The sequence below is a fragment of the Spea bombifrons genome, chromosome 1 (assembly GCF_027358695.1).
Source record: "Spea bombifrons isolate aSpeBom1 chromosome 1, aSpeBom1.2.pri, whole genome shotgun sequence".
Classification (NCBI taxonomy): Eukaryota; Metazoa; Chordata; class Amphibia; order Anura; family Pelobatidae; genus Spea; species Spea bombifrons.
The window spans coordinates 138,081,739-138,150,541 of NC_071087.1; the positions used below are offsets into that span (position 1 = coordinate 138,081,739).

The following is a 68,803-nucleotide window of genomic DNA, read 5'->3' on the forward strand; positions in this document are numbered from 1 at the left end:
GCTCTAAGGACATCTTTGTTTAATGTGGTCTCTAGGTCAGAGGAATTGTGGTGTAGGGTGCATATATATAAGATTTGCTCCTTTACCAAAGAACTAACAAAACAGATATCTTAAAAGAACTCTTTGTGAAAAAGTACATCTGAGGACATTAAACAAGGGAAAATGTGAGAAAAACATACACATGGTCTCGAGGCTTATGTTTATGGGTATGGCATACTTATTGCTTCAAGTTCCTTCCCCGTCCTTTTGTGATGGGTGTAGTCAAAAAGGGAATTTGAGGTCTCTTGATTCTTCCTTGAGCTTCCTTCTCACCCTTGGCATTTGCAGTATATAGTTTTGCAGGATGCAAAAGAAATGGCTAATGCTGAACCCATCTCCTGCATGAAAAATAGCAGGGGGTGATGAAAGGCGCAAGTGTCTCATGACAGCTTGGTCTCCCCCTCTGTCAGATGGAGCCAGCATCTATGGCTCTGAGATGACAGACTGGAGTTCATGCATTCTTCTCCTGCGGTGCCGCAGGTGATGTTGCTTGAAACATCAGCCAGCGAAATAGAGGCCCTGCTGAGGTCTCTGATGACCCCCCACTGCTGATCAAACATGTTGTGATTGGGAAAGAAGGCCTGCCGGCCTGGCTTCCTGATGATTGTGTGAACGGCACACAGTAAAATCAAAGTGAAAGGAAACAAAGTTTCTCAAAGCAAAACTTGAAAAATGTATTAAAAGTAAAAATAACTTGATAGATGTTTAAAGGTGTACTATACCTTTAAAGAGACACTCCAGCCATCATATGCACTTATACAACATAATGCATACATTTTTGTTTTGTCCAATGTGCAAAAGCGTGGCAGGATTCTGCCAAATAAATGCATTTGCCACTTTTCTCACCCCCAGCTAAATGCCCAGTTCCAGCGCTGGCTCTGGGAGTGCTGTGTGGAGGGGTTTGTTCAGACCCCAGTGGCGCATGTGTGGAAAGTTCTCCCATTGATTTCAATTGGAAAGCTTTCCTAACCCTGATTAAAAGCTTCTAGTAGCCAATCAGAGGCAAGAATGATCGAACCATGGAGAAGGAGGACAACTGCTGCAGGGAAGCCAATTCTGTGTCAGGTAAGTGCTTTATTTTTATTTGTTTTAGAAAAATGCATAGTAACCCCTTGACGACAATTAACCTGCCAGACATGTCACGGAAAAACCTCCCAATGACGACAATTGACGTGACTGGCACGTCATGACCTTAAACAGGTGTGGAAAGTGATCTGAGATCGCTTTCTTCTCCCAAACAGTGTTGCTGTAATACTTTGATGCTTAAAATAAGTTAAACCCTCCTCCAGACCCTCCTGAGTACTGCATTCAACCATGCAAGTCAATGGAGCCCAGCTTACTAATCATAATGTGATAAGTAAAATAAAAAAAATGTGGCAATATGTAAAAATTTCCTAAAGTCATTTTTTTTCTGTAAACATATTTGTTTACAGTAAATTTTATGATATGATCAAAATAATGGTATCCAAAGAAAGTATTTTGTGTCCTGAAAAAAACAATATATAAACTAGTATGGGCACTGTAAATGAGAAAAGAAAGTTACAGCTAAACATGAGCACCACAGAAATGTTAAAAAGAAGGGTACAAAAAAATAAAAAAAAACAGCTCTGTCCTTAAGAGATTAAAATACTCACAGAATACGCACAGAATACTGTAATATTTCTATGAACTGAGGTTAGGGAGCAATAAATTGGGTGATTATTCACACTCTCAATGGCATGTAAAACACAAACATAACACAGGTCTTTTTGCCAAAGCCTTGTATTGTGAGTAGCTAACACTAGTGTAAGATCGCACCTCATTCATATTACATGTGTAATTTGCAAATAATGGATTCTCATTGGTTAGACACTACGTCTAAAAATGAGTTTAGTAAATAAACGCTGTGATATCGCAGTCATATCTGTGACCTTCAGACACCATTTTTATCTTTAGATTTAGCAATAGCCAGATAATATAGGACATGATTTATGAAGTGTTTACCCAAAATGTATGAATATGTAGTTTTGTTACAGTTCTCAGTGCTAAGTATGTACAACAACGATCAGGATTTAATCTAAGGTAATAAGTGAAATGATGTGGCATGAGTTCCTGTTTTTTAATTAGGTTCTTGGATAATTGTGTGTAATTATTATGCAAAGTTACTTATCTCACTGTTGATTACCAGCTGCAAACTTCCTGAAGGCTTCTAAAGCCAGGTCTATAGTCTGACCATACAGTCTCTGGAAACTTAAATCACCCAAAACCTCAACAAAAACTTCTAACAAGAGATGCCTGAAACATTTAATGTTTATTTGGAGGCAGATTACCGACTCAATTCATTTGTCTACAGATAACATGTATACAAATACCAAATACAGAATCATCAGCCTACATTAATATTCCCAATATGTTCTACATGTATCCTGGACATTCCACCTCCTTTCTGATGGAGAATCATAAAATTACAAGCCCCATAATTCATTATTTAGCCTGTGAATAAGAAATATTCATTATTGACGGATGGATGAGCTAGCTCATCCAAGAGTGCAGGAGATGCTTAAAAAAGATCCGAGCCACACATTTAGTACACTACTACATATTTTACAGTTTTTGGCAACTTTTTTCATATCCTGTGAATATTTTACATTACTATGGGTACCTATTAGTACAATTTTGCAAAAGAAAAAAAAACACATTTACAGTAATAAGAAAGCTCAAAGTATTTATTGTCTACATAAAATTAAAAGGTTCAAAGTAGACATTGCACTCGCAAATTAGCATCATTAGATGTGTTTTCCAAAATGCCCACAGGCATTGAACTTTGCCAGGACCCAACTGTATGACAAAATAGCTTGTTGAATAGACTAAAGCCCCATGAACGGGGCAGATCCACGTGGCTTTGTGGATAAAGAAGCTCACATATAAAGAGACACATTACATTACTCTTCCTATAAGCATATGCATGACAAAAATAATTTCATGGTATACAAAAGGCAATGGCAGTACTATCACATGAGTGGATTAAGCAGCTCCGTAGGGCCACCGCGTGACCAGTCAATGCCATTAATATATGTGGAGCACTCCCTGCTTATTTGCTACCCAATAAAACTGTGGTTTGTCCCACCCCATGTGCATGGCTATCATACCCCAATGCATGGCTAGAGATCGGGGAGTGTCAGGTAGCCTACCCTGAGAAGTTCCTAGTTATACCTGCGCTGCCAAGAGCTGCCCGTATACTATTTTTTCTCTTATAATAAAAAGTCAGAAAATACAATGCTTTCTTTTGTTATAGAACTCTTTGAAAGGTTTACATCACCATGAAATGATGAAATAAAAAAATATATACACGCATGCGTCTTTTAAATATTGTGAGATTCTCTTTTGTTATCTATAATTATTAAGATATATTATTTAGAACAACAATTCAGTTTTTACTGGCTTCCTACATCTGCAACACATGCAATCTTCAATATATTAAATGTGCCATATATAAAAAAATATTAATGATGTTATATGCCTTTTTATAGCCTTTTTTCTTGCATTTTGCATATTGGCTATTCACCCACCACCAGACAATTCTACACAATGCTATATTCATCTTGATTCCCAATGACCCCAGGATTTGGGTCACTGGATTTTAAACACATGCGTCACAAATGGTGGGTAAATCTAGACACGTAGTCTGAGATGTTCAAAATGGGCACCTCACACAATACATAATTTTCTAAGCCGAAACAGGGAATCATTATTTTAATGCATTAGGCTAACAGCTGTGCCTAATGAAATAAAGAGAAGTATATTGAATAACATCAGAAAATTATAGGTAAAGTAGTACACCTCCAAAGTCAATGAATAGGGATTAACTTCTAGATGGGGGAGGGAAAACAACAAGTGGCCGGAGGCAACTTCTAATTAAATTATCTTGTAGATCGTTATCAGTGGGGGAGCGAAGTCTGTAGACTTGCCAGAATGACTGGTTTTTGTATCATTCCTGATACTGCTGAAAGTTCAAACCCTTCTTGGAAATAATTCTGTAACCATACAAATTTTTGTCTCATTCAGATTTTTTTTTGCAGGGAACGCTTATTTGTCATGTGAGACAAAAGAATGCATCGATAGGTTGTTTCCATAGAAACTAAAATGTTTCTTAAAAGATTTTATGGCATACATACATGATTAAACGTTCGGAGAAGGAATATATGTTTCTTTTTATTTCACAGCTTTCTATAAAAAATATCAATATTTGAATAATGTGTATAAACAAAAAAAGCATGTTAAATGTGTTTTAAATAGTTCTCTTACCCTCTGGACTTCGGTATCACACATCTCTTGTTTATGCTGAATCATAGAGACAATTCCAAATTAACTATTTAAACTGGACTTGTATGGGGGTCACATATATGATTTAAAAACAGCCTTTAGTCTGTATTTACTGACATACTTCAATTACATCAATTGCGCACTTTTTCACTTGAAACTGTTACTTATCTACCACACGGTAAAGCAATATTTTGTCAATGCAAGGACAGTCACACACCATTGATGGATCTTTCAACAATGACACTTGCGGCCCCACGGCCTGGGGTCATGTTACCATCAGGAGCTGATGAATGGGAAGTGAACCTTGTTGCCCTCATGCATGGAGACTGTATTGTGGCAGCACTTGGAGGTGAGGTTATTAGGAGAATTGGGGGCTAAAGTGCACACCGTAAAAATATATAGATACAAAGTGGCATGTTATGTGCTATAGTGTCATTATTGTCCCGAAAAAATCCCAAAAGTGATACAAATATTTCGACCTAGAAACAGGTCTTCATCAGGGTTAGGCATGAAAAAGTAGCATAAAATATATTCGGCTAATAGTTGTGGGTTTGTATTGTCAGCAGTAATGCTAGGCAGCTGAAAATGAATCGGCCCGTGATACCAACCTTCAAAAAATGTTTTAACTTTCTGGATATAAAATGGATATACACTTCAAAAGTGCTTACGTTTGGAAGGGAAGTGAATTATTAATTGCACAGTTTGTAACTGGTTGGATGCTATGCCTCTGTGCCTGTGGCTTTGTGAGCCATTTTAATTTGTATTAAAATAAGTTTACGTTTTTTTTTTAAAAGGCGGTGTAAAAACAAATTTTGTAGTATCACAATAAAATGTCTTTTTTAAACAATGTGTCATAAAAATATTGTTTGAAAACAATTCTGATTTTTACATAATGTTGACCTAATCTAAAAACACCCTGAAATCATACTGCCTGTGTTAAACAATAGAATGGCTCAGTCCTAATCACCCAGTCGGACACTCTGACTAATGAAACTTCACGGAGAAAAGTGTTTTTTTTTTTTTTTAATTTCTCCTTGCCAGAAATAATCAACTCAGTGTGGTGTTTTGGCGGGGAAATTCATGCAGAATATCACATGACTGCCTACAATGGCCACCTCCATGTTTGCAAATAAAGGAAATTATGTGGTGACAAAAAATCCCTGCAGAAAGTTGGTAAATTATGTTTTTTTTTTACATTTTGGCACCATTCTCTCATACTATACTATAAACTGCATATGTAAACCGTACATAGTCTATATTGCATCTATCGGAGGTAAAATCAATATGGTCCAAAAGGAACATCATTCCTTGAACTTCACACATTTTAGTTTGAATTAAATTATGTGTTGGTATCTTTTAGCATGGTATGAAGCGTCATGAAATGTTTTGGTACATATTGCGTTATTTGTTTACTAGATAAACATATCAACACTTTATCTCACCCCATTGTGTTAAACAATACAATGTGTAGGCCCCAGCCCTCAGTTTGACTAATGAATATTTAGGATACCTGAAGAAGGATGCCCTCAAAGCAATCAGCACAGCTCCAGAGATATAGCATTATATCCTGCAGTGTGGATGACACTTTTATTAATTATCTTTTATATAAAAATTTTATATAAAAATTAAAAAACACACTTTTTTGTTACTGTCATCCTGTCACACCACTAAAATGTTTATGTTTATGTCATGAAATATAGGCAGCGTGATGGTGAAAATCTTTGAATTAAAGGCAAAGTATAACGAACCTTCAAGTAAACAGTGTCGGTCCACAGAAAGCACTATGTATGTTACTTACTTGTGCTCTACAAGACAAATACTTTGGTGGGTATTAAATTACAGGGTGCTGTGATGTTAATTACTTTGAAAGGATACATCATGAACACTTTTTGTTTAAAGGAATCTTTAATCGCCATCAACTTTGTCTCTAGGGAAACTTCAAAGGTCGCTTAACAGATCATGGAGCAGGAGCAGAAACCTGTCATACTCTAAAGCATACCCCCAACATTTCAGCTGTCCATATCAAGACTCTTGTATTGGAGGGATGTGACAAGCGGTGGGGAGGGAAAAGCCCAGCCTCAGAAGTGGGAGAAGCAAGAGACATGGCCCTTACCTTTCTGACCCAAATAGCCACATCACAACGTTAATGTCATGAAGAGATAAAGTGGGAGCTGCAATAACACAGACCTCCATTGATTTTTCACCTCCCTGGGCTAATCGGGGTAGATCAGAGGATTTACCTAGCAAACCCTTGGGTGTGCCAAACTTACCAGCCTCTTACGTGGTTACCACCGTAGGTGCCCACAGGGGATCCTAAGCCTCTGTGTAAATTCAAGACAATGGTGTTCTTTATTGACAATGCCTCCACTTGGCTAGTAACCTAGGATATAAATTATAATCACCAGCCAGGACCCTTTATATTATTAAATGAGTCAGATGAAAAGGAAAATGGACTAAATACCTGCATATATTAATTTCAATGGTAACAGCAAGAGTATGACGGCAATAATACAAACAATAACAGAACTATACTGTATCTAATTATCCAGTCTCTCAATAAGCCTTGCATTTGTGTAGCGGTGGGGTGATTTTTTGTTGGATTAGAGCAATGATTGCGAGTTCCTGATCTTGTAAGCCACAAACATAACATATTTGTGGATGATACACAAACATGAGAATGCTCTAGATTTCATCAGGAATCTTCAGCAATCACAGCTGATTATCAGGCCCCTCGTCAGTATTTAATATCTGATTGGTGGAGTGACTTTGGCCCTTCCAATTCACAGTCCCTTTAGAGTCTATTGGGGCTATCCCCACTATATACCCTCTCCCACCTCCCTACCACCTATAAGGAACAGGAAAGAAGGCCTCAGAGAGTGGTCCCTGGGATAATAATACATAATGGTCATAAAAGGTCTGATTAAATGGTAATTAGAGAAAAACCTATAACAGAGGACAGAGTTAATCTTCAATGGGTTAAAAAACACAGATACACTGAATATGGTACATCTGCTATTACCAAGGATTTTGTTTATGTCTGGAGTTTGTGGCATCCATTTATGATTTTTCACTTCTACGATAATTGCGGAGGACAGTGTGTATATCAGTTTGTGGTTGATATCTCCTTGGTGAACCTCATGAGGACATTTCACATGCCCATTACTGCCAAATTGTTTCTTCTACAGGACACTGTGTACTTTTATGAAGGGCACGTCACTGGCAACTTCTCATTATGGGGAATTTACAGTCTTCAGCTTTACATTGTTGTAAAGAGCACAAATTTTAAATCACATACAAATGATCTACATAATGTTTTTGGTGACCCACTAATAGAACTACAAGCCTCAACATTTCATGTGTCCAAGTCAAGAACCTGTGTTGGGAGGTGTGACAACAGGTGAAGAGGGGTGGGTCTGGTGGATGAAGTGGACATGCTGCAAAAAAAACAAAACTGTGATGTTCTCACACTAATCCTTTTAGTTCCAAAGCTGACGTCATCAGTCCAAGCCTATCATTCACTATGAATTTTCCTTCAATAAGAATCATGTTAGAGATACTTCATAGTCAATGTATTATTTCTAATGAAATGAGGACATGGAAAGAATTAGGAGAGTGGAAAAGTTACAAGCGTTCTATAAAACCAACACGTTCTGTATCTGTAATACCTGGCAGTTGGATAATGTAAAGGAACAAATAAAGAGGATAATACAGTGCCATCTCTGCACAATTTTAAATGGCAGATATAATCATTTGTAAATCTGTATTAGCTTTAAAAGCAACATTAAGCATTGCTTTTCTGAACGACTTCTTCTGTTTACAATAAGTCTTAAAAAAGTTGATTATGTGTGTTCCATAAGTAAGCGATAAGTAAACCCATTCTGGCTTTACATAAGTTCTGATTTCTCACAGTTATGGTTGTATGGTTAATGTCCTTGGTTTATGGTATTTAGTATTCTAGTTTTCTTGAAAAGGAAATAAATTAGTAAAGTAGGTCTGCCAAAATTATTGGATATTACTGTATAGACTCCTTACTATTGAAATGACAAATGCTTAGATATACTTAGTATGGAGTATGACTGGTATTCTTAATAGAGCATACAGGGCTATATTTATCAAAGCAAAACTGGAGCAATTCCATGAAAAATAGTTGTGTGTGGGGTAAGATTCAGCAGAAACATTCTTTGGCAGTAAGGAATGTTCATATTGACTACTCCTGATTTAGCTCATTCCCAAAGAATAGAAGCAGATAAAAATGACACTGTTTTTAAACAACTCACTTATAAGTCACATTCCCTACAAAAACCTATATTTCCCTCTCAGTCTTAATTTGAGAAGTGCAACCAAACATGTTTTAACAATAAGTAATTAAAATGACAATCTAAACTCCAGTTTATAAACTGAACCAAAGTTATAGGATTCTGATCATTGCCCTCATACCTGTTTTGCCCACTTACAGTCCATCATGAATACTGCTGCCAGACTTATCCTCCTTATGCATAACTCTACTAACATCTCTACCCTCTGTCGATAAAAAAATGTATACCTACAAAACTATATATACCTGTATCGCCTCACGCGCACACCTGCCTGGTCCCCCCAACTCATCTGATGGCCTTTGCCTCTCTAACCTCTTATTCCAGACTTGTCAAGGGCTGGCACTGTCCTACAGAATGCTTTATGTACTGTGCAATATTAAAGAGCTACATAAAACAATTGACAATAATAACGTTACTTTATGGACATTATGTTGCAATATGTACTTTGGTGCTGTTTGTTGGGGAACAAGCAGTCTGTTGAGCACCACTCTGAGATTATTTTTGTGTTAATCTATTCAAGATAAGAGGTCTGGGTTCTACGTTTTTTTTCTGCAATATTACTGCGCCCCTTGGTCTTATACCGGGCTAAATATATATATTTTTTTTTACTTCATATAACATCCAGCATCACCTTATTTTTATTTTTTTTTAATATTCATCTGTCGCCCAAACAAAATAATTTCTGTGGTCAGATATATATATATACATATTTTTGGGGGGTTTAGAGTATAATTTTCTACATAGTTTTCAACTGGAAACTCATTTATTCATATTAAATGTCATCAAGTGTACCGTTTCTATGAATTCACATCATGCTTAAATTGTTTTAATCCAGATAGAATGAGTTAAAACAATAAACTTCAGAAATATATCATTTTCTCTAATGAAAGGTTTATGTTATTTTAACTTCTTGTGAGTATTATTTTTTCCCCTGTCTGTTTATAGGCTTTTAACTTTAGTCTTTGTAGGTTTGGGTCTAGATGGGAATGATAACTGAAACAAGTAACACCTTTGATAGCACTGTAAACCGAATGTTTAATTTACGCTGGTGCACTCCTGGATGTTTTCGTCCACAAGGCATAGCACATAGCGCAGGAATGCTGTTTTTGGCACACTGTCAGTTTGGATACCAGTTTCCTGTACAGCAATCCTAAGACAGCCTAAACAATCAACCCTGTTCACATAGGACCAGTCTGCTGTGTTATTTCAGCTGGGGTTACGGCTATATGAAATAATAGATGGTTCCTACTTTTAAATATGTCTTAGGACCTTATTTACACTGCCAGCTGGAAGCCAACATTTACAGTGACAATGCACGGCAAAACATATACTTTTCAAACTATGGGTGGGTGTAACACTCTTTGTGGTTAAAAGCATTTTTTTAAGAGGATGGAAAACTGTCTTTAACAGAAAACTAGCTTTTTTCCCCCTTAAAGGATATGGTCTGTTTATTAATTGAAAATGTACACATTGCACTCTATAAACGTGGAAACCTGTGTCTCATATTTCTGTTTTCGGATTATCCTTTATTGTTCTCCAGCTTGTTATTGGAAATGTTCAAATGGCAAAAGCATGGCGGTGAGCTTTAGTAGGGTTATGTAAAGGGTCTAAAAGATAATAAATGTATTGTAAGGATAACATATTTCTTACATTCCCTTGTGTGTTATTGTAAAGCATTTGATAGAATTTGTCATCTTGTGCAAACTTGTTTCTGGAGCAGAAAATGGTCTGGAAGTTTTGAGTATTACCAGGGACGGACTGGCTACGTTCAGTGTGGAGATCTGCCTTTACACAGGTTGTTTCCTGACCTAGCTCATGTTATGCTTAGCCTCAGGTAGTTAAGAACTAGTATATGACATCATACTCCAGTACTCAGTCTGAAAAAAGGAGCAGGTAGTGTAAGGAGCATGGAGGTCCATGCAGACTAAGGCACAGATTGCAGATCTCCTCAACTGGCCCTGCTGCCTGTATAGTAGAAACTTCTGGTAATAGTACCCCCTATGCACCGTAATGCACAGATTTAGATGTCCAGTTGGCTATATTTAGCATTCCAAGCAAACATAAAAAAGATTGCACATATTGTCAAAACTTTCAAATTAGCCAAGGGATCTGTCCCTACCCCCATCCTCAACCATCCCCAAATTGATTGAGCTAAAAAAGGAGATTGATACGCTACAGTCTTAATAATGTTCACATGTGGCGTTATCACTATAGCAACCAGTAGAATAACCTAATTACCACCGCCACCCAATTTGTTTCTATAGAGATTACATCACATTTCACACTTTGTACCACAATGAAGACAACCCGAAGAAGAATAAAAGCTGCTAAGTAACACATAACACAGTACTTTCTTACATACATTTATAGTGCCATTACTGCAACATTGTTTAAAAAATGTTGCTATTAAAATTCAGTGTTTTTTTCCCCTGACAAAATCAGCAAATTATCTATTAGCACGGTGAATTCAAACAAAATGTACGGTAAGTTCTTGTTTAGGGCTACTAGGATAGCTTGAATGAAAGGGACATCTCACTGTCAAAGTAAAGGGCTAACCTTGAGTTCCAGTATTATACATCTGTGGTTTTGTGGGTAGTCCATAACATTTCAGTGCAAAAAGGCTACCCCAGGTCATGTAGTTAAATCAGTGATTTCATATTAAATATTGTAACTTGTATCTTTAATTCATGCAGCAGCAACAGACGAGACAATCCATGTACAATGAGATCTAAATGTGAAATCTTCAGACAGAGACAAGAGGTGTGAGGGCTGAGCAGGACTTTATTATCTGAAAACAGTTGCATTGGATGACGATTGTTAAAGATAACGATTGTTACCAATAAACGACAATCTCCTTTTACTAGAGGGCCACTAAAGTCACTTTTCAGGTTTTAAAGCACAGTTCTTCTAGGGCAGTAAGTCTTCGGAACAATACCTCTGACAAAATGTGATTTTATAAACACAGCAAATACCGGTCCGAGTTGTTGTTGGCCTACACTTTGTTGGCCTAGACTGATCAGCCTAAATATTCTGACTTTATCCTCCCTGCCCGACCTAGCTAAGCTCTGGAAAACCTCCCCTGGACAACCCACACAGGCCCAGGCAGGTAATGCTTTACTTGACTCAGGAATCTTCTTTTCGGAGCCTCTCCTTGCCCTGGAAGCACAGGAAAGTTCCCCTTCCTTCAGCAGTCTAATTTTAAGGTTGGAGGAATTTTATGTCCATCTTCCGCACCTGTTGCGGGCTTCATCAAATCTTGGCTGGACCTTCAAAATCAACATGGACTTCTAATCTGTCCGAAGTGAAGAGGGACAGGGCACCCAAGGGTCTGTACAGGGTGTGTACGGTGTCACACTAGAAATATCGGAATTTAGTCCCAGTAGGAATTTATGATGATGTTTGTACATGCAAAAAAAAGTAGAAAACAATAGTGCTAGAGTATGCATACACTCTTACAATTAAGCAAAAACAAGTACATTTATGGCACAAGAGAGGAGACCCCCAACGTTTCGACTTAAAGTCTTTATCAGATCACCCTTGTGTTCCGCCGAACACATTTTTTGCACATCATGTAGCTGGGGGTGGGGAAGGAGACAAATACATATGACAAAATACAATACAAAAAATAAAATAGCAAAAATGAACATTTAAAAGGGGCCACACAGCTAACACATTAAAGTGCTTATGGTGGTGGGAGTGTCCCTTTAAGAAGAGCTGCTAAAACTGGTGATTGTCTCTGTATGCTGATCATTTTGCATTTTTCTTTCCTGGCTTATAAATCAAATTGAGCTTTCTGGACTCAATTTACCCAACACAAATTGCTTTTAATACACCCAGGTTCACCATCTAACAATATTGTAAAACAATCATTTCTTAGCTGCAGCAGATCGGAGATTTCTTATGCAAACACATTACTGAATGAAGAGGATGATGTATTTGTGACTAAATACAGCAGAACCCGGCAAGTAAAGGCAGACATCCCTGCTCATAACTGGAGTGTGCCAGTCGGTCATATTTGTTTTGCTATCAGAAGCTTGTATTGTGTGCCTTTCCAAAGTAAATACAGAGATATGCTCATATCAGCCACACCAGACTATTCACCATCTGCCCCTTCCAACATAAAGCTGCACTAACAAAGACAAACTAATTTCCTTTCACTTCGAGACTCCCGTACTACCTTTCGGTAACATTCCACTAAATGCATGGCAGACTAATGATGTCAGCTGTTACAACGACAATGTGTTTAATCTACGCATGACTCAATAGTACACAAAACTACTGCAAGGGCTGCTGATTAGCAATGCAGTCATCTAAAGCAGCTATTTAGATGGAGACGCAGATGTAGGCTGTTAATGGCTGAGCTGAACTAGTAAGGTCTCAGTAAGGTCATGGCCTTTCCTTAATATTATATCTGGCAAACAGTGACTGTTATAGCTATTTTAGAGGAACTTTATCGAATAGATAGGGACTTCTACTAACTGTCAGTTTAGTTATTACAGGGATGTACCAGTCATCATATGACCCTTTACATTTTCATGGTGCCTCTGCCAAACACATCTCCCTGCACATACTACTTACCTCCAGTCTGCTTTAGTCTTGGCTTAGTCAACAATGTGTGCGGGGGGGGGGGCAGTTGTTTGGTTGTAATTTAATATGCATTCTTCTTTAGCTTGGGGTCAGGCACATTAGACCATTTAGATATCCGAGAACGTAGGTCACACTTTCCCTTGTGGAAAGAAAGCCATGTCAATTTTAATTATTTTCTCATAGCTAGATTTAGCAAAGGTTGTCTTTACTCCAGGGCAAAGGGGGCATCTATTCAGAGCCCAAACATAATCATACACTGTCCCTTTCCCCACCAGTTGTCTTTCAATGATCTGGTAGAGTTCTGTGTGTCAGGGTGCAATCAGAGGCAGATAATGCCAGGCAAAACTGAGAATACTGAGAATACATTGGCACTTGCCTGGAGTGTTTGGAATGGGTGCTTTCTGGGACAGCCTCATAGACCCTAGTCTAGAATGGCTGCCTGTTTTGTGGAATGCATTAAACTTGTTAGTGAAAATAAAAGAAAAAGGAAACCATGGTGGTTCTCTGCAGATGTGGCACAAGTACTGAAGGACAAGAAGATAGTGTTTAGGAACTATAAGCTTACACAGAGGACAAAACTGCCAAGGTAATAAAAAGGATGATAAAACTTTTCATATAAGTGAAAGGAGGAAAAGTAAAAAAAGGAATAATCACAGTAAAGACAAATGAAGAGAGTTATATAAATGGTGATTAATATACCACTTCACAAAAAAGGAAGTAGGGAAGACTCTGGTTAAGTCTAAGTAATTTATTTTGACTGGTTAACCAAAAGGGAGGAGAAGATATAGCATACATATAGATATAGATCTAGATTTCAATAAGGTATCTGACACCGTCCCTCATAGGACACTTATAAATAAATCGTAGTCTTTGGGTTTGGGTGCCAGAATAGTTGAATGGATAACACAATGGTTGAGTGACAGTGGACAGAAGGTTGTCGTTATTGGTGTATATTAAGTGGGGTACCTCAAATGATCCCGTACATTTTAATATTTTTATTAGTGATATTTCAAAAGGTCTTAATGGTAAAGTATGTCTTTTTGCAGATGACAGAAAGATCTGCAACAGGGTAGACATTCCTGATGGAAGAAGCCAAATGGCAAGAGATTTGAGTAAATTAGGAGATTGATCAAGAATGTGGCAGCTGCAGTTTAATGTTGATAAATGTAAAATATGCAATATATATAAAAATATAAAAATCTCAAGGCAGAATATAGCATTAGGGACACTGTTCTGCCAGTGACAACCACAGAGAGGGCCTTGGGAATAATTATTTCTGAAGACTCAAAGGTAACAAGCCAATGCAATAAAGCATCAGAAAAGGCCAGCAGGGTGCTGGGTTGTATAGCTGGAGGCATTAGTAGCAGAAAGAGAGAGGTGGTTCTGCCACTTTACACATTTCTGGTCAGGCCTGACCTAGAGTATTATGTACAGTCCTAAAGACCACATCTCCAGGAGGATAAAACCAATATAAGCAAAAGAGATCTTAATATGTTTAGCCTGGAGGAAAGAAGAGAGGGGATATATAATAGAAACATTTACATGCTTAAATATGACAAAAGTACAGGAGGGAACTTTATTCCAGACGATAAATGTTAAAACAAGAGGCCATAGTCTCAAACTAGAGAGCCAGAGGTTTAGATGTAATATGAGGAAGGTTTACATTAGTTGACTAAGAGGGTAGTAGATACATGAAAGAGTCTCCTATCAGAAGCAGCGAAGGCTAATACAGTAAGGGAATTTCAACATGCATGGGAGAGGCATTAAGCTATTCTGAATCTAAGACAAGAAAAATCAATGACTACAGTCTGAGTTTCTATTTAATCAAACATGGACAGACTAGATGGGCCAAATGGTTCTTATCTGCTGTCAAATTCTGTTTCTATGTAGCTTTATGTATGATAATATCTATTTTGTTTGGGATATTCACATTGTTAAATAAAAATATCCTTAACAGTGGTGTATTTAGGCTGGGGCTACCCTAGGCCTAATGCTAAGTATGGCTCCATCCACTCTTTTGTCAGAATTTAGTGGTATTAAGTGGGCAGTCATAAAGTTATCACTTTAACAAGCAGACAACAATGCAGAGACTATTTTAGTTACATTTGATCATTCAGCTTTAGGAAAAAAGTAAAATAGCTCTATAAAATAAATCTGGTGATATACTTTTTCTTTAAACATCTTTTCCAATTAATGGAACATCAGTCATTGACAACTCATTAAACAGACAATTAGTCATTCTATATATTAAACCATTGTACAGTAAGGAAATAAACATCACTTTAAGTGAACATAAAGTTTATTTTCGATATTAGGAAACAAAGTTGCAAACCAGTTTATACTGAAAACCATGGTTCTGTAAGGATAATAACATATAGAGGCACTATTGGTTAGTAGACCTCATGGAAGCTGTGATTGGCAGCAACTTCTGGCAGTGCCAACATTATCTGATCAGTTTTTTGTCATTAAGTTCTCTCCCACCTCTTCAACCACCCTTCCAAACGCTGCCTGAACTAATGAATACAATATCTCCTTTCTTCTCATCTATTTTTCTATTCTATCCATTCACTATTGCCTAAATTTCTCTATGTCCTCAACTCCTGATATACAGCACTGTGTAATATTTTGCCGCTTAATCAATAAACGATAATAATAATAACAATAGAGAGGTATCTGAAGCAACTTATAGATGGATGAGATAGTAGCTGGCTCCTTTTGGTTCCTCTTACACAACAAGGAGGTATTTGTATTTATTAACAGTATCAGGACTGGTTTATTAGGAACAGAAAGTAGGTAAAGCCATGTGGTTCCAGCCAGCATAAAATAGGTGGAAAACAGAACTTCAGTAACACAAATAATTAATTTTTTTTATGATAAGTAAAAATACATTTATTTATATCGCTCCCCAATAGTGAACAGTGAAATAAAACTTTAACAGACATTGAGACCACAGCAAGATTAAAGCATCTGGGGCCCTTTAGCAGTTACAGAAAAAGGTCCCCTCTTGGCCCCTTAGATACTTACCAACAATTGGGTCCTGAATGTTCCTCATGGCTGGTAGCTCCTTCACTGTGCTGAGTGTCCAGGAAGGACATCATTTCCAGGCACATATGAGTAAACGAGGATCATTGCCTTAAAGGAGACCAAGTCATGGGACAGATAAGAGTTATGGGCCTGCACAATGCTGGAGCCCTGGAGCAATTTTTACCCTGCTCTTACAACCTATTCATATTGTAATTGGGCAGGTTACAACAAAGATCTCTGATCTCCTCTCACCTGGCCCATTAAGCAAGTGATGCACCAAGGAACTCGATCGCCCCACTAATTTGCGGCAGAATGGCTGCCACCTCCCCAGACCTGCTGTCCCAGGCTTTAAAGATTTTTCATGCAATCAGATGTGTGCCTTTTATCGTTTGTAAATAAACACACTAGCAAAATGTAATATATATATACAGTATATATACATAAACATACTGTATTTCAATTCTGATAAAAGACGGCAATTCAAATTTATAAATGTTTTGACAAAGAATACTTCATATACATAGCAAAACAATATATCAAATAAATGTGTTATATACCGTCCATGCATTTTTAATATTTTTGAAATATCTAGTGTACAAAAAAAAAAAGACTAAAAAATGAAAACACAAAATGTCCAATACTAAGGGCAATATTTTTATAAAAAACAAAAATGAATGTTTTGTTTATATATCTTGGAAAAATATTTATTTTATCAGTTTAGTGTGTGAAGTCGCTATTTGTTTATATTGTTTACACATTTTTATTAACTTGATAACTTCTCACGTGCCTGCTCCTGCTAGCAATGTTTCGATCCGACCTTACTATGTTTCTGCACAGGTGATGGACACAGGCAGTGAATTGAGAAGTAACTCATTGTCAGTTGTTGCTCATAGTGCCCTTCCTATTATGTTCTGATTTTTGTTTCACAGTGCATATAAGAATATCAAATCTAAACACAAGTCATTTAATATTGTAATGGCAGCATATGTCATTATAGATATTAGGAACCGATGCCTGTATTCTGCCCATCAAGGCAACTGATTGGAGGTGGTGGGGCTTCAAGAGGCCACAGCAAGCGTTATATGAGGTGCTGTCCAGGGCCCATCTGGGGATAACGAGGCGACCCTGACACTTTAAGGCTAGCGGACTCCTAACGACATACGTGCAGCCGGCTACTATATTTGCCTGGTGTGCCAGGTGGCCAGTCCGGTCCTGGATCTGTCCATTATGACTGTAGGCTGTGTATTGTAAAATAATTGTGGGATTTTGGTACCATGCTAAGGTCCCTGTGGCAACTTGATGTGGCCCTATTTATAAGTTACAATTTATTAAGATTGGGATTTCAGCTACAATGTTTATCCATACATTTAGGTAATAAACATATGAACACGAACCAGTTTATACACAACTGTTACTGAAATCGTTCAAAAGTTGCAAACAACCAAGGAAAAATGTAAAGGTATGGTCCTTCTGAGCCCCCGAGAACACTCACTAAGCTTGTCACATAGGATGTGTTTCCTCAGCTGCATTAAAGATCACCCTTGTATATTTTTATTCACTTGTATAGCTGATTTATAAGTGCATTCAACCATTTTTCTTCTCATTGAATTTAACCCAGAGGATTGAAATAAGCATTCACTCATAGTTTGCATTCTAGTGTTATGTTTAAAATCAATCATTGAATCACAATATTATCAAAAATGTACACCGACTGTCAAACGATGACGTACCAGGGATGTCACAAAAATGCCCCTATGATCTCCAGGGCATGGATGCTTAATGATAGCCTTGTGTCCCATCTGGCATGGTTAACACTAAAAGCATTTCAATTCCAGAATGAAACTCAACCATTCTCTTCCTAGAGCATCAGAGATTTTCTCTAGTTACGAGAAAGATCCCTTAAGTTTACAAATACTGCAGGATATCTAATCATGTTGTACTGCTCTCCAATAAAGAAAAGTACTAAAAAGAATACTGGCACCAAGAAGAAACAAGAAACTGTCAAAACAATTCTACAAACATTTCCATTAAACCCATTGATTAAAAAACAAACATTGTAGTCCCATTAAAAACTGCTATACTGTGGGGATTTTCCTGAAGAAAAATGTCTCCTATCATGTGGAAGAAATAATATGCAAGATTGTTAATAGTTGCAGTGTTTCCATAATGACCTTGATCCTGAAGGAGTCAGCTAATGCGTTTATTAATGCTTAAAGCTGTGACAGTACCCCTTTACAATGTTCAGAGCTGCCTTTTACCTTCCTTACATCTTATTTAAGATCAGTAAAGGATCAGTAGAAGTACAGCGTCTTCTCAGGTTGGGGAAGGAATAGATCTTCAAGCCGCTCTCAGTGTTTGCTTATGTGAAGGTAACCAGGTCAACACGCCGTTGGCCCTGCAGACTGTGGTACCTATGCTGAAATAACCTACATGTCATCATAGCTAATAATCAGCCATTCGATCTACTCCCTCAAACAGCAACACTGTGGGTGCCAACACGTCCTTTTGTCATTTTTGGTTATCTTTCCTTCCTTGTTGTCTAATGTCTGCCTCCAAATTTTCCTGCCAGACTACCTTTCAACCAAATACTTCTGTTCTCCACCAATATCTATAAAACTAATATTTTTATTTACCTTGAAAGCAAATTATTTAAAATCAATAGAGCCACCAACCTATATTTGCCAAATTCCATATGTGCTATTCCATTTAACCCTATAAATTGGTAAAATCAAGACATACCCATAAAAACTGTAGTCTCTATAGTAGGGCCACTGCATCCGCCATTTTTTCAGGAAAAATATACTTGTCACGTGTTGCTGGAGTCGTCTCTGTCCTGTTGTTCTAAACAGAAAATGTTTGTCAAGTATGATCCCAGCCCTCCAGGGAACAACAAGTCTTGCAGCTCTTTACAAAGCAGGACATAGCAGCAAAGAAGAGTTTTTCTTTTCAAAACTGTTGCCACTAGATCTATCAAAAACTTAAATGCACAAAATAAAACATGGTGATTTAGGATAGAAAGTATCCATAACGCCCGGTTTAACACTTACTACTACTATTACTACTACCTACTATTAAGCACATAACACTCTTTTCTTTCAATGACATTTACTCTTTTTTTGAGATTTTCAATGAACTTTACATTGAACGAACAATAATATTTACAAAACAAAAAAAAACAAACAAACACGATCACTAAGATGCCTGCTTCTTATAGCCTGAGAACATTTAGTCCAGTTCAGTTACCATCAGATTGCTTGCTAACTGGGACCAGTATCGTGGAATAATCCAGCTGTAATCAGAACCCTGCCATCTCTTATTGCAGTTACAGCAGTGCATGACCTTCAAAGAGTCAAACGTGAGCCTTTATTTTGCTCGAATAGCAGCAAAAGAATGGTTAACATCAACTAACATGTAAGATCAAAAGTACAAGTATCATTGAAGTACAGTATGCTCGGTAGGTAGACTGGATTATCTGTTTATCATGTCTTCTGACTATTTACTAAAGCTTCGCCTTTGTCTACCCAACAGAGAAGGTGTTTCTTTGGTGGATATTTACATTTCTATGGGTTTTTCGGAATAAGGTTTTAAACAAAGTTCAGTACTGTGACGCTTGAATGAGATGAATGGCATGGGATATTCACTTTCTTGAAGGTAATGATAAATAAGGGCTCGCTGACAGCTTGCTGGAGGGCACAGCTTAACAGCTTTATTATAGGACTGTCTATAAAATGTAGTTCCGTAAATACCCTGCATAAACAAACAATGTTATTTACCCATGTGAATTAGAGCAATGCTAAATAAGTCTAGCTGTGGACAAGGTCAATTCTAACATAGCGAACACAGAAAAAAATATCCAACTTCAGAACCAAACAGCAAAAACCTTCTGCTGCTGTACGATGAGAGAATGAAGAGCTATCCTGGGTACCATTTGCGAAAATGTTTTGCATCATTCTGTGTTATAGTACTTCCTATTACAGGAAATTGCATTACAATCTGAGATAACTATAACAATGCCCCCCCCTCCCCTCCCCTCCCCCAGTCCAGGTGAGGAGTGTGAGCTACAGAGACTGCAACCGTCTTCAGCTTACTAGAAGGCAAGTCATGGCGAAGTCTTCAGAGTTTTCAAATAAGTTTGTTTGCCATGAGGATGTCTGATTTTTAAGACAACATGCATCAGTGCCAAAATAACACAAAAAAACCAATATTTTTGCGTTTATGTGTAATGAAAACACCACCTGCCAAGTTATCTAAACCTACCACCATTAGTGAATCACTACCGCGTTGTGATGGCCTGTTAAAGGGTTAATATTTGAAGAGCTATTATTATTATTATTAATATTATTATCGGTAAACTCTCCTTAATGAAGTGAATAGGAAAATCATGATTTCTGGATCACTAACATATGATCTATGCAACCTGCAGTTTTTCAAGGGATCTGGGGACGTGAAAACTGGATTTGTAAGTTGAACAAATATTGTTGAATTCTTTATTGAAATTCATTAAATACTATGAAAATATTTCAGCTTAATATGTAGTGTAGTCAGTGATTTATTTATGGGGGTGGCTGCCTTAGGACTTGTCCAGGGTGGCAACCCACTCAACCACATAGGCCAGTCCTCCTCCTCCTCCTCCTCCATGGAGTCTTCTTATGATGTTATATCCTGAGTTCTGAGCTAGATCATTAGTGACCTATTAGTGATAGATGCTATGAAAATCTGTACACCCTATTTATGTCCTTGACATGCATTAAACTTACTAAAATAAATTAAAATATCAGTAACTGTTCAAAGAAGGGAAAAAAACAAAGTAAGTGTCTGGGATTCGCACCCTTCTATGGGCTTCATGGTGTCTTTTTGGACTTGTAGAGGTCTACATCTACAGAGGTTCCATTGGACATACTGTACTCTCATAGAAACATGATTATTTGATATTGTTTAGTTAAAATAAAACTACTACTATTAACACTATAAAAAAAATATTCTCCAAAAAAAAAATAAAAAAAAAAATTCTAGATAATTCTAGATCCAGTGAAAGGTGACCAGGTGCAGTTCTTCTTCTCTAGTAAAAATAACAGGAAAGCGTCAAGTGAACGTAAAAGTAGTTAATCTAAGCACGGTGCCGGGCCCTGAAAAGACTCCTTACACAGTAAACACCAGAGTGTCCAAAGGGCCTCTGTCACCACAGCTTTATGGTGCCATTTACTTCGCTCATAGGGAACAAGTCACATCACACCTCATTTTTATAGGTGTAAATGGCACTAATTTGAAAAACATCTTTGCTAAAAAAAAAAAAAAAAAAACTATAACTATGTAACTATGTAGGGGGCACTTTTTAATGTGAGAAATGTTGTATTTGTTAATATATCTGTCTGAAAAATATAAAATTCAGAATCTGTAAAAATCTTATAGGATCTGCCTTATACTTTGAGTTGTGTTAAAGGAAAAAAAGACTCTATAGTATATGTAAATGTACCCACAGGGTATTGCGGACATAGTTCGATGGGGGAGGAGGGACATACAAAATGTTGACAAGGAGGGCGAAACCGTGTTAGATTTGTAAGGCAAGGAAGTTACAGAGTGGGGGTGTAAATAAATGTAATATATATTTGTTTCAAGCTCTTCTGTGTTTGAATACACATTAACGTGTGTGTATGTTAAAGAGAATGCTGTGTTTGAGCATAATAAAACATCATTTGTTCATGTCCCAAAAGTGACACCATACTTCCAAAACTCTCCGACCTACCATGAGAAAATGTCTAAGCTAATGAGGCGGAGGGAGCCGATTCTACCGACGGCACAGGTGACGATATACTCAACATTCAGTTGCTTTCACAAGAGTCTGACTTGCAGTATTTGTTTGTGGAAGTAAAATTGGAACTTGACGAATGTTGTGCTTTTTACTAATAAAATCCATTACAGTGCTCTCTGGCAATGTCGCAGTGAAAAAGGTTGACCTAATTTACATCTCTTTGATGATACAATGGACAATGTATATAAAGAGCAGTTCTACTACAAAGGTAAAAATCCTAGTACAGTTAGCAGGAACATGGATAGCCTGGTAATAAAAAAAAGATGTCCAATCAATATATTAATGTGATTTGATGTTTAGAATTAAATCCAATGATTTTAAAGAACCAATTATGTTCAAAACAAAAAAAAAATCTTGAAATAAACAAACAATAGTGCAGAATACAATAGATAGTTTAAGACAGTGTGATATTCACTTACTGTGACTATAAGCATTATTAAATTCATAATTCATTTCAATTAAACTAACATGGGTATACACATCCAGAGAACCTGAAAACAAATCCACACTCGGCCAGAGATCACAAAAGAAATGAATCCAATAAAACCCTGTTAATAAAATATAGGAACGTCCAAGAGCTACATTCAACAGGTTCTACGATCCAACGGATCTCGCTCACGCTTTAACAGCTTGGCACTTGGCCCCTGTCTGGCACCAGCCGGCTAAGACGTTCCCAAGAGTTGTCCCCTAGCCCCTTTTAGTTCTACCAAGTAAAACAAGTGTTTTCATAAGCCAGCAGGCTAATACAAAGAGTACTAATATAAGTATACCAATATTTAATCAAGGTTGAAATTCACTCAAGTAGTTAAAATGCAGAGACCTTGAAGTTTATTGACAAGAAAAGTTCTGCAACACATTCGAGGGCAGAGTATATCTCTCCAGAGCAGGCCAGTCCCTGCCCATAGGAGCACAGCATCTAAAGAAGGGCTTGGTTTCCACTACGTGATCTGTTTCGTTTGATTGCATTTTGGCTAAACATTCGGACAAGAAAAATGACACTCCTTATCTCTCATTATCTCTTTCTTTTCATATATGCTCAGGGGGGTCCTGTTTTAAATGAAAACTGCAGTGGCCCAGGCAGTTCCACCAATGAAAAATGCAAATTAAAGTACTTAAACATGCATTATTTACCAGAAAGTAAAAGGGGGTAAAAAAAAAAAAATACTTTTAAATATCTGTCCCCTCCATTTGATTTTCGGGACAGTTTTGGCTTAAAGCTATCAGTCACTGCCAAGAAATTGCTTGTGCAAGCCAGCTTGGCTGATAAAATGGAGAATAGCGTGTGCGGCCAAACATCTCATCCAAGCTAAGGAGCTGCGTTAAAGTGCATACGATGGCTAGAGTGTTCCTTTCAAGCAAATTGTGTTTTACAAATGGAAATATACCTACAGTTGTGTTATCTGTAAAAAAAAGCATGATATTAATGAAAAACTTAAAACAAATAAATAAGAACTCTGCAAAGTGTTTTTTTAAACTGTTCAACTTCTACAGTAATGAACCCATAGCATTTATATTACCTCTCCTTTCACTTGTAGTCAGGAAGAAATGTTTACTTGAAAACCTTCCCTATTTTTTTTTTAAAGGCATACATGTTAGAATTTATTTTATATGCTGTTCAAAATCAAACTTTTGTATTAATGCAAAGTCATGTAAGGCATACAATAGATAAGACCACTAATAAAAGATTATATATATATATATATCACATACATACCTACCGTTATTATATTATATATAGTAAAAAATAAAATACATAAGAGTTTTATATTTAGTGACAGTAACCTTTTGACATTGTTAGTTAGTAACAAGCCTGGAATGGCCATCAGGCTCACCGAGCCAAAGCCGTGTGGCCCAATGCTCTTTGTGTCTCCTTCTTACCCTTTTCGTTGCCCATACAGCCATATAATTCTTTAGTGTGTGTCCACCTGCTGTATATATGCACACGTACACTGCAGAAGTGTAGGGGGATAATGTAAGAAAGTACCGCACAGAATGCGTGAATCTATTAGGTGGTCGCAAACATTTGATTCCATAGCCCCTGGGTTTATAGTTCCAAGACCAGTTTTCCTCCCTAGTCATTTTCTGCTTAGAAATAACTATGCTGATGACCTCAGTATCTCTGGCACTTCACGCTGTCTGGATCTATAGCTTGTATGAGTCAGCTTGTACTTAAAGAGATAGCAATCAAACTATAGCTTTGTTTTTAAATGAGATTTTTGTTGTTTGTATTTCTCTTCCGTTCTAACTGCTTTTATGTAGCACGTAGGGAATCTTGTAGCAACAGATAGCAGAACAGTCAATTCTCAAATCTTATACTTTTTTGAACATCGTTCTGTGGTTTCCAAAAAAAAATACAAAAATTCTATTAAATGCATTACTGACATGAATTGAATATGTATACCATCATATGTTATTTCTTCCAAATGTTTTCAATACTGCATATACTGTTGAGATAATAGAAATAATAACACATATTTTGAATCTCACAATATACCTTTATTAAAGCAATTTAACCAATATTTGTCGACTTATTAGTCTTATATTTTAACTTCAGTATAAATAGGAAAATGACATCTACTGAGAACTTCTGTCTAGCTGCAGCGTCAATAATTTTCGCCTGTGTGAAAAACATTTGTGATGCTCTTACTGAGGAATTGCAAGTTGTAAACAGTCTCTAGTGCTAGATGTATCTCCCGGGTCTCCCCCGGGTCAGTTTCTTCTTTCTCTGGGCTTGCAAGAGGCATGTGGCCACACCCACTCCCTGCTCATGTTCTGGCCTCACCCATATGTACAGTTAGCCCCACCTATACATACAGCTAGCCACACCCCATGTGACTCCACTTCCCAAAAAAATAGAGAGCTCAGGGTAGCCAGCGTCAAGATGTTCCCATGTGTGCGAGCTTTCCTGCAGAGTCCTCACACTCTTGTATGGCCTGCTACTGAAACCATTTTCAGAGCTAGTGGTGGGTCAGCGCCCATTGCTGTTGGAGACCTTCCGGCACACTCAGATTAAACTTTCTATCAATTGTGTATCTGGCAGACATATCAAGAAATCTCACAATGTATGAAAAGCGTTTTTTTGTTGGACTACTACTTGACTGCTTGGTTCCACCTAAAAGGAGGACCTTCCGATGAAGTTTTCAGTGGAGTGGGTAAAACTATGAGTTCTTAGCCACACATCCTGGGCAGTGACTTTAATTCAAGAAATCACCAATCACCAAGATTGTATCACAATGGTGGGGACCACCACCAAATTAATTGTATTGCTGATTGTGCTGGAGATGTAGTAAAGAGCTTTGGACATTTCTTCACAATTGGTTTGAATTCAGGACTTGGATCCACTTCACTTCAGATACAATGTTAATCAGATGACACTTTTTATTTCAAAGTACACCAAATCTCTCACTAAGCATATATAATATTAAACTCTAGTCATCATATGCAATTATACATATGAATGCATATGATAGCTTATACAAAAGCATACAGGGATTCATGAGAATTCCCTCTTATGTATTTCCTTTTTTTTGCCCCAGGTTATTTACATCCCTTGCGTATGCATGTATACTGATGACCAACTCCAGCACTGGCTCTAACAGGACCCCCCACCTACACACGTATGCACGGAAAGTGTTCCTTTTGGCACCCAAACTAGATGGCAGAATGAAGGTACCCTGTAGCTCTGATGCTAGGCAAGTCATTTTTGGATAGGAAAAGAATACATGTTAAAGAACCACAATGGTATTAGACAGGAATGGAGGCTAAAGTTATCACGTACACACTATGATGTTACACCTCCATAAAGTAGTCTGGAGACTGTTTGGTAGTATCCGTGCTGGTCCTTGGAGTTGTCATCTTTCTTCTGGTACATATATCATGGTAGGACACACCTAGGTCGCAATGAGCTGCAAACCATCACTGAAGATACAAAGGTAGCCTTATCTTGCTATGGTGCAGAGGTATCGTGTGAGTATGGGGGCCGATGGCATTTGCCCGGTGTGTGTCAGATGGCCAGTCTGGGCCTGGTCAATACAATGTACTGATGTATTGTTGGGGATCAGAAACCAATGCACTTACAACACTTTAAACTAGAAAAACAAGTTTCCATTGATTCAATCATCATTAAATACAGTAGATGGCTTTTGTTGTTTTAATCTCTTCCAGTAAAGTTTAGCTACAAACAGTGATTAGAAAAGGCCTATAAAAGGAAAACGAAACAAAAATGCAAAAACACAAACTTTTGTAAACAACATAAAATAATGCATTGTGTATTCCCATGACACCAAAATGGTGAAAATAGAATTATGCGAAAACATGAAACCTTAGTGTATTCTTCTGATCTTCTTCATACTTCCAACTTTCACACTAACTCTTTAGTTTATAAAACAAAACGTATACCGAATGCGAATAGCATATCGCTTTCTGCTAAATATACAAAATGTTTTTGTTTTTTTAAATAGAAAAACAAAATGTATTTACAATTTAAAGGCTGTATCCTTTTCGAGACCCTGCAAAATTATGGTGCTAAAGTAATTACTGTTAATGGATTCACAGGAAGCATCGGGGAAACCTTGAGTAGCACTCCCCTTATTAAATATTTTCACACCACACAAAAATCTAACATGCTATTTTAACAGAGGTTTATTGTGTTCATAGTATGCAATACAACCAGTGGTACCCTAAGGAAAACTACACTAGGATAAGTACCCCTCCCCGTTTAGAATATCTCATCCCCGCTTTGCTCTTGTGGACCCATTGAAAGACTGTGTTGTCAAGAGATTCAAGTAGAACTGGAGTCACTATTTCCAAAAACAAAAGGATCCTGTAAGTGTGAGTGGGCTGTGTGACTCCTTCCTAGTACATTAATGAACTGATTTACAGCAAACAAAATATAGTAATCATTAACCACTTGTGTGACCTCCATGTTGTTATCTGGCCAGGCGCTTGAACTGGGTCAACATTGCTTGGGTGTTCCAAGAGTCACTAGACCAATTTGCACCCTAAACTTTTTGGGCTTATCACAAAACTGCTGAGGAATGAACAGATATGGTGCAGCAAAAATGACCATGTTTTAATTTTCTAAAATAAAGAAATTTAGTGGTGTCTGATTAAACCACACATTAAAAGCGACACTCCAGGGTCTGGTGCAGCCTTTTAAACAAATAATTCATATTAAAGTAATTGTGAGCACTTTTTAATGTGTAAAAAATTGCAGCTCAGAATGTCTCCTCTGTAGTCCAATGAGTTGTTCCACTGATTGGCTGCTTCAAGCAGCCAATCAGTTGCAGGAATGCTTTCCTACTAAAATGAATAGGAAACCCCATCCCTTTGCAACATTCATCACTGGAGGCGAGTATACCAAGTGTCAGGAAAAGTGTTTGGCCAGATGGGGAAAGGGGCAAATGCATATGGGAGTGTTCTGCAGAATTACCCCAGGGATTTGCAAGGAGACACTGTGTACATTCAAAGGGGCCACTGCTATCATATGCAATTAAGCGTGTATGATGGCTGGATGGGTGGTACCATTTAATTCTAATTGCACATAGTATTTGGTACTTTTTGTAAAGAAAACAGCCATTTGCCTTTCAGTGTTAAAGGAAGGGAGCTCTTTGGAGTGCCGAAGGAGTTAAGTGAGTGGATGTACAGAGGGAAGCGTTAGGCTTTCTATTCTGGCAATTCACATTCCTAAAGAACAGACAGGTCTACTCTAACAGCTACAGTACTGAGAACTACACAATAAGCTCACAGTGCCTTCCAAGCCACAGCACACATTCCACTGCCCTCTCCGGCAAGCAAGATCTCTCTAGATAGACTGTTTTAGGAATGGTTTAAGCACTGGCTACACGTGTGCTTGCCAGAGGACAGAATCTTCAGTGGCATAGAAAGTGCTTTGACGCTGTTATTTTCACTTTTAGGCAAAATAGTGAAAAAAAGAAGTAACACAACAGGTGCACACAGTTACATGTTACATGAGCCGACCACCTGGCTAATTACAAAGTAAAACATAATAAGTTACATATAAGTTGCATGTAACTTGAGATTTGCTCTTTACACAACAGCTACAATTAAAATCCTATTTTTTTTCCCATTTTGTATTGTGGATGTATGTTCTCAGTATGATTCGGTGAATTTGCATCATGAATGCCAAAATAAGGGAATTAGAAATTCATTATTGACACATTGAACAGCGTGCTTAATATATTATTATTATTAATAACATTTATTAAGTGCTAATATATATTCCGCAGCACTACTCCTAATAAAAATGATGGGCTGATGAAGGACTTGACACCCTTGATTTATATCCTTAAGTTTTACTTAAAAATGTGTTTATTTTCATAATTGTTCATAAGTTGATATTATGGAAGTTTTAGAGAGGACAGATATGACAATTTAAAATACTGGAAAAGGGTCAGTCTTTTTTTATGTTTTTGTTTACTATTGGCTAATATATTTAGAGTTGGCAAGCTCTGTGGTGGCACAGCATGAGCCCTGCAGGATCTGCCCACGCTCACGTGATGTCATCTGAGCAGGGTGGAAATGTTATGGACCAAAGCTTTTTTACCCAATTTTATTCTCATCTAGGTTTTTTTTTGTAGTTGGTAGTACTGACTTCTATAAGTCTGCTATTTGATTGGCTTCAAAACATTGATTTTCTGTGTGCATGGAAAATTGCTAAGCCTGCCAATCTTCCATCTCATTCAACTGAAGCCCCACCATTGTTTTGGGTAGGGTGAGTTAGCATTATCCAGTTGTTATCCCTTCAGCACTGTGTCATTCTGTCTGCCCATGCCTATGGGTACATCCAGTCACTGTTGTGGCACCAGAGAAACCTTATCACCAGAAGAGATCTCTATAACAGATGAGCTGAGCTGCTTGCCTCAGTTACTCAGCACCAGTTTGTTGCCTGAATTACTGTCCTTTTGCTGTTGTTTCTAAATCTCAGATGCTTGCGCTGACCATTGCATTGTTATTTGCCTGGCCCTTTTATGCCTTGATTTAATTTGTGACCTTATGTAAGTGTCCTAAGCATCTTCCCTGGGCTCCAGACTTACTGTGGGTAAATTCTTATCAGCTTAAGTCCCTATTGTGTCAACAAGGACAGTCAAAGCCATGCCAGCCTTGTTCTAGAAGCTCTTAGCTTTGAGACAGTAAGCTGCTCTCATCTCAAATGTACCCTACTTCCAAAACGTCCAGAGAGCCCTTCACTTAACTCATTCTGCCTCCTTACAAAGGTATTGGAGGAACTGTTGAAGTAATAATAGATTGTGAAGTCAGTGGATGCTATATGTACTTTGAAAGATTATATATCAAGACACACTCTGACACCTCTGCATTCCATATTCAGTACTGCAACCCATCATCTTCTGGTCCAATCATCCATAAAATGAAAAAGAATTTATAATTCTAATCCAATCACAGATAAATTATGATTGCCATCACCCAACTTTCATTTGGGCACTCCATACTTAGCCCTTTAGAAACCTAGGTGTGCCGAAATGTCAAGCATTAGGATGGGGACGTCACGTAATGGACTTACCTATATTACGACACCTGATGTCTGCAGACTCCTACATCGGAAGCTGTGCGGCAGACTGCTGGCTGCTCCGGTGCATGTGCACAAATGTCTTTGATGCTCCTGGTCTCTTTATTAATCTGGCACATTCCTGATCCTATCACTATTGGATAGCCTACCTTGTTACCGATTGATTTGTGGGTCTTTGACTCTTAGGTTTGCCAACTGTGGTTCCTGATCGATCTTTAGGTATTGGTTGATTGACTGATTTGTTGGGAGTCCTGACTACCGCTGCTGGGTCCCCTGTCCAGCCTGCTCCTGATGGAAGCTGCTTACCCCTGACACTGGTCCTGTGTCATCATTTGTCCTCATTTTCCTGTATTCACCTGACACCTGCCAAATGCCTCCATGACTACCTCTGCTTATTTCAAGTCAACCTCCGTCTTGTGTTTTCCACTAATTTGCCATGCCGCTTCCTTCCTGCCGGTCTGATCAGTTCCTTCCCTCGTTTAGTTCACAATGACCAGTATCTCAGCCTAGGCCGATTCTCGGTATGCATGAGCAAGGCAGTGACCACTGCTTGTCTTCGGATGTCAGGTGGGCTTGGTCGAGGTTGTGATAGTACAGAAGTGCAATCTAGGTATGGGTGTAGAGTCATGCCCTTCGGCCTGTACAGTGCCCTGCTATTTTTTATAATTTCAGGAACAATCTCTTCTATGATTACCATAATCTATTAATAGTTGTGTATCTGGGTGATATCCTAGTACTCTCCCCCTCTCCCTGGAAGACCATGTTAAGCATGTCACCAAAATACTCCCATGAAAGTACGAACCTAGTAAGGTTTCTTCAATATTAAAAAAAACAATTGCTGGAACAGCAGTCTCCCTATATTTCTACATGACTTCTTACTGAGAAGCAGGGTTGTGCAGCAGAGCTTTCCCAGGGATCACAAAGATTTCCTACGGTTTCATGCAGTGTGAGCGCATACACTCAATCTATAAGCACATGCCAACAACATGCTGATCTCCCATTGTTTGCATGGATCTCTCTCTTTGCTGTTTCTAAATATTGAGGATGTACTATTAAGTCCTAGTCTTTTTTCACAATGCAATGATAATCCTAGGGATGGGAAGGGGTTAAAGGTAATGTAATGCAACCCTAAGCAAGACTCTCCTTGGTTCCCTCCTACAGTTCTCAAGGTGCTCCACCTCACAGTTCCCCATTTTCCCCTTCCACCATTTCTGTACATGACAATGGTTACCAAACATATTTCTCTTCCTCACGTCATCTTAGGGCTATATCCTGAGAGATCCCTCTGGAACGGTTTGGCCCAGGTTATTCCCCCCTTCTTTATAGAAGGCCCAGCACTCTGTATTCACAAACCAGAAGGGTTAATAGAAACCGATAAATGTATCTGCAAGAACCAAGCTGGCTCTCACTGATTCCAACCTATTTTTAGAGCAGAAGCTCATGAAGGTTGACCCTTCACAACGTAAACTGAAGGCAGTAAGATGAAACTGCAACTTTCCTACTAACTCCAATCTTCATGGAATATACTTCAAAGAATTTGCCTTAGAGTTGACTGTTTCAACTACAACTATGTAGTTTGAGGGGGGCGATCCTGGTAGGCTTCTCCTGCAAGAAGTCCTTAGCTGGGCCTGAATGACACACAATTAGATCATCATTGTGATAACTTTCTAGAAATGACAACACAGGAAGCAAAAATGCTCATGAAAACTCACAAGTTAGTGAATACACTGCAAAGTCACCCTAAAAGTCCCAAGGTATGAAGTGGCCACACTCTCGAGTTTCTCCTGTGCGAAGGTCCGAGTTAACCCTGCATATCGCACAACTAAGACCTTTTTTTTTTTGTCTTTGCACACTGGTGTCCATTTTGGATGTAACATGTAACATAACAATTTGACTTACACAAACAACAGGTGAGGAGGGCCCTGCTCAAAGAAGCTTACAATCTAGAAGAACTTCGCCAACCCCTGCACATACTGAAAAAGGTGACATACTTAAGTAAGCTTCCCATGTATTAACAGAAATGCATGCGAGCTCAGCTTGCAATTGCAATAATGGGGTTGGTTTATACAGGAGCGGCAAACCCTATGTGGTAGAAACATGTGCGGACATGTTACAACGCTAAAACGGGACAAACTTAACAGTTAAGAGACACTAAAGCCATCGCAGAAGCCTTGTAGCTTATATCAGTATAACTATCCTTGTTTAAGGCATCCTTCAAGGTGATATATATATATATATATGTATGTATATGTTTACAGTATATCTGTACAACCATATTAACCAAAAAGGAAAAAATATATTTAGATGTCTTTTTGTGCAACTTGGGACTTTATGACCTGCAGGCGGAAGTGGTTTATAAACACAAATAACCGTTGACCGTCTAGATCTGCTTACTTACACGCCATACAATAGAGAATGCCACCACAAACCCCCGTGCACCGGTCAAACAATGCCTCCCTCAGCGAACACCGGGGAGTAAACGTCATCCTCTATGTCAAAAACCACTCCATTTAAAGTTTAGTACGTCAGCGTTAGCTCCGCCCAGTTAACGTAATGACGTTGAACGATGTACGGACTAGAAGGGGAAAAAATTGGCAGAGGCTATAAAGAGTCGAGCCGTTATGCATCGCAGACTTACGTCCGCTGGGCGGAGCAGAACCTGTTGGCCAATTAGCGTCGCAGATTCCGTCTCGTCGAGCTTGCAGCAAGTTAGGTTGTGAAATACATAAGCCATTGCTTGGCTTCGGTTCGGGAGGGGAAAGAGGGAGTGAGCGAGGAAGATGGCGGCTCTTAGTGAGGAGGGGAGGTACGGGCTGTCCTGCGGGAGAGGGACACAAGACCAGGTTACCGTACTACACGTCAAACTCACTGAGACCGCCTTCAGAGCCCTGGAAAGCTATCAGAACACTAAGGTGGGTGATGGCACGGACTTTATATGGATGATGATGGGGGGGGAGGAGGAGGTCCAGTTGAAGTTTGTAGTGGAGCTGTATGGGTTCTGTTTTTGGGGTTCACAGTAACCGTCCCCGGGGTAGATTGGGGGGACGGTGTGTAATGGGCTCGGGGGGCAGGTGTTGGGGTGAGGTGACCTCCCCACATATGATCCAGCTGGTCCCTTGTATCCCAGGTGCGCAGCAGCACTTCCTGTCTTCCTGCCCATGGATTACTCTCCTTACAGCCTTTAAACTTCTTAGAACCTCCGTGACAATCCGTGTCTCTCTTACATCTTATTTCTCTCGCTTTGGAGTCGTGATCGGTGGGGGAGGGGGCACTTTTAACATAGTTTAGGTCCGTCCATATGCCAGCCCTGCTCCTCCATGATACTCTCGCCATCGCTTTCCTTAATCATCTTTGTTCATCGAGTCCCCTAGTTCCCCTGTGCTGCTGATTTTATTCCTTCTTATGAGAAATCGTGTCATTCTCATTAAATGGATAGGAGAACACTCACTTAGCAGCCATGTCTTAAAACATATGGTGCTAAACCTTTAAGGCAAAATCATTTTAATTGGTTTCTTTGCTCGAGATCGAAGCTTTAGTAACCCCTAAACTGCCGTGATCATTAAACTTGGCTCCTCCACCTCATCATTATGTTGGTGTCTTGCTGATTAGATCTTGTATGTAGTTTTTCTTCTCTTTATATATGTGTTAATGCTATATGGGTGTTACATGTAAGATCTCTTTAAGTTCTACCTGCAGAGAAGAGCTGAGTAAGCTCTATAAAAGCTGGGGCTGGCTTATAATGCTGCTCTGTGTGAGTCCCAGTGACACCATCCCCCATTTCTGGGTCCTTTTGGCCAGCTGGTTAAACGATCTTTAAAGAGCTGTCCATCTCCTGGGTCTGTAAACATAGGAAGCCCCTCTGCGCATATACCTTAACTCTTCAACCTAATTAAGCTATATTTTCATATATACGCTAAATCATTATTCTGGCATTATGGCTAAATTTGCCGGCGACCAGTATTTAGCCCGTTAAAATGAGGAATGTGCTGCTAGTAATAGCCCAATGAGGGAAATAGCGTTTGGCTATAAAGGTGAAGCTGTAATTACAACTTTATTTTGTTGCTCTTTAATTGAGTTCCTCCTTTTATTAGAGACGTGTACTTGCTGTCAATAAATAGAATTGCGGAATCCGTGGTTAAGGTGCCATAAAGTCTCCTGGCAGTTGAGGGGTTAATGTAGTGGTTGGTGCTTGACTGTGTGGCTTCCCTTGTCTATGTGGCAAGTGCGGATACTAATCTGGCGGAGGCTGTTTTGGGGTTTTTTTTTTTTTTTGCTATTTGCGTCGTTGCTGTATTTGGCCGGCTTTTCCAATTTGCCATGCCGGCTTTTAACTATCTGGGCTAGTGGAGTAGATATTTCTCCGCTTCCTGTCTGGTGCCAGCTGGTCTCTGGATCATTCAGTAAACTGAGCCAAAGTCCCAGCTGAAAATGGGGTAGAGAGTTTTGCTGAGCTGTCACTTTTCACTTCTCTAGCTTTGGGCCTATAGAGCTCAGCCCCTCCTCTTCTGATCAGTTGCATTCACACTGGCTTCTTTCACATTAGCACTCTACTTATGGCTGATTAAATTTTTTTTTCCGCCCCAGTGTGATTTTTCCCCATTGGTGATGTTGGCATTTTTCCCCCTACACCGACTAGCTTAGTGCATAGACTTGCTTTCAAAATGTGTACGGACACATCTCTAGCTCAAAAGCACTATGAATATACTGATGCAATATAAGTCTTACATTGAGAAGTGAGTATATGTAATATATTATATATTACATTTTATACTTGGTCCATGTGCTCCAGACACAGTAAATATATATATATATATATATATATATATATATATATATATATATATATATATATATATATACACATACATACATTGATCTTCTGTGATCCATAGTATTGCATGCAAAATAATATAGAACAGTCCATGGGCTTTTGTTATGTGCCTATGCAAAGCAGTGCATATGAGTGAATTGCCAGGGAGGGACAAAGAGTGTTAAGATGGTAACTGCTTCCATTCTGGCTAAAATAATTGCCTCCCCCATCTGACACACTGAGCTTTACTTAGGCGTAGCTGCTAATACCAGCGTGCGCTTCCATATGGAATACAAGAGGCTTTGGTTTAACAACAAATGCATGTATTATGTAATCGCTATTCTAGTTCTAAATAATAAAAATAAATCAATGGCAGAGTTGTCCGGGATATAAAATGCTTTGCTTGCGCTCTATTACATGTATGCGCAACATACGGTTAAAAATACAAAATATTCTGGCTGCGCACATCCCCCCCCCCCCCCCTTTGTGTACACAGGCCTGCGTTCTAAACTGGAGCCCTGTCTACCTACCCTTTTTAGTGTATATTGCTGTAGCATGACTTAAATTGGATCATCTATTTCTGCCATGCGCCTTCCAGAGCTATTAAAATAGGCTTTTCCAGACACGTTCTGGAAAGATATGGTTATTCAAAACATAACCATAATGTCCCTTAACAGGCTTCCCATCCCCCACTCTATATTTTAGTGCACCATCAGTGTAGCAACAACGCAGTAGAGGCCTTGGTTAGGACCTGGCAGAGTCCTAGAGCCCTCGTTGGTTTTTTTTCTGTGTGTGACGTAGACAAAATAAGTAGCGCTATGGACTAGCAAAGCTGTGATCTTGTTTCTACTTCCAACCGCCACAATTACAATTTTAGTATACCGTGCGGCGTTTCCATTGTTGATTTGTAGTTTTTTAGTATGACGACGTATGGCTACGTCCTTGATGATGGATTTTCATTCTGTAGATCTCAGTCTATTGGTTTTTGAAAACTACCAAACATTTAGCCTTTTTAACTATTGCATAAGAGGTCGAAATTTTAATTGTGCGTTTGTGTAGCGCATTTATCAGGATTCTTAACATTAAACTGGGTTGTGCCTTTAAAGTAATCTTCGCTGTTAGCCCGTCATCCAAAGGATTTCCGATTTCATAATTTTTTTTTTTTAAGTGATCACGTGGCGTGCGTTTGAAAGCTAAGTACGTGCCTGGCCTCTCGCTTGACAGGATTAATCATTGCTGCCTGCCTTGATTATAAAGGCTTTATTGAATAGTAAAGGGACATTGGAGACCTAATACCCCAAAAATCCCACACAGGAAACTGCTTACTAAACAATTCTTGTTTTTCTATAAAAGGGATCTACTGTTCCTGGTGTGAGGTGTTGCTGAAATGCCTGCTTCCCCCCCCTTCGCACACTGTACACATTTCAATTGACATGACGTGCTTAAAATGTGACGATATTCTAATTATAGAAGTTATCTGATTTCTTAAGCCTGAAGCCTTTGTTTAAATATTCATTCCCAGGTTATGTATGTCGTAGTATCCTTGAAACATATCATAACTATAAACATATTTTTTCCGTAAGGATACTTGGCATACTTTTATGCTAGTTTAATCTGTTCCTTGGACTGTCTGGAATTACAACATAGACAGTAGCCATGTACAGATATGTCTAGCGTAGTGATGATGTAATTGCCTTTAACATTTAAAGGCGCATTGCAGTTTTTGCTCCTGTTTAATGTTACTTTTAACACAAGTATGATAACTATTTTGAAGTACTTATGTAAAAATACCCAAAACCTAGACTCAATCAATTGGAAATCTTTTTTTTTTTTTTTTTTTTTTAAATCCAATTTAAAGCTAGAATATTGTGTATAGATACAACGTAATGCGTATGATGGCTAAGAGACCGCAGCTTCTAGCATAACGTAATATCAATCACGTATAGCATGTTCTGTTTTTGGTTATTTTTTTTAAAGTAATGGACTATTTTACCCCATTGGTACTGCATGGCAGGTTTGCCACAGACCTCATTAAGTCCTCTTGCTTCTCAAGACCCTATACTGTTAATAAAAATAAATATAAAAATCCTGAACTATGGAGTGCATAGCAGTGTAGGAAACTTAGTACATGCAATCAAAATATGTACTTGCCTATATTCAGTTAAAATTGAGTATATATTTTTTATACACACGCACACACCTGACATGTCTATATATAATGTATGTATTTTGCAATATAAATCTGTCTGGGAAGGGTTCCTTGGTGGAGTGGTGCTCCTCACGCATAATCTGAGCCAGAAGGAGCTTCCTGTTTCCTCCACCAAAGACTGTTTATAAGCTGTCCAGAATGCCCAATGCCAGCACCGCCTTGCGTGATTAATGTCAAAAGCCATTTATGGTGTACAGGAAACAATATACTCTTCCAAATGCTCTTGAAAGGAGCAGCCCTGTAGTCTCCACCCATCAAGTATTTCCTTGTAAGTGAAGTATTGCTGGCTTCGCTGACAATTCCTGCTTGCTTGCTTTTCCAGCACGGATGGATCTGCAACGGATGTGTACAAAGCTGCCTGCGCAGGCACTGCTGGTGCGTTCTTGTGTTTTTTCCTTAGCAGCTGCTTCTAGGATTGAGCCTTGTCTTGTGACATCTACCCTGCTAGACAGTGTAAAAAGTGCTTACATTTCATAAAATGTAAGCTTTTCTGTTAATGCAGTGCCCCTGTTTCTGATCCGAATTCACTAGTTTGCGCCTGGCTGGTGGATGTTCAGTGTGGCTCATTTTGTATTTAACCTCTGCTCTAAAACTGCTTTGTCTGTAGAGACTGGTGCATGGAGCAGGAAGCCTAATATGGCTGTTTGTTACCATGGTTACATACACATTAAAAGGAAAAAAGCACCGGCATGCTACTTACTGATGTATGATTAGCTGGTCAGCGTACAGAACAGTCTGATCCCTGCTAACATGGCTCTGTAACTGACATATATACACAAGTAAAAATCCCATACAAATCTTATATTAACTTTTGTCTTCAAATAAAGAAAAGCTTTGTGATTAAAACCGCAGTCGCCCTCCTAACTTTCCTCCCAGGGGAGAAATATCCTGGTGCCACAGCACTCAAAGGGTTAAGTTATAAATGACCCTCCGCACAGTTTCTATTTTCCAGGAAGATGTCGCTTTTACGCGAAGTCTGCGTAACTGTGATGTAATATAATGTCACCGTGCATCCGCAGTGCGTTGCGTAACAGTTTGGCTAGCACAGCGTGTACTGTACCGATCTGTCCAGAAACAGCATGCGCGACAAGCACGGGCTACTGGACACTTAAATAATACACTTCAGCCAAGCCACTGCATGTATACGCTCACAACTAAAACACGATAGCCATGTATGGATTATGATGGCACTATATAAAACATTTCATAGAAACAAATTAGATCTTTAAAGACCCCCTCCCCCGACACAACAAGATCTTACAGGTGTTTCCGTGGCAATAGCAGTTAGTGTTCTTCTTTTGGGTAGAAGAATGCATATTGAAGGGCATAAATGTCCGTTAATATGCATTGTGGATAAAATTCTACAAAGGTAGAAATCATTAATGGGTTATATGTTGAAATATAGTGCAGGAAGAGAAATGTTGCGGCCATAAAGAAACCAGGAGCTGCGATTTTACAGCGAGAATAAACTGTCTGTGCCACTTACTGTCTTCATGGCATTGTTGGCAGAGCACAGGGTACAGAATAATATTCTGTGAAGTCATTGTGTTTTTTCTATTAAATGTTATTGCTGTGAGACTCTGCTTTATGTGGTCTGTAAGCCATGCATTGGCAAAGAACCGGTTTCATAAGGCTCCTGCTCTCAAGGGTACGATTCAGAGGTAATAAGGCATAATGGGGCTTGTCCACTAAACTATAAGCTTATCATTCAGGACAAACCCTGTTGGGTTAGTCTTTCATAATATGTAATGCTCTGTTTTACAGGGGCTCTCTCGCCATACTCTGCCCTCCTGAAATTCTCAAATATCACCGATCATTTGTTTCATGTTTGTACCTGTAATGCTCTGTTTACGAAGCTAGTGCCGGTATCGCTTGCATTCCATATGGCATCGCGTGCAACGCAATTTCATAAATATTTGGGCCACCAATGGCATTAAACAGCCTTTCACAAGTCACGCCGCTGTCACAAAATATCAACACGCGTTTATTTGTTCCCTGGATCCACGCACGGCACAAGTAACACAAACCTACTCCGTACCCTACGGACTATAAATATCACACTGGAGGCAAGAGGGAAAGTTCCCCTTTACAGAAATGGAAAGCCGGTGACCATAATGAGTTAATGGGACCCTGCAGCCGTCACATACTTTAATGCTCATGATAGATCCAAGGTCCCTTAAATTATACCAGTTTGTGCTTTGCAAATGCATGGAGGCATTCTGCAGATTAACGCCCCCGTGTTAATTTGCCCCGTTCCCTACCTCCTCGCTATTTTCTGTGTTTTGGGGGGGGGGGGCGTGTTCAGCTGCATGCCTCTCCTGGCACGTCATATACTCAACAGCCGGTCTTTAACGAGGCCCCCGTGTGCGAGTGGAGCTGCAGCTTCTCCTAAGATTGAGTGCCTATTAAAGTACTTGTATATTTTCTGTAGAGGCTTTCAGACACGCTAAACCTTCCCTTTTAGTCTTGTTCTAGTACCAAGCTCCATTAATTAGTATGCAGTTTTCTGGATGTATTTAACCTTTTGCAGTTGGGTATTGAATGGAATGGGAATGCATTAATGGCGGGGGTTGAGAGATGAAGTATTTGCAATTGAAATGTTATGTAGACTAACGTCTACAGAACTATGGCCCAGTTAATGTTTAATGGAAATGGGACCACTTTATGTGATCTCTAAAATACTTGCATGTCGGCTCCCTTGAGAAGGAGAGTTGGGGAACATTGCTACACTTAAATGTATCTCTAAATTATGTTTAGTATCCCCCAGACTGATCTGTCAGAAGCCTAAAGCATTTGCTTATTCTCCCAGCAACTGCAACTCCTGAATGGGGAGGCTTCAGGTTGTTATAAGATGGTGTGAACAAGGAGTTGTCCCTGTTGATGCAAAATAACTAGAACGCGCTATGACATCATGTTTGGTTTGGTCAGTTCACATATGATGTAATAGTACACCCTAACAATGCGAACGAGTTTAAGATGGTTGACATCACGCTGCTTATTCTCCTTACCATCTATTAAAAAATATTCATTGGTTTAAATGTATTAATCTAAGGCAGATTTACTATATTTTCAAACACATACAGTTTTCTACATTAACTGCGCCTATGGAATGCTGTTTACATATTAAAATAAGCAGACCAATTAACAAACAAAAACGCATGTATATAACATGGACAAATGTGTCTTAACTTTTGGAGAGGAATAAAGTAGATCCCTTGAAAATTGGGGCCCCCCCCATGAAGTTTTCACGGTTCAAGCAGCGCTTGTAGAGTCTGGGGTCTTCGGGAAAGTAAATTGGCTGGGTAATGCTTACAAAGATTTACTACTTCTACTGAAACAGTAGTAGGGAGTGCAATTTTCTTGCCCCCCGAGCCTTTTTTTTTTTTTTGTACCCTGATCGAAATGTCTGACTACTGCACAACGCCCGTAGTTTAAAATTAAAATCTTGTAAGCGCATGTCTTGTGCACGTTTCCATCAGTGAGCCAGGACAGAACAGTATAACTTTAGTGAATATGTTCTCCTGGAGGAGCTGGCGTTGGGATAAGTCTTCCTATGTGGAAGGGCTTTAATCTCCAATGGCACAGGAGAAGCCCAGCGAGTCTCCGCAGGAGGTGTAGATTTCGTCGGTGAAATCTTTACTTTACTCTGCATTAGTTGTGCTGTCTGAACGTACCTAGTATACATACTGAGTGTAATCATTCAGTGATTCTATCTATATGGTCTACGTGACTGCTTCTACTTTCGGGAGAATAGTATTTCTCTGATTATTTTGCTCTTAAGACACTTCAGTTTTACTCCTGAAAGGGTCTTAATGTGGATGATGAATTACAGCGATGTTTTCTGCTACATATGGAAGCTTAAAACACCAGCCAATGGCTAAAACCAGTAATGAAATTTAGAAAAAAATATATATTTGTCGTCACAATTTGTATTTTTCTTGCTCGCATGTCCCCTTATTTTTTTGTAGTTTTTTAAAATGTATTTTCTATGTGTTCGTCCCATGCATGCATGCGGTGATAATGTCGTGTGGTTGTACATAGATGATGTGGCCCAACTGGTGCAACAGGACGCCTGGGCAGACCAGCGACAGCCAATCCCTACTACGTCTGCTCGGTTAATGGAATCTCTCACAATATGTAGTTTGAGGGAGAAAGGAAAATTACTATTGGTGAAAGACATTGCAATTTGAGGGGTTAATTACATGAACTATTTTCACTTTAGTCTTGTAGCCTGATGCCAAAAAGCAGAAATTAGGAATAGAGGAAACTCAAATTTGTTATTGAGACACACTTTTTTTTTAGTTAAGGCACTATTGTCTTGCCTGCTGACTACCTTTTATCCTTGGGATTTATAAATATTAAGCATTGCATCCAACAGAATGTTCTGCTTTTCCACAGCCAATTGATATATTTACGTATTTTTCTTTTTCAGAATTCTGTAACTTCACGTCCATCAATTCAATTTCAGGGACTCCAAGGGGTAAGTATGCGCCTTTATTTTTTTTATTCTAGCTATTGATTTGTACATTTGAGATCAATTATCTTGAAGTAATATTGACTGGCATTGTAATTGTGTATGTGCACGTATGACACGTTACGTTTCTTATTCTCCCATTTTAAACAATTAGAGCCTTCTTTTGATCAGTTGGTGCCCTGGTACTGTAATGCTTTAGCAGCTTCAGGAAGTGCTTTAGTCTTATTGTGTAGGACCAGTCTTGGTTTTACAATGAAAACTTATGGGGTTTATTGCATGCATGGCTTTAATTTCCAGCTTTCTAGAATAAAACTGGTACTTTCCAAAACCCATTTCTGTAAAGTTCCCCAGGCTTAAGAAACAAGCTTCCTACTGAAAAACACGTTTCCTAAATGTTTACTATCAACTAGGGCTGCAACTAACGATTATTTTAATAATCGATTAGTTGGCCGATTTATTTTTTCGATTAATCGATTAATCGGATAAAAAAAATGAATGTAAATTTTTCATTTATTTAAAATAATTTACTAAACAAATGATGTTAAATACAAACAGCAGAATAAAAAAACTTTGATAATACATTTCTTGTCTTTATTTCCCAACCAGTCCCCCAAAATATGCACATTTGAGCCCAGGCTTGCTACGCTGCCTCCCAGACATGCCATGCTGCCCCCCCACATATGCCACCCTGCCTACCACAGCACTCCACGCTGCCTCCCACATATACCACACCACGCTGCCTCCCACATCTGCCACTCCACGCTGCCTCCCACATCTGCCACTCCACGCTGCCTCCCACATATACCACTCCACGCTGCCTCCAATATCTGCCACTCCACTCTACCCCCCACATGCCACTGTGCCTGATACGCCTTATACCCCCTGAAACACCACTCCATCCTCCCCAGACATGCCACCCTGCCCTCCCCACATATGCCACGCCATGCTGCCTCCCACATCTGCCACTCCACAATGCCTCCCACATCTGCCTCCCACATCTGCCACTCCACGCTGCCTCCCACATCTGCCACTCCACGCTGCCTCCCACATCTGCCACTGTGCCTGATACGCCTTATATCCCCTGATACCCCACTCCATCCTCCCCAGACATGCCACACTGCCTCCCAGACATGCCACTTCTCTACCCCCAGATATGCCACTCTACCCCCAGATATGCCTTATACACCCTGATACACCACTCCGTCCTCCCCAGACATGCCACACTGCCCTCCCCACATATGCCTTATATACTGTATATGCCTTATACCCCCAGATATGTCACTTCACTGCCCCCAGGATTTAGATTCCCCTAAATTAACCCTAAACTCCCCATTAACCATAACTCCCCATAAATTAACCCTTAACACCCCCTTAACCACAGCATCCCCTAAATTAACCCTAAAGACCCCATCAACCACAGCATCCCTTAAATTAACCCTAAACACACCATTAACCACAACTGCCTCAAATTAACCCCAAACACCCCATTAACCACAGCTGCTCCTAAATTAACCCTAAACACCCTATTAACATAACTGCCCCTAAATTAACCCTAAACACCCAATTAACCATAACTGCCCCTAAATTAACCCTAAACACCCCACTAACATAACTGTCCCTAAATTAACCCTAAACACCCCACTAACCATAACTGCCCCTAAATTAACCCCCACCTCCCCTAACTTTCAGTAGCCCAAATATATATATATTACATACATATATACACACACATATATATATATATATATATATATATATATATATATATATATATATATATATATATATATATATATATATATATATATATATATATATATATATATATATATATATATATATATACACACACACACACATATACTTACAGTTAGTGTCACAGCCATGTGGTTCTGGCCTGGAGAAGGAAGGGGCGGGGCCAGTTGTCACAGTGATTACAGGGAGGGGGAGTAAGTAGGAGCTGCTGCTGTGAGACGGTGAGTCAGACTAAACGGATTATATAATGAGGGGGATTTTTCAGAGCGTTTGCTCTGAAAAAACCCTCATTTTATAATCGATAATAATCGATTCAACTAATCGATAATGAAATTCGTTGCCAACGAATTTCATTATCGATTATTATCGATTTTATCGATTAGTTGTTGCAGCCCTACTATCAACCCAACCCAAGATTTTAGCGTTCTCAGGATACTTTACAGTGTCTACAAAAATAAATAAAAATAAATTGTCCTCTTTTGGGTTTCCATACAATGCGTGCTGTAGAAATGTATTTGCCGCTCTCACCTTATTTCTTACAGCTTGAACTGCATGGGTTCAAGGAATCAAGTAGATCGGTTTTCCCTTTAATGGTTGGCTGTAAATCTGACCGTACATCTCCATATTGTCATTTCCAGAATGACAAATAGGAACAGTAAATACTGTAAAGTTATCTCTGACAAACATTCAGCACTTGTGCTTGTTATTACCAAGAAGTCCTTGAGTCATGTTTGGATTAAAGGTCATTATTGTTGATACTGCTGCCTACGTTCTGAAAGTCAACTTTTTTTACTTTATCTATGAAGAATACACAAAGCCATGAGCATACATAGTCTTTCCTCTTGGTATTGATATACTTACATGACCTTAATTATCATAAATGAGATGGTACTTGGCTTGCACAACAGCCTTACTGGTACAACATATACGTAGCATGAAACTAATGTATGGAACAGTACCCTTTGGCTTTTACAAGTTGTATTATTTTGATTGACAAACCGTACAAGTGGTAGGTAGTTAGTGCTAAGTAGAGTAAAAGAAATTTGATTTTTTTTCACCTTGCTAAACATTCAGATGTATGGTTAATGTGCCAACTACCAAGTTCATGCTTTATTTCATTTAGGTTGATGCCTTGACAGGTTCTGAAATTCGGTGGTTTACTGTGTTGAAACGGTTACTGTAACGTCATGATTGAGCTTTGGTGTCTATTCTCACTAGGGACAGTTGACGGGACTGTTTGCAGGGAAAATTGTGACTTTGGTTCCTTTCCATCGCAATACATTAGGGGCAACCTTAACAAGCTTCTGCTGCACGAAGGGCTTGGGTGGCCATTTGTAATGTTTCATCATTGAGATTTCTTGTCTTCTCATCATTTCAGATATGCATTACATATGGCCAGCTTAGCCCCACTTACTAGAAGAGCTTACCAGTGGTAGACCCTTCATAATAGTGAATGAAGGTGGAATTAACTCTCCTGCCAACTCTTTACTGAAGAAACAACTATTTTCAAGAATATTGTTCCATGACTGTGTAGATGGGAAGAAGCATAAAGATTTGCTGTGACTACTATGGAGCACACATCTTAACCTCGGTGTGTTAAGGGTGATGGGTTGCAGCGTTCTCGGTAATACCGAGTTGCCTGTTGGATGGAGGCATCTTAAAGCTTGGTTACTGGTGTTCCTTAGCAGAGACATCATTGTCCTCTGGAACATGTAACAGAATAAGTCCCTTGTATAGCTTGGAAGCCCTGTATTTTAGCAAGAACAGGTATTGAGCGGAAAAAGAAACATGGGACACATCTGCCTGGAAAATGCATGAGCAATTAATTGATCCGCAAAAAAGACTATTAAACTAAAAATATGCAAGCCTCGTACATTAAGATCTATGCTGACTTAGCATCCGAAGGGCTGTTTGCAAATACTATAACACCACTCATCCACTGAAAGAACCCCAATAAATTGCTATTGATTAACATTTCATCTGAACGATAAGCTAAACATCAGTGATCTGTGTGGTAAGGATGCTGTAGAAATTGTCCCAGCTAGCAGAGCAGGCCGATTTGCAACACTGCCTCAGCACTACGCTGCCTTCATAAATGTTACCTAATGGGTGTCTGCTGTAGAGGCATAATAGTCCTGTTACGGCCCGCGTGTCCTTACCAAGAACTAGCAATAGCCTTGCTGTGGGGATGAAGCTTCTGTCCGTTCGGCTGCTCAGATCTGTGCAACTAGCGGAATTGCTGATTCCTCCAAGTTTGCCACTTTGCATGCGATTACTCCTTTATAAAGCCCTTGTTTATCGATAATATAATATATACACATTGTACTCTTTAGGATTTGTTCCTTATATACCAGCTAAAACACTGCATGTAACTGTACCGGACTTCTGGCCCGGCCATAAAAGTGGAGGAAAAAACATCCAAATACTGTGAACAGGTTCTTAAAATGTATACAAAAAACTGTCTGCGCTTCTTACCCTAATAAAGTTGGCAACAAATATATAAACATAATATAAATGAGAGGCTTTGGTTATATGAATTGGCCAAAGCATAATTAAGCTCACCCGCCACGTCAAGGCAAACTCTCAATAGGGTGAGAACCTACTCTCACCTCCTACATAGTGGACACACAAAGCAGTTTATACTGCTACCAAAACCTTATTAATGTGTTGGGGGAGGTGCAATTAAACCTCCTCCTTATTAACCCCTGGACAGCGAGCTGCAACCAGACTGATGAGGAGCCAACAACCTCAAATATGTGCAAACAGGGAAAAGAAAAAATGTCGGTGCGCTAAGCTAGTCACAGGCTCAAGTAATACAAATGTGTAATACGAGGCCTACCAAAGGTTCTTAAAATGGCTGCTCCATTTGTTAAACACAACTCAAGCTGTAAGTTATGATACTTAAAGCTATAATGGTTGTGGTTCTGCTCAAAGACCGAGCTTTGTATGTCTCTATCCTGCGAATGTAAGTAGCACCTGTTTACTTTGCTTCAGGCCTGAGCAGTAAATATTAGAGGCCTCACATAATTTGCTCTTTCCCTCATGTCATGGCTGGCAGCAGGCATGCCCATTAAAAATGCCTTTACTTCACCCAAGGGTGTCACTGGCATGAGACCTCTGTCACTTGTCCTTCAAGGAGAATTCCTACTTTTTTTTTTCTAGTATCGCGTTGAACATTTCTTATAGAGCAGCCACCTGTCCCATTCTCAATTTTACAGCTTATTTGTGTTCCGCCATTCTAGATAAGTGTGGTCCTTCAGTAGGTCTTATGCCATGTTGTAAATATGTATTCTGCAACCATGAAGATAGTTGCAGTAAAACATGGAAAGTTTGCATGATAAAGCTATACTCCAAGAAAGTTCAGTATTACAGAATATTTTTTTCTCATGCGCAGATTATTATTCTAATAAGACAAACTGATAGTCAAAGTCCACAAGCTTGTACAGCCTGACAGGTTAATGGTTAGCCGTGTTGTGCAATGGGGTTTTCAGCTACGTGAGTGCAACCCGGTGATAAATTGCATCCTATCTGTTTTTTTAATAGGGAAAAACTGTAATGTGTAAATTTTGATGTGAAGTACATTTTTCCATCTCCACACGGAATGTTTTGTGTGGCTTGTTAATACATCTTACGTATGTTGCCTTTTTAGGCATCTACCTTTCCTCCCTGTGAAGGTTATGCTGTCCACCATATTTCTTAAATTGGTTAAATTTTAACATTAGCTAAACAAATATAGGTTTACTCATTTTGCTTATATCATACTAGTCCTTAAGTTGTCTTCTCAACTCCAAATATTTTCAAGCATATCCTGAATTGGAGGCTTATGCCACGGCTGCTGTGTCGATGCCCATACATGTAGCTCTTGGGAACTTATTTTTCTTTTTCCCCCTCAGTGTATCAAGATCCCGAAGTCAGACAGTCCCAGTGACCTGCACAATTTTAACTTTTACCTGTCAAATGTGGGCAAAGATAACCCTCAGGGTAGCTTTGACTGCATCCAGCAAACTGTCTCGAGGTAAGAACACTGCTTGTAGTGGGGACTTCTACAGCATCTACAGATGGCACATGCTAGCTTGTCTGTGGTTATACATTGCGTGTCTATATTGTGGCAATTGGTATGGTGATCGTTTTAGTAGTTTATAAGAATTTAAACCTGGTGTAATATTCTTGTTGATGTTTGGTCTTTTATGATCCGATGTATTGTTTCATAACATTCTTTTTTCCTTCTGCAGTTCGGGGTTGTCCAAGTTGAACTGTCTGGGATTCATACAAGATAAAATAACAGTATGTGCCACTAATGACTCCTACCAGCTGACAAGAGACCGAATGACCCAGGCAGAAGAAGAAACTCGGAGCCGTAGTACAAAGGTTATAAAGCCTGGTGGCCCCTATGTAGGTATGGAACTTACACCATTTTTGCAGTTTGGTAACCTAGCTCTGTCATGTTTTGGTTTAAACAAGCAGTTATGTACAAGGTCCCTGCTGAAGACAGTTGTCCAAGGGGCCGATTCATTTGTTCACTGACAGTGGTTCTTGATAAAATCCACAAGAGCCGATTTAATACGTATTTAGGGTGATAAGGATGTAACCAAACACGAACTGTTGGGAAGCATTAAAAAAACTACCCTGTATAGCTTAATATTCCTAGTATGCTTCTGAATAATGGTTGTGACCATTTTATACACCAGCTGCTAAAGGTATGGCAAATTGCCTGATCAGTGATGGCCGACTCTTGAACTATACATCTGATCTTGTAATGCATATGAGCTTCTCGGTTGCAGACGTGTGTTGTGTAGTTTTTAAAGGGCCTGTAAGTCTAGTTTGTCACCAAAAAGCATTTTGATTTGAAGGAAATGTCATGCGGTGTTTATACAGGTTTGGTAGAATGCTTAGGTTCCTGAATTCTTGCTGTGAAATTAGTTTTTCTATGTATCCCCAGTCCTTGTATCTTGTTGCATGAATTTGCATATATGTTGCTCTATGGCCTTTTTTTGTACCGATTCCATTTTAATGTTTGTGTACCCTTCAAAATCATATTCCTTTAACGTAGTGTTAATTACTTGTCATTACTCAGTTGGGGATATGAAATAGTAGAACTGCTGGGAATCCGTGTGCCATCTTAAACTTGACTATTCCACCCATCTAGTGTGGCAGGACCTAAAAAGCCCATTTTGTTTGACTTCATGGCAAGTAATTGGAGAAGTGAGATGCTTATGGAGTTTTCCTTATTAAAACATATTGCATCTGTCAAAGGTCACAGTAATTTAAGTCACTGTTTGAAACATGTCTCGGGCCGAGTTGGGGGTTGGGGTGGCTAGGGCATGAAGCACACAATGCCTGAAGCATGCACTTCAGCGTGTAAGCAGAAAATGCTGAGCCTCGCTATCTATTATCTCCTAAAATCAGCCGCTGTGACCAGTTCCCCTCAGCTACACTTGTGTACAAAGCGCCACAGTAACGCGGCATTAAGCACACCAGATGGGCCAGAATAGCTCTTATCTGTGGTCAGATTCTAGACTTCAGTCTATAAGCAACGTTCCTACATTAAAGTTGTGGGTCAATCAGTACAGTTCCCGATCTTCTGCGCTCCCATCCTTGCTGCTTGTATTGTGAGCCTAACATGTTGTGCGTGTGAATATAGTGCACACTCATGTAAGCATAATACTCCTTTCAATGTGGAATTAAGGTTTGAGGAACCTCAACCAAAGACCCCCCCGAATCTCCCTGGACATCCTTGCTTCTTCCTAATGTTTGTCTTTATGGTCTGTTGTAGGGAAGAGGGTCCAGATTCGTAAACCAGCAAATAGTATTCTAGATACAGCACCTGAAAGGAAGCGGTCAACACCCATTAACCCTGCAAGCACCCTACGAAAGACAAACCTAAGCAGCAGTATTGCACAACGGCCGTATAGGGAACGAGTGATTCACCTTCTAGCACTGAAGCCATATAAAAAACCTGAAATCCTTGCTCGCTTACACAAGGATGGCGTTAATCAGAAAGACAAGAACTCCCTCGGTGTTATTCTACAACAGGTGAGACCGGCTTCAACAGGTGAATGTACATTAATATATCCTGTGCTGGATGAGTCCAACCGTAAATGGGGCTGTATTTTATGTATCCTTTATCTGTGTTTTGTTTCTAGTTCACAAAAACAACTTGTTAAATGATTTTTATAGAGCACCGTTGTATTCTACGGCCCTGTACAATGGATAAACTTACAAACTTACAGAAACGAGCGTTAAGGAGGGCCCTGCTTAAACAAGCTTACAATCTAAAAAGGCATCTAGCCCATTCCGGCCTATCGGTGCCCTTTTAATTATGAAATTTGGGTTCCAGATAAGTTTTCTCATTCTTACTGGGGAAAAATATACGGGAAGGCTTGTGTTAAGCTGATGTAACGTCCCCGCACCTCCAGGAAATTTAGTGCTAGTGGGCAATACCCTGTCCTGTTATCTGTTCATTTGCTTTCTGTCAAGCATGGTTCTTGTCGCAGTATCACGACATCTGTCTGTTGAAGCCATGACGCTGTTTTTATAAAAAGAGAAACAGCAGTATCGCAACACAGTCCGCTTTTTTTGTATGATTTGGCCCCTCCAGGCAGTTAACAGGGGAAAAAATAATTAAGCTTCTTAAAATACTTTGTGTAGCACAGAGGCCCCATCCAATAGAACGCTTTCTCTCCGGGCGTTCCTGCAGACCTGTAGAATATTACCCCATCTCTGTACCTTCTAAGGTGATTAAGAATAACGAGTAGCGATAGGTAAATGCATGTGAAATGATACGGCGCACTGGCTTTGAGACGTAGGGCTTATGACTGTGAGCTTGATGGCCGGTGATGTCAAGCCAGTGTTAGAGCAGACAAGGATGGCTTTCTGCTTTCCCTCACAGCATGCTAGATGTCAGCACGGCTAGTGCTGCGGTATAATGCTAGCTCATCATACGCAACTAGCATACCCTCAGTTATTTTTAGCTGCGGCAAGCTGATCATTTCTGCTGCAATATCCATGCAGACCCTTATTGGGCAGTGCTACACCTTGAATGGTGAACATGCCCTAAGAGAGCTCCGACGGGTATTTTTGCATTACGTTTCACCGTGATCGTCTTACGCTCTGACACATTCTTTACGCAAAGAAAAATGTTTAAAGCCCGAGCCTCGCTTTCTAATACGGTTAGAGGAGTTGATGAATCCGGTTGACATCTTACTGTATCAACAATATCATGTAGATATCCTCTGGCGTGTTTATTCCACCCCCCACCTTGTGTTCTTTTCGTCATGTACTCTTGCCGCAGGATTATCAGGGTTAATTAATTCATTCAGTGGGGTCTTTGTTTTTTTTCTGCTGAAACAGTACAAGCCTGTACTGTTCGCTGCCAACGTGTGATACACCCAGTGCTCTGACTGCGGCAGGCGGATAAGAAGCTGAATTAGCAAACATCCACGCAGATACGGCTCTCCATGTGCCGAGCAAAGCCGGACACTTTCCATGTTCAGTGTCTTGTCAGCTTTGCCTTGAAGGCACTTTTCTCTAGAAGTCATATCTATACTCAATAAACGTTTGGTTTCATTTACCTCCGAAGTATGTATCATGTCTGGAAACGTCTAAGCCCATCTTTCGAGGGGGTGGGGGATCTACTTGTTGGCACTATTAATATAGAAACCTAAACATAGGGTTGTTGGCATATAACCACTCAGCCCAGCTAGTGTGCCTGTTCTTGCCTTCTGTAGACAGAGAAACCTTATTTGGTCCTTGGTGCTCAGTGAAGCCGTGTGTCTGTCCCAAGATCCCTCGCAGTATTAACCTCTACTGCTTCTGCTGGAATACTACTTCAGTTATCCACCATTGCAGTCAGGTGCCACTCCCAAGTAATCTCCACTCCGCCATGTAACTTGCACCTTTTTATAGAAACACATTTTTTTGTACCATAGCTTTTATTTAGCACATCAATTTAAAGAAACTGGGTAAGCTGGAATACTTTGGTTGTATTGGATTGTAATATGACACATACTGGAGGATCCAAGTGCTCTAGATCCCAGAGCATTCCACAGTGGTGTTAGAATGTGTGTCTGTGTTTAGTCACATACATGGTAGGTATTCCCTCTCCACAGTGACGTTATGAGTAAAGCACAGTGTACATTGTCTGTATTAAGAGCACACATACTAGATCAGGTGTATGTGTGTATATATATATAGATATAGATAGAGATATAGAGATATAGATATAGACATAGATATATAGATATAGATATAGATATATATATAGATATAGATTAAAAAAATAAAAATACGCAATGTATTACATGGACTTAATTGCTTAGTGATCCATGTGTATTTGTTTTATTCTGGTTTGTGAAACATTTTGTTAATGCATTTATCTTGTACATGTAATGTATAGGCTGCCAGGCTGGCCTGTCTTAATATGTAAAGTGGAGTGTTTTTTATTTTTAAGTTTGCATAATGTTCGTTTTTTTTTTTTTATTTTTGTTAGGTTGCCAATTTGAACCCCAAGGACAATTCTTACACACTTAAGGATTTTGTGTACAAAGAGATCCAGAGAGATTGGCCTGGTTACCTGGAGGGTGATAAACAGCTTTTAGACAGAGTGCTCTCTAGGTAATTTTATGCTCTCTGCTCTTATTCCGATGCGGGTAACCTTTCAAAAGCAAAATTTCATGGTCTGCTTCAAGTGGTGCATGGCTCTCGTTTAAGGAAACGAAACACAAAGGAAAGAAGAGATGCCGTAATTACTCTGTTTTAAATACAGAAGGAATAATACAAGGAATTCCGCTTGTATAAAGGCTCCTCATAAATTTGTCCAGGACCTCTCTTCTGGGTTTTGGGTTTTACAGCCCCAGAGTTAGACCGTCCTAAAGCATGTTCGCTAGCTGTAGCACCAGTTAATGCAGTGGTCATGAAATATTGCTTTAAGTCCATAACCAAGCATGTGATTTCATTTTTGACAGAAAACTTAATCAGTCTCAGAATGCCACCAGCACCAGTCAATCAGACTCTCCTCCTTTAAATGCTGCATCTTCATCTCCTACCCAGGTATTTTTGAGACTCTATTTATTGGTTATTTTTTTAGGATTTAATATATTTGGACTTGTCAATGGAAGTTTTTTATCTTGAAGCATTAGTGATTTTTCTTTACAATTCCATCACCATACAACTTCATTTAAATTATATTGGTATTTGTGTTTTGTATTTGTGTTTTGTGTTGGCATGTTTTTGTAGTAAAAATATATATTTCGCTTCTTCCTCCCTTAAGAAAAGACCTCTGGATACAGACTTTATTGATCCATTAATGAATAAAAAGCCAAGGATATCTCATCTTACGAACAGAGTCCCTCCGACATTAAATGGGCATTTAAGTTTAACCAATGAGAAACCAGCACCGCCTCCAGCACCGCCTTCTGCCGCCACCCCATCGCTTCCACCACTTCCTCCTGCACGCCTTCCAGTTTCCAATCCGCAAAATATAAACTCGAACTCTAATTCTCCAAGTACGCCTGAGGGTCGGGGAACTCAAGATCTGCCAGTGGACAATTTAAGTCAAAACCGTGGCACCTATGAGGACCAGCAAGAAAAATATACCTCTAGGACTCCTCTGGAAAACTCTGCACCAACTCCAATTAAGTTGGGACCGTCAGAACCCATGGACGATAAAATCAGCACATTGCACAAAAAGGCAAAGAAAGCCAAAAAGCAAAAGGATAAAGAACGTAAAAAACTTGACAATGAAAGCTCGAAGGAAAAAAAGCATCTTCACCTAAAGAAAGAAGAATCGGTTACTATTGAAGAGAGCGCTGCTCCGAATACAAAGAAAGGTAATTTTGCTTATTTTATGTAGAGTGTTCTTTAAATATTGGTAAAGGTTCTTGTCTGTAAATAAAAGAAGGCTCGCAGTTGCCACGCAAACTATGCATTTCACAAGTTGTAGAGCGCTGGCTGCAAAACAAGAGCTGCATGCTCCAAAGCTGGGACACTTCCACTGAGCCAGACCCGGCTTCAAGCAGATCTGTTGCGTTAAAATATTAAGTTTTTTAAATTACCGTATTTGTTCGATTATAAGACGAGGTTTTTTTCCAGAACAAATGCTCTGAAAAATGCCCCTCGTCTTATAATCGAGGTCGTCTTCTAATCAGACAAAAGTCTGCTGGGGCCGTGCTGCTTACCGGGCTTTGGTCGCGAGCAGCGTCTCTACTACTCGCAGCAGGAGAACAGGAAGCTAGCACAGCCCTCGCATAACTCTACCTCCCCCCTCCTTCCTCTGGGGGCGGGGCCAGAGAAGTTGCTCGCACAGCCGGGCCCCTGCAGAAGTCTGCGAGTGGGAGATCTGCAGTTCAGGTAAGGGGGTGGGGGGTTTGAGCGTGTGTGTGTATGTGTGATTAATGGAATGAATGAGTATTTAAATGTTTGTGAATGTGTGTGTGTGATAGCATGGATGTGTAAGGGGGGTGGTGGTGGTAGTATGGCATAGGGAGGCTGTAATCCCATTACTATCATCCCCAGGTTCCAGCATGTACTGGCTGCCTTGGCTTGATAGGAGCGTGATTGCTGTTAGATATCTATCTATATCTATCTCCAGAAATTCATTTTAACCCCCTATATGCCACTCATGGGGCACAGTGGCATATAGTGGCATATAGGAGGGTATAAGAGATTTCTGGAGGCAGAGTGGCATATAGAGGGTTAAAAGGCACATCATGGGGCAGAGTGGCAAATAGGGGGGTATAAGGCATTTCTGGGGGCAGAGTGGCAAGCCTGGGGGCAGATGTGCATAACGGGGGGGGGCAGGTTGGCAAATAAAAGGAAATAAAAAAATATATATTTTTTTTTCTCAATCATAGCTTTTATTAAATATGAAAATTAGTTTACATGAACTAATATTTACCAGTAAAACTTTTTTCCTATAGGGTAGTTTTATAGTCAGGCTTTTTGTTTTTTTTCTAAATTAATATTTTGATTTTGGGGGGTCGTCTTATAATCAGGGTTGTCTTATAATCGAGCAAATACGGTACTTTAAGCCAAGACATATGTAACAATGCTAATGAAAATATATATATATATATATATATATCACAGATATTTACTCCTTTTACATTCCTATTGCATTCATGCAGCCTTTGTATGGGTGTTGGGAGAACAGCAAAAACAGCAAATTAGATAATGATGTGGCCGATCTTGGCTTAGTAGAGGAGATCTTCCTAATTACTGGCAAACAACCTTAGCTGCTGTCAATTTACTTAAACCAAAAATTATGGCATCAGGTCCCTTTCTTTACTGTTTCTTCTCTGGTAGTGATGTCTGTCCGCAGGTGTGCCCCTTCTGTACCGGGAATGTTGGCTGTGGCTCAGCTTGGGCCGTTCTCTTCAACCTCTAGCACAATGCTGATACCAAACTTTTTGCTTGGCTTAAAAATGAAATGAATTTGTGTTCACATGTGAGTCAGTGTAAGGTGGGTTCTTGGAGCTAAGTGCTCAGTATAATGGTAAATTGTGGTGTTTATTTTTTTCACCATAGAACTTGACTGGGGCGTTCCATTGGCGTTCCATTGGTGTTTATGGTGATAAGGCTGCTTTTGAGACCTTGTGAAGCTTTCAAAGTGTTCTATGGACTGAAAAGTACAGTAATACAAAATAGTTTACAATATATGCCATAAACAGGTCGTTTACAATAGAGCCCTGCGCCGGACTGCTTTTTTAATCCCACTCCTGCAGATTTTTTGCCCGCTCCTGCAATGTAGGTATTCCGCCACATTTGTGGCCAATCACGCCCACCTCCTTACCTGAACTGCAGATTTCCCACGCAGTCCTGCAAGGCTGCCCTCGAGTTGCTCCCTCAGTGTCTCTTCTCTTGCTCTGCCCAGGAACAAGGCGGAGTCACGGGAAGTGACATCACATCACGTGACTCAGTTTTGTTCCTGGGCGGAGCAAGAGAGGAGACACTAAGGGAGCAGTGAGAGGGCAGCCTTGCGGGATTACCCGGACCCGCAGGTACTGTGCCTGACAGCACCAGCAAGAACGCCCACGTGCGCAAGTCCCGCGCGACCTGCCTCCCAATGCAGTCCTCGAGTTTACACATACAGAAAGGTAACTGTTAGACACTTGAGTGAACCAGTTCTATCTATAGTCATGTGGGACAACACTTTTGTTTTTCAGTAGTTTAAGGCCACCTGTTTGACCAACAGTCCCTGTTTATACCTTTAATGCTATTTTGCCCGGTTTAAAGGCACTGATGCGTTATCGTGGTTTCATGAAAGCGTTAAAAGACGTAAAACATTTCATGTAGCATACTGTCTTGTTGTTACTTCCATTTTCTTTTGTTTGTTAGTTTTTGTTTCTTTTTAGTTAATAACGCAGGGGCATTTAATACGGTCTGGTCAATCGCTGATTTGATTGCTGGCTGTCTTCTGAGTTTTTTGTTTTGTGTAATTTTAAAGTATGTTTCTTCTGCTGTGCACTGAATTGCAGGATCAATGAAAAAGCTTAGTGTCATGTTAAGGCTTCATTTCTGTAGAATACACCAATGAAGAGGGTCCAAAAAAAAAAAAAATACAATATTATAACCCAGATTTGAAAACGGCCTATAGTATAACTCACGTACAAGTGTGACTTTTTTTTATATGGTTTTTTAAAAAAAAAAAAAATTTCAGCAAGCAATTGTAGTGTTGACCTAAACCTCGCACCCTTTACTCTTGGTGTTTTGAACTTTTACGCTTAAAACTGGAAAAGGCAGTGGGGTACGGCTATCTGCTTGTATGATTGAAGCACGCCGCTTTTGATGTGTGTATGCATGTATTCCATAAGGGAACATGGTGCTGACCCCTAACTAACTTTACAGATGAATGTTTTGTGGATATAGTTGAGCAATACACCAGTGCTTAAAAACGTGTAATTCGACCTTTTGAATCTGAGTTAGGAAGGCCTAGCGCAGGGAGCTTCCAACATGCGAGCCAAATGCCGCCTGCTGGACATAGCGGCGAGGCCCTCCCGAGAACTTGCAGCGGTGGCTAGGGTTGCCACCAGTTGAGTATTTTCCTGGCACAGCCAGTAATTCTCTTTTGTTTGAAATGCCCCTGTGGCTGGGGAAGCAGGCTTCCTCCAAGAGTGAAGCCTCTGCACAAACCCCTCCCGATCTGGAGGAACGGGAGCACCCAAAGCTAGAAGACGACCCTACCCCCTATTTCAAGTAAGGCATCGACCTTATGGGGCAATTAAGGGGACAGGGTTGATGTATGGAACAGCCCTCCTCATCTTTTGGTACTTGTAATTAAAATGACAAAGGTGTGTCCTACAAAACATGGTCTGAGGTTAGGATACAGATACAGATAGGATACAGATCCTACAGGGGACCTGCATCCTACTCCGTGATACGCTCAGGCAGCCTCCCCTGCCAGCACTTCCCAATGTGGGGGGTTGCCGGCACGGGAGATTGTCTAAGCGCATCGTGCGGACCGTCCGCACGATGCGTTTTACCTCTGCCCACCCCTGACTTACTGGAGCAGACTCCCGGGTGTCTTGCGGGGCCGGCGGGGGACATTCCGGCACCGGAAGTTGTATACGCGTATTGCGTAGATGTCCCCCGCCGGCCCCGCAAGACACCCGGGAGTCTGCTCCGGTAAGTCGAGGAGGACAGTGGCAGCATACCTCGGGGGGGGGGGGCGCAGTGGCAGCATATCTCGGGGGGGGGGCGGGGAGGACAGTGGCAGTGGCAGCATAACTCGGGGGGGGGGGCAGTGGCAGCATAACTCGGGGGGGAGGAGGAGGACAGTGGCAGCATATCTCAGGGGGGAGAGGAGGACAGTGGTAGCATATCTCGGGGAGGGAGGACAGTGGCAGCATATCTCGGGGGGGGGGACAGAGTGGCAGCATGTTTTTTGGTGCTTTTTTTTAAAGAAAAAAAACTTTTTCTTTAAAAAAGCACCAAACTTTTAGGGTGCGGCCTATATACGGGGGCGGCCTATATCCGAGCCAATACGGTATATGTGTATATAATATATGTTCTGTGTTAGTGTAACGCTACTTGCCAGTACTCCCTGGCAGAGGCTGCCTTGGACCTGCCCTGACCCTCCCCTGCTGCCCAATCTCAGAGCAATTGTGCATCATTGCCCCTTTTATTGCTGCAGTCGGTCAACGGCAAAAATGTGGAAGTCAAAGGTGCTTCAGGGTCAGCTGCTGCAGAAGGGGGCTGATATAATCAGTATGACAGCTACTCCATGTCCCACTCCTATAGCAGAGAGGGGGCATCCAGGGTAAAGAATAAAAATGCACAAATTATGAAGGGGCTGATATAATCAGTATGGCAGCTACTCCATGTCCCACTCCTATAACAGAGAGAGGGCATCCAGGGTAAAGAACAAAAATGCACAAATTGTGAATAAAAAAATTGAAACATTTTCTTTAATTATTGCAACCAAATCAATTAGTGACACTTTAGGTTACTTATCGATCAGTCTCGTCAGGTAATTTTTGTTATAATTTTATTATACACTCTGCATATTGGAAGTAGGGCCATTTTTTCTCTCCATGTAAAATGAATGCGGCACACATTTCTGATGAAGTGGCCCACTGCGGAAAAACTCGTTTTAGCGCATTGACTCCTAAAGGGCTAGAATATTGTGCTGGAGCTCTAAACCCTATATAATTGTGGTGTGATAGCATGTGCACCCTACATCTCTTATGGACCTAGTGGTTGGCCTTGCGCATCTAGTGAGCATGTAAGCTAGCAAAGGACTATGCTTTTTGTGTACAAATACTCATTGGGCTGTTTTCTAACTTTTTTTTTCATAGAAACTAAAGAGACATGTCCTGCTTCTGATCCTTCATCCACAACTGAACTTCCGGACTACGTAGTGTAAGTATTTTTTTGGTCGATTGGTGATTTCTCCGCGCTTAAATTATGTAACTATATAAATGCGTATATGTATAACGATATGTATACTAAGTTATATGTATACCTAACTTTTTTTTTTCTATTCATATGCAGCAAATACACTGTCATTGTGACGAACGAGCAGAGGCAAAGTTACAAAGAGGATTTCAACTCTGAGTATGATGAATATCGGAGTTTGCATTCTAGAGTTGAAAGTGTTACTAGGAAATTTGTGCAGCTCGATTCACAGCGCAAGGGGCTTTCTACTGATTCTAAAGAGTATAAGGTATTTTGTTTATTAAAGATCACTTGTCCATGTGCTGGTAGAACAATCAATTTGTGTATAATATATGGAGGTTGTCACTCAACAAACATTCAGTGTATTGTAGGTTTACACATTTAAATGGAAGGTTTTAGTGTGATTGTAACTAATGTAATTATTTCTTTGACAGGTTATACATGAAGAGGTTCTCAAGGAATACCGCAAATTAAAAGAGGTTAGTTTTATAACGCCTTTCTCATAATCACTTCATATGTATGTTTTACTCCCCTTTTACCTCGCGCAATACGAGATATTAAACCAGCTAGTTCTTAAAGAATTCTGCCGAACGGCAAGCGGAGCGCAAACTTGTAGGTAGTCTCAGTAAACTTAATTGCGCTGAGGTTTTTTTCACGCCTTATTATAATTATGCCCTTCATAAAGAGATAATTCTAGGAAAGATTCACATGGGAAATGCACCCCATTACAAGCATCTGATTAGCAATTAAGAAAGTGTTTTTGAAATCGCTAAATTTAGTAAAAGTATTTGTATTTTAGTCCATATCATGGGTCTATTGTCCAAGTAGAACCTTTTCTCTTCGTCCGACCAAACAAGCTGTTGGATAGTGTAGAACAAAGCAAATCCAGTGCCTGACCATTTGTATTGAGGGATTTGTGTGGGCCATTGTGCTAACCACCTACATTATTTTTTTTTCTGTCCCCAGACTAGTCCCAACTATTATGAAGAAAAGTACCGATGCGAGTATCTGCACAACAAGCTTGCTCACATTAAGAGACTTATTGGAGAATTTGACCAACGACAGGCAAAGTCCTGGCACTAAAGCTTTGCTCAGACAAGATGTGAATACTTAACGTTATTTATTTAAAATTCCAGATGTGTTACGCTAGGATTAAGAAAGGAAACTTTTTTCAGGAGTTTCAGTATTAGCAGACTTGTTTTTTTTTTTTTTTTCTTTCTCTTTGGCCTCTCCCCAGCCCCATTTTATTCTGCTTATTTAAAAGCTGCTTTGTTTTTCCTTTATCGTCCTCTGGACTCGCATTTATCCTGTGGAAGTCGGTGCAGATACTGGCATTTCAGTGCCTACACGAGACACAATGCGCATTTTAAAATGTAGCAAAGAATGATGTGCTTTCGGATAAATGTCTGTCTGTCTTCTGATCTTTTCTTAATGCAGACCCTTTGCCTTAAGTGGTAGAAGGTTTAAAAAAAAATTTGCACAAATATATTTTTTAAAACAAAAAAATATGGAGGGTCGATGGACAGAGGTGCATATATAAAAAAGAAAAAAAAATTCTATATAGTCTGTCTTTAACTTGAACTTACCTTGCAAATCGTACCCCCACTTCAACGGATGCCTTAAGGTGTTTGCTTGTGTGTACTCCGTGTAGTTAAGTATTAGCTACACCGCTTCCTACTTTATTAAAGCGTCGGGAAGCACACTGTGGCCTATCAGCGTCTGGGAGCGTGCCTGCGAGCGTGGAAGGGTTTGAGTGGATGTGAGCATGTTTGACGAAAACACAAAGCTGCTATCTAATAGGCCAAACGCTCAGGTTAAATCAACTGATGAGTGTTATCGTAGGGTTTTTCCTATGAATTTGCTACTTGTATTGTGGAAGACTAAAGCATTTCCATTTCAACAATTTCTCAGAGTTATTAACATTAAAGAGGGGGGGTTACAGGGGGGCTATGATTATTATTATACAAAGAAAAACTCCTTCGATGCAGAGGGGGAGGTCTGCTACTTGCGAAGGTGTTTAACCAATGTACTTTTTGGGTAAAGAATAAGGAAATTTAACCATGTAGGTGACTATTTATATACAGATAAAGTATTTTTGAAAAAGATATGCAAAGAAGCTATTTACCTACATGTATATTTAAAGTGTTGTCTTTTCTCCTGAAATCCAGGAATTGAGTAAAATACAGATCTATTTAACGTTGAAATACTGTGATCATCCAGTAGCACAAACTTGCATTTCGTGCAAATTACCAGTTTACTTTGATAAAAAAACAACTTTTTTTCACACGGGAACAGAAGCTTTTTGGTTCATAGCATTCTGAATAAACCTGAGATATTATAGATATATTTTTTTTTTTTATCCTTCATCAATGAACGCTGCCAATGAAAAAGGGAAGCATACTGTTTACAGATGTGATTTATTGGAATGTTTGCCAAAAAAGTTGGAATCTGTAATAAACGTTGCCTCCAGCAGAAAAAGGTGTTGCTTTTGTGTTTCTGTAAACCAGAACATGCCGTTGAGACAGTTTTAATCTAGCTGAATATATATTTGATTGTAATACTATCTGATACAGCATCCCTTGAAATCTAATGTCTAATATTTACTTTGAAATAACAATATTCTGCTAGGTTATTTTCAAGGCAAAGATGGCGGCATGGTTTTCACTACATTGCTGCATTTTCTTTATCCCTGTGCGATTTCTAAAGGATGTATGTACAGCTATAAATCAGTAGATTAAGGTAAAACTGTAATTTCTTGATTCTTGTTAGCTCACCCTTACCCAGTTTCAGAAGTGGTGTCGCGAATGTGAATGCTGTCACTTGTACGTCCAATAATCAGTTTTCGTCCATAGTTAAAGGAGTCTTCGTCCGTTGTTAAAGGGATGTTGTAGTGTCCCATACAGCCCTACCGGCAAGGAATATATATTAATGTACTTTAATAATCCAATTTTACCTGTGAAAAAGAAAAAAAATATGGAAGCAAACCAATCTGCTGTTTGGCGCTAGTTTGGCTACTTGAAGCAACCAGACACTGGCAGGAAAGTGGTCCCATTTTAAATCCATGGGAATGTTTTTTTTTTTTTTTTCTGTGAATGTGTATAGGGCGTCCTGTTGGAACCCTGGAAATCCCCAGTGAACCAGTGGTGGGAAAACCACTGCACAGGAGATGTGTTCAGCTGGAGGAACCTCCTGCAAGCCAAGGACCCGCTGGCAATGACACAATGTAAATGCATAGAGGAGATTGTGACGACTCCCTCCATGCATTTGCACTTGAAGGAAAGTCATATCATGTCTTGAAGTTTATATGATGGCTAGCGTGTCCATAGACTCGTTTTGAATTACTGTAACAAACCATAGATGAAAACACGCATAGTATATGGGATAAATGTGTTAGAAAACACAATAGAACATAGCAAGGGACTTTCAGTATGTTTTCAATGATTAGAGTAAATTTTATTATGTTAAAACAATTTCTAGTATCTTTTTAAGCAAAAGAATAACTACAAAGATCAATACCAGATACACGCCTGGTAACGCCAGGAAAGGCAATACCTGCACTCATTGAGGTGCTTGTGGACTGACCATCAAACCCTCGTCAGGCCACTATAGTCTACATTCCTGTTGAACAAATCCTGCGGAGATAAGGCCTTCAGTATTGATTTCAATATTTAACTTTTAAAATATTTAAGAGAACAGGGAGTTTGTGTAACTGTCTATTTTTAAATGGTCTTGACCTGAGAGTTTCCAGCTTCTTATATACACTACGCTATCTTGCCCAAACGCTTGAGACGATGCCTACTTGCTGATCTTGTTTGTAACTACCTAATTCTGTTCTGAGGGTGAAGAGTTTGAATTTGGCAACTACAGAATGTGTGTGCCCAAAAATGGCATGTAGTCTTAAAGCACCTGTGTTAAATGCATTGCTTGACGCCCTGAGCCTGGGTAGGAGAGCTGATGGTCTAGTGAGTAATTGCCACTAAACTAAAATTATTTTAGAAATTTGCAGGTGGAACCAATGCTAAAACTGGGAAAATATTTTATCCACCTGTTGCTGTGTAGCATCTTTATTGTTTACTGTTTAAAATCTCACATTCAGTCTATATACATATGTATGTATGTGAAGCGTTTGCCTTTCTAAAGTGTTCTGTCAATGATTGTTTTCTGATGGCTTGTCATTTCCATGTGAATGTCGTATATTTTTAAAAATGAAAATGTATTTGTAGAAGGATCTAAAACATAATTTTTTTTTTGTGGCCTCTTTTTGTAATACAAAAGACAGCAGGGGGTGTGCTACAGTTTCAGCCGGTTTTGTGTAAATTGGCTATCCCATATCAATAGATCCGAAACTTCTGGGAAAATGTTATAGCTCTTAAGTTCTTTTGAAGCCACTCCGTTCTTAAATTAATATAACAGCTTCAAAAACAATAGTTTAGAGGTGCTGGGAAAACTGGGATATGCAATTTAAATTCTGCCTTGCTGCCAACATTTTTTATTTTGCTAAGGACTGCCGTGCCAAAGCAGCCTGGGGTAGAACAAGCTGACCAGTTATTATCCTTGTGAAAATAACTTGGCTTTCGTCCCCCCTCCCCCAAATGCACAATCCAATTAAGCAATGGAAACGTTGTTGTTGCCTAAAAACTTGAAGAGCTGTGTCCTCTGTCTCACACATGTGTCCTTGAAAGTGCAACACTGATCCAATGGCGCTTCTCTAAGTGGCGCTGGATCTGTGTAAAACAATACAAAAGAGTGATTGACGTTTACATTGGCTGTTTTCCCTGCACACATTTGTTTTGCTGATTGTCAGTTCCATACATGCTGTATTAAAAAAAATAAAAAAAATCCAGAAGGTAAAATGGAATTTGGGGTATTTTATCAGCTAATTTTTGAGCCAATGTTACCCCATTGTGGTGTTCATAAATTCAGTTTTAATAAAGTATTAACAGAGTCTTGTGTCTTCATTGTGAAATCAATCTAAAAACAGTCGGTTGGACTTGGGTGGTGGAAAAGTGTTCCCAGGTGCGCTAAATGTTTGACTCAAAGAACGGGTACTGGGTTTGACAGATGCCATGGAATGCTACCTGCCCGATTCCATTGCCAAGGTGAATGAATGATGATCTCCCAGGGATGTTTCATTAAATGTCCCTTAATTCCAGTAAAGGGACACATTTAAGCAGGACTGTGCTTGCTAGGACATGGACGATTTGTCCAGACCTTGCTAATGTTTGGACACAAATCTCTGCAGGAATGTTCAAACATCTAGTGGGAAACGATCCCTGAAAACTAAAGGCGGTTGCAGCAGCTCAGGGATGGGTAACTACCATGACTTTGAAATGAGAAGCTTGAGCAGATGATTAGGGCCATGTAGATTAACATTTTAAGCAATTGTTATGCATGTCCTACTTGAGCCTCCGAAGTTACATTTGAAAAATAAAGTGTTTATATACAAACTTAGGAACTCCTCAGCATCAGTGCAAAAAGATTGTAAGACTAGTATACAGGTATGTTAAAATAATTAATGTGTAGTTGAAACAGAAGCAAACATAATTTGGGTTCAAAACAATCTCGCCAGCTTTTGGTTGCCCACAAGAACTTAAACAAGTTATTGAAGCATTGTGTAATGGGAAGCTTTTGCAGAAACAATTCTCTGTACAGAAGGGGTTAATAGAGAAATAGCAAAAGCAAACACTTTTCTATTTTGACTGTTTACTGTTAATTGCCAACATAATAGTATCCTTAGTGATCATTTTTAATGACTTTATTCCCAACCAGGTACATGACAAATGAAAAAAGCCCTGCGGCAAGCTTGAGTTTCAGGCAAATTAAATACAGAATCCGAAGTATCCCGTCTGACCGCTTTTAGAATAAGCAGGTATGAGATCCCAGAGCAGAATAGAGGGATCTCTGCTGATATACACCTGGTATTTCCCTTAATAGAAGTAATTAATGCTCAAACAAATCAAGTCTGTAATTATTTTATAACTTCCTGGGTGGATTGTGCAGTAATTCATATTCATAACTGAAAAATGCCCTGGCCTTTTCATAGTCACCGGTTTCCTTGTTAAAGCAGATGTGTCATGGTTTGTTTAACTTGTGTATTTAAGGGAAAACCCAGTCTCTCAGGGAGCCCCCTAAACAACCATTGCATATTAGAGAACATTCTTAACTTTTATATGCATTGTTCAAAATTTGGGGGGGGGGGGGTTTGATTACTTACTGTAAAGGGGAAGCTTTAGCTTGCCACCCAGGATTGCTCGTCAAACCAGTGTGGCAGCTGACTGACCATAAGTATAGCATGTGCCAGAAGATGTATGTTTCACCGATCACATTTCCTGCGCAGAAAATAGCTAGGGGATAGGCAAAGGGGCAAATCCATATGAACTGCATTTGCTAGGGAGATGCCACAAATTTATAGGGCACGCTCGGCCATCATATGCATTAACCCCTTTGGGAGCAGGGTTTTTTTTAGTCTATAGTACTATAGTAAAATAGAATTAAAAAAAAAAAAATACAATTTAGCTTAAATATTTAAATCTATATGGTAGGTGCCACAGCTGTTCGGTAATAACTCCTGAATACCTTTGTAACCCGCATCCATCCTTTTCATATTACCCTATACTACATTTTGGTTTAAGTGATATATATATATATTAGGGATAGACCGAAATGAAAATTCTAAAACAAACCCGAAAATTCAGGATTCACTTGGCCGAAAATGACCTTTAAAAAAAATAAATAAATAATAATAAAAAAAAACCCCACACTTATTAAAAGTAAGTAACACACCAAAATTGGGAAAAAAAATGTAATAACATATATATATATAATATATATATATATATACAAGCAATCACATGCCTATCATGCCCAGATGCCAGCATGTACTGGCTGACTTACCATGATAGGAGTGTGAATTTTTTTTTTAACAGCAACCACGCTCCTATTATGCCCAGGTAGCCAGTACACGCTGGAACCCAGGCATGATAGGAGTGTGATTACGGGCCCTCTATGCCATGGTATCCCCCCCCCCACACGCACACACCCACACCGCCACACACACACACCCATGCTATCACACTCGCTTTCACAAACATTCATTCATATACTCATTTATTCCCTTAATCATGCATACTTGCTCATACACCCACCCCAATACCTGAACTGCAGATCTCTCACTCGCAGACTTCTGCAGGGGCCCGGTTGCTTCCCTCTGTGTTTGGCTGTGCGAGCAACTTCTCTTTTCGCGCCCCCCAGGGGAAGAAGGAATGGAGCATTCACAGGACTCCGCTAGGTTCCTGCTTTTCCTGGCCGGTACGAGAGACCCTGCAGGCGCAGTTTGTGTGACCAATGCACCGGTAAGCAGCCTGGCCCCCGCGGACAATTATTTTTGGTCGTTTCTTTTTATTTCTGCATTTTTGCCGATAATGCCCTTTTCGGACGATATATTTCAGCCACCGGTATATCGGTACATCCCTAATATATATGTTGTTTTTTTTGGTTTTTTTACTTTGTTTTTATTTTGTAAATGGGCCAGTTTGGGAGAGCAAGAGATATCCCTTGTAACTGACCCATTGAGCAGCTGCACACCAGGGGGCCTGATTGCCCAGGAAGACGATCTGCCTCCTGGCTCGAGTCAGGGGGGCTGCAGCCTCCTGGTTTAGTCCACCTTGGCCAGAGTACATTGCTCCCTAAATATTAGAATGTGTGTACATGTCTATAAATACATTTTTAAAATACATATCTGCCCCCTGAGCACACACCCTGAAGTGAAAGTGTCCTTGGGCCCAATGTTGGTCTATGTCCCTCCCTTTTAGAAATTAGTTCAGCCCAACATAACCTTCAATCCACAAACAAACCAATTAATTTCCCTGCCAGCCTTAGTGGCATGTTACGTGAGTTAGGTAGGCAGGATTCTAAGAGAAAAGAACAAATACCCCCCAAGGGCTCCTCGTTGTTTTTTTCTGCCTACGTCAGGTAGGAGGACTCTGTCCCTCAATTTGTTGTATTTCTGGACTCTTGGTTGTGTCTTTATGGACTGGCTGAGCCATCTATGTTAAGGGTAGTCTGGGTCCATATAGCCCTGGGTCGCTGGAAGCTACCTACCAACAGATTCATGCTTAATGGCCTTCCACCTCTGAGCCTCAGGGTATCACACAGATAACCTTTTCTCTATCCCCTGAACCTGTATTTCTGGAACCCTTTCAATTTGGCTCAGACTGCAAGAATTCGAAGCAAGAGAATTTCAGGATTCAGTGTTTTTGTCCTATTTGGAAGAAATCAACACCTCTATTGCAGCAGTGAAATCGGCCATGAGTGTATCTCAGGATGAAGCCCCTAAAAAGAAGCCTCCTTCAGGGCCTCTCAAAGTATTTGTCCTCCTTTCCAGTCCATGAGCCACTTGCTGACCTTATTAAGGAAGAACATCTCATCAGAAAATTAGTCCTCTCTAGGAGAACAAGTTTCTGTTTCCTGTCGAACAGCTTCAGCAATGGGAAGCGCCCAAAATAGATGTGGCAGTGGCTAAGAGAACTGCACTCCCCCCTGGAGGACGGCTCTCACTTCTCAGGTCCTATGGATAGAAAAGTAGGCACTGCCTTTAGACACACCTTAGGAGTCTAGGTACATTAGTCATCCTGTATCTTGATGAATGGCTCCTGCATGAAAGCTTACCATTGCTACTCTTAGAACACCTGCAGATCACCCACTTGCTACTCCAACAGCTAGGGCAAATGGTCAATTGGGGAAAATCTTAGCTCGTCCCTTCCAGACGCATCAGCTTCCAGGGAAAGGTACTTCTACCTCAAGCGAAGCAGGAGAAACTAACAAGCCTAATATGTCAGGTTCAGACCTACCTTCCAAACTGCAATGCCACTTCTAGGATGTATGACAGCATGACGATACTCCGGCCCTTTGGGCTCTGGTGCTCATGAGACCTCTTCAGCCTTTTCTACTGTCTCGATGGGATGGACAGACAACATTATTAGAGCATCATGTAAGATAATTCTGTCCTCTCTGTATTGGTGGTTAGAACAGAACCAACTTCCACGGGAGAGATATTGGCTGGCACCTGCACTTCTGCAGATGCCACCAGCTGAGGTTGGGGTGCACACTTTTCGGATCAAACTATTCAGGATGGTTGGGGGAGAGCCGAATTCCATCTCTTGGCAAACTTAGAATCTTTGGTTGGAAGAAAAGGCCCTGGTCTTTTGGCAGCACCTTCTTGCGAACAGAACAGCTCTGATCCGATTAGACAACAGGGAGGTGGTAGCCTCCACAAATCACCAGGGAGGAACAAGGAGATCAGGCCCTCCTAAAGGTAGCGCTAAGCATATATCATTGGGCATAAAAGTGCCAAGTCTCTCTTTTGGCCCATCATATCAAAGGAGCAAATCCGCATAGGCGGATTTGTTAAACCCAGGCGAATGGTCCCTGCACAAAGACGCTTTTCAGCAACTGAAAGACATAAGCCAACTGGAAATTTCACAGTTTGGACAGGGCATCTACAGAGAATGGTCTTTGGGGTTCAGAGAAAAAAAATGCATTTGTTTTGGAGGACATTAGAATGATATCTGGGATATCCCACCTGCCTGAATTTTGTTGATGTCTTAGTATGCTTTTCCCATGTAATGTGCCACCAGCTTTGGCAGGGAAACATAGATTCTACTTACCAACTCTCTTCCTGCTATTACCTTGGTGGCAGTTTTTCTTCCTTCTTATTTACATTATTTTGTCATTCTTGCAGCATAAAGTATAACTTAGTCTTCTTTTTTATTCAGTGAGGAGCCCTTGAGGGTTGGGGGTATTTTTACTTTTCTTTTAGAGTCCTGCCTACCTATGAAAGAAAAATCTGTCTCCACCAAGGTAATTGAAGGGAAAAGAGAATTATCGGTAAGTGGAATCCATGAAAATTAAAAGTTTTCTCTTTTATTTTGTTTCATTTGTGCTCCTTCTTCATTTTAGGACATTCATCTGAATTAACAAATGCAACAAAATGTGTTAAAATTAGTATTATCTGAATGTACCAGTCTACTAATTATACTACACATTTTACACATAAGTCAATGAGTGACTTGCACAGAAATCTGACAACAGAGGGAGTGGGGCACTGCAGCTTCTCCTAAAGTAGTGTTTTTTTTTCTTTCTGGTAAATATTGCACCATAATGTTCCTTCAATACATTCTTCATTAGTGGATGGATGATGCATTGTGGTGTCCCTTTAATGTATAAGCTGACATGTCATTAATGTAATATAATTAATATAACGAAAGCATATTATCTTATAGTTTTGTTGCCACTCAAGTTTTTGTGATTTTACTACTTAGCAGGAACCCTAACTTGATAGAACATGTTGCGTGTACATTCATCCATTCACTTGACAATGGAATGGTTAAACGATGGCATATGAGTCATGTATTTTTTTCCAAAAGGAAATCTTCAGGCCAGTGTTGTGTGTTCTACAGCTGCCTGTGTATAATCATTTATCGAGATGAGAGCTCTAACAGAATGTTATATGCCAGGGATCAGAAAGGCACATTATTTTATGAGTCACTGGATGAGACACGACTGCCAAAGAACACAATATCCACAGTTCATTTGTTATATTTGTTGAATTGGAGCTACGGGAAACCAATGAACCCCTCAATATTTTAACAAAGCCGACTGTTCCAGCAGAGCGGTCCCTATATCTAACTCATTCCTATATTTAATTGGAAACCACTGGTAATGTACAATTTTTTTCCAGTTTTCCTTGTGTTTCCACATTTCCCCCATTTCTTGACGTGCTAAGTCAAGAAAATTATATTTTCCAAACTTTTTAAATGAACTTTGGTAATACTATGGAAACCAATTTAATGTATATAACAACAGCTGTCTAAAGATTACAGTTACCCCATTTAACTTTAAATACTCAAAACAGGACAAAAGTTCCAAGCATTGTATATCTTCATATGCTGGTTATTAAAGTTAAAGCGTCATTTAAATATTTTGCTGAAAGCCATTTTTCAGTGTTTGCTGATAGAACAAAAGTGTAAATATAAATAATTT

The 68,803-nt window shown here is 39.6% G+C and overlaps 1 protein-coding gene across 1 annotated transcript; it reads left to right on the plus strand.

Annotated features, from left to right (window-relative positions):
• Positions 1 to 32,373: 32,373 nt before the first annotated feature.
• ELL2 (elongation factor for RNA polymerase II 2) lies at positions 32,374 to 60,678 on the plus strand. Its single transcript, XM_053474762.1, has 12 exons — positions 32,374 to 32,535; positions 41,075 to 41,122; positions 46,765 to 46,886; positions 47,104 to 47,267; positions 48,645 to 48,904; positions 51,360 to 51,484; positions 51,835 to 51,919; positions 52,140 to 52,698; positions 57,664 to 57,727; positions 57,860 to 58,031; positions 58,198 to 58,242; positions 58,730 to 60,678. Exons 1-12 carry the CDS (start codon positions 32,404 to 32,406, stop codon positions 58,844 to 58,846), a joined length of 1,893 nt encoding a protein of 630 aa, XP_053330737.1. The 5' UTR covers positions 32,374 to 32,403; the 3' UTR covers positions 58,847 to 60,678.
• The last annotated feature ends 8,125 nt before the right edge of the window (positions 60,679 to 68,803 follow it).

Excerpts from the sequence above, each read along its gene's own strand:
- ELL2 (XM_053474762.1), top strand. The coding sequence starts at position 32,404 with ATGGCGGCTCTTAGTGAGGAGGGGAGGTACGGGCTGTCCTGCGGGAGA. Across the intron at positions 32,536-41,074 it reads AAAGCTATCAGAACACTAAG|AATTCTGTAACTTCACGTCC; the intron begins GTGGGTGATGGC and ends TTTCTTTTTCAG. Across the intron at positions 51,920-52,139 it reads CATCTTCATCTCCTACCCAG|AAAAGACCTCTGGATACAGA; the intron begins GTATTTTTGAGA and ends TCCTCCCTTAAG.